At 28.3% G+C, this 61,786-nt stretch overlaps 3 protein-coding genes across 3 annotated transcripts; 1 reads left to right on the top strand and 2 right to left on the bottom strand.

Annotated features, from left to right (window-relative positions):
- Positions 1-1,351: 1,351 nt before the first annotated feature.
- LOC129608378 (lipase 1-like) lies at positions 1,352-2,752 on the bottom strand. The gene is made up of 2 exons (XM_055519862.1): positions 2,437-2,752; positions 1,352-2,274 (listed from the first exon to the last, which is right to left on the bottom strand). The coding sequence occupies exons 1-2, from the start codon at positions 2,750-2,752 to the stop codon at positions 1,352-1,354; spliced, it is 1,239 nt and encodes a 412-aa protein (XP_055375837.1).
- A 2,533-nt stretch (positions 2,753-5,285) lies between these two features.
- Positions 5,286-15,666, bottom strand: LOC129608376 (uncharacterized). Its single transcript, XM_055519860.1, has 13 exons — positions 15,585-15,666; positions 14,813-14,895; positions 14,565-14,742; positions 14,285-14,496; positions 13,807-13,947; positions 12,483-12,629; positions 11,563-11,902; positions 8,314-8,522; positions 8,038-8,224; positions 7,123-7,334; positions 6,797-6,946; positions 6,562-6,720; positions 5,286-5,751 (listed from the first exon to the last, which is right to left on the bottom strand). Exons 1-13 carry the CDS (start codon positions 15,664-15,666, stop codon positions 5,371-5,373), a joined length of 2,481 nt encoding a protein of 826 aa, XP_055375835.1. The 3' UTR covers positions 5,286-5,370.
- A 3,933-nt stretch (positions 15,667-19,599) lies between these two features.
- Positions 19,600-26,991, top strand: LOC129608257 (lipase 1-like). Its single transcript, XM_055519648.1, has 7 exons — positions 19,600-20,684; positions 22,934-23,027; positions 23,239-23,416; positions 25,404-25,615; positions 25,705-25,851; positions 25,926-26,084; positions 26,168-26,991. Exons 1-7 carry the CDS (start codon positions 20,629-20,631, stop codon positions 26,549-26,551), a joined length of 1,230 nt encoding a protein of 409 aa, XP_055375623.1. The 5' UTR covers positions 19,600-20,628; the 3' UTR covers positions 26,552-26,991.
- Positions 26,992-61,786: the final 34,795 nt, after the last annotated feature.

The following is a 61,786-nucleotide window of genomic DNA, read 5'->3' as shown; positions in this document are numbered from 1 at the left end:
TGAGGAAATCGGATGCCAACAAGTGAATTTTTGCTACGGATCGAATTTATATTTTCTGTTATATAAAGAGCAACAATCTGCCAATTTACAATATTATATTTAAAATCTGATTATTAAAGCAATGAACCAATAATTATGAAATAAAACCTTGTCTTGTTGACAATTTTACATATTTGACAATGTGTCTGGAAAAAATTGAAAAATCGGTTTAACCGAATTTGAGATATTGCACAAATAGAGCGACAAACAGACAGGCAAATAGAAGGATAAATATACATATAATTTGGTGCCATCACATAACCTTCCTTGTTGTATGCATACGATGCGGTCGGTGATAATATTTGTAATTTTTCAATTGTTGATTCCATCAACAATGTAAATTAATTTTTTCGGAACTAATTCTCAATAAAAAATTATAGTGGTGACAAATTTTTTATCATGGACACTTTCAATTATCTCACATAAAAGCCAAATCATATTTCGTGTCAGTAAGTTTCTTCCCAAAAAACGTTTTCCAAAAACATACTGGCATGCTATTTTAATGGGAATGTTAATAGACCCAAAAATACGATAAAAATTTTCTTTTTAACATTCAAATTCAAAACCTCTCACATATTAAAATTTACTAATATCTTGTCCATTTCAAATTTTCTTCGATTTGATTTTAAATTGATAAAATCAACGTGAACTTATCATTGTAGTTATTCATTCCAAATGTAAAAGGCTTTCCGAATTAATATTTTTAATTATTAATTGCTCCAATTAAAACACTTGAGAAATTTCATTCGTCATTTTATTATGTCGTCGTGTTCAATTCTAAAGGGTATGGAAGTTTGATTTTGGCAGTGCTTGTATTTTTAAATTGTTATAAAAGATTACATAAATTTTATTAGTTAATTATATTAAAATTTTCAATATTCAAATATATTCTTGGAAGTGATTTGCGATAAGGTAAAAAAATATTATAGTTATAAAATTTATTTAGAGTCTGTTGAGATTTTAGATTGAATTTACAAAAAGTTATAGAGACTATACATTGAGAAAGAATAGCCACTCAATATTACATTATATTTATATATACATATACTGTTATTCACCTTACAATTGATTAGTAAGCAATTGGAATTTTAACCAAGTCTCAATTGATTGTCAAATTCTACACGAATTTAAAAAAAGTAAAATTGTTTTTATTTTTGGAAAATTTTTTATTACAAATATCGTTGCAATTTTAATGTTAAAGCGTAATCGAAATAGGATAAAATATAAGATTTTTTAAAATTAACATTAATCAATAATTTTTCGTTATGACTAATTTAGTTGCCACGTTTTGTTTCCAAAGTTTTAAATGTTTTTAATTTAAACTTAATTTGCTTTCATATTCCTTCATGCTTTTTATAACATCATCATAAACTAAAGTACGACTATCAATAGCAAGTATAAAATCCAAATGATTAAATTTCGGTTCTGGCACTAAATATTCTTTTATAATATTTGGCAATTCATTTTGTAATTTTGCTACATCTTTTGTATCAGCTAACCAATCATTCTTTGAAAAATGTAATGCAACAGGTGCTGTAACTTTACTTAAATCATATGATGGTGGTTTAAATGATCCATACTTAACCAAATTTTTGACTATACCATAATCATACATCCGAAAACGGCCTTTTGCATTAACAATCTGTCCATAATGGATAAATTGCTTTGATGATGTTCCAGCTGGTACATGTCCCAGTATAGCTGGTAACATAGTTGTATTCAATTGTTCTGAATTATAACCCATAACTAAAAATATTATATTTGTACATACAACTTGTGTAACAGCTTCATCATGACAAAGTACTTGTCCAGCTAATCTCATAATATGGCTGTTAGGCAAAAATTCATATATTCCTAGCAATTTTGTAACGCTTTCAGCAAAATCTGTCATTGGTGCAATAACTTTTATTAATGGACTTTGAGTATGTTCCATATGAGCGACAGGTGCCAAAGCTTGCATTGTTATAACTTTATCACAATAACCGGGTCGTAATATACACATAACAAAAAATGCTGTTGTACCTTGTGAATGACCAACATAATGAATTTTCTTGAAACCAGTGTTTTCGATAACATAATCAATCATTGTTGGTAAATCATTTGTTCCCATTTCATGGAATGTAAAATCCCAATATTCTTTACTTCTTAAACTTAAATGTGTATGATTTCTTGAATATCTTGTACCACGACAATTTCCCATCCAAACATCATATCCATGATCATACAGGTAATATGCTAAAAATATAGATACAGGTAAATGTAATTCTACATTTTAGTGGCTGAATAAAATTTTATAAAATTTAGTTTTAAAAATGTTGCATAAATTTAGGAATAAAAAATTGAGTACTTTTTTTTCAACTCAATATTTATTTTTTTTTTTAGATAACTATTACTAACCAAAAGCTGAATGAGGACCCATAATAACCCAACCGCCAGATGAATCCATAAGTCCATGCTGTAAATAAACTGGAATTGCTCCAGGTCGCGGTATACGATGCATTTCTAAAATATAACCATCAGCAGTTACCATACTATGAACCTCGGCAGGATATCCATATTTCTTCAATAATTCTGGGGTAGTTAGGTAAGCATCTTCCTTAATACTTGGGTCTATTTCATCAACTGTACCTTCTGATATTGGAATGGATAGCAGCTCAACTGGATGAAGCAGGCCGATTATTAATAAACTTGATATTAAAAATAAATTTCTCATTTTGAGTTTATGTTAATTTTCTTATAACTTATTAATACTGTAAACAAATTTGAACTTAATTAAGGTATTTACTTTCTTTTGATATTTATACCCCATCGAAATTTTTCATTTTCTTCTACAAATTTTTATCAATCATCCATAGATCATAAATTTAAAATTAATTATTATAAATACTTCTGCATTTGAATTCAAAGTTCATTTCAAATAATCTAATTAAAAATAATTAGAGTCGTACGAGTTCCTGTTTTAATAAACAAAAAGTTCATACGAATTTCCGAAGAAGAACGATAGCCAGGTGCTGCTTACTTTTGGAATGTTTGGTTATCAAAAGATTTTATGGTCGTAATTGTACTAATTTTTTTATCAAAATTTTATTTGTGATTGAATATTTAAAAGGAAAAAATTCATTCATTAATAATCATTTTTAATTGATGTTTAACACTTGAAAATTTTGTATATTTTCTAACAATTAAATTATTTTTTCCGGTTATCTCCAGTTTTTATTTTAATATTTTTACTATCACAATGGTAGTTAAAATACTTTTTCTTTTGAAACTTTAAACAAGCAAATATTTAGCTGGAATAATAGCCTTGAGTTTTTGGATAAAATGTAGGTAATTTGAGTATGTGGAAAAGAGTTAGTGGTAAACAGTATAAGCCAAGTGTGGACATGTTTGATATTCGGCAATACGTATTTCATATACAGTTTCGGCAAATAATCTCTTATTCGCATATTATTCTATGAATGTCGCGAAAAATTTCAGCTGCGATAAATTCACGTGGCCTACTAAAAAAAAATATTGAAGTGATGTCAAGTTTCACGTTATAGAGAACAATTGATTGTTTGAAATCAATTTTCTATAAAATTTGTGATTTCGATGACTGTGCTCCCCGTATTTCAGGGTTTGGATGAATTGATTTGAAATAAAAAAATTACAGGTGATCAGCACATAAACATTCGCTTTGTGCCATTCAAATTCTCTTAAAAGTTCGCCTGTTAGTTTCGGTAACAAGAAGAACTCAAATATTCCATCAATTAGTTCCATAGATATAGTAAAAAATGTTATAGTTAAAAAACATCCGGTTTCCCAGCCCTGATCTATCTGCAAAATTTATAAGTTCATTGTTTTAATTTCCAAATATAAATATTATATTATTACAATATAATATTATTTGAATATTTTTCTTTATATGCACAAAAATTTTAAAGTTACCGGCAAAAAGGTTCAGTACATGAGACCTGACACACCCTAAAAGCTTATCGATTTGTTACATAGTCGATATAAACTCACTTATAAAATTTCATTACAATTGGATTAGCTCAACTTGAGGCTCAAATCTGCACACATAGACAGACAGACGACAAGGTGATAAACAGATATACCAACATCTCTGTAAAACAGTTTATTTGCGCTTCAATATTATGGGGAAATGCATTCCTACCGAAAACTCGATGTCCAAAATTATATTGCCAACATGTAACCTCTTTGTCTCTTAATTATCTCTTTGCTGAAAATATTGCTGAATATCCATGCTAAAAATAAACTAGATCGCAGTTTTTGATGTATATCTCATATATTGAAGGAAGAGAGCACCAGCAATTACAAGGAAGTAGATAAATATAGAAAGGTAAATAATAACTAGTTGGCTTTTTGGCATAAACAGCATATAGACTTGAAATGAATTTTGTAATAATTTGGCATATTGCTCAAATAACTGTCGTGTGCTGAACTACGCAGTTCAAATTTAGCCTGAGAAAATTAAAAATTCAATTATAATTTTTCTTAAGTTCAAAAGTTTCCTTATAACAATTAATATTTTTTAGTAATTCATTCAAGTTTTTACCAGTTTGAATTGTACTAATAATTTTGGAGGCAATAAATTTTAATGGCATACTAAATAAAAATCTACGTGAGTTTTTCTTATCTTGTATAATTATTGAAAATAGTATTATCCATGCTTGAAGTGGTATTTGAATTGGTATATACACTAATAAATTATAATTAAAATATTTTGGAAATTTCTTTAATTATTTTTATTTATTTTTAGGTATTGCATTTTATTATAGCGTGCTTTTTAATTCAAAGGTTATTCGGAATTTAATTTTGGCTTTTGAGGAATGTGTAAAATTTATCACAAAATATTGTAAATATCTTTAATACTTTCAATGTCCGTTTAGATTCTAGGAACTTAGCTCATTTGTGAATATGTTTGTGAGGAAATCAATTGTGATCTTTGACTAATGTTAATACATTTTCTCTAATTTTTTCTGGAACAATATATAGAAAAAAATATAGATGAAATTGCTACTCCAGTCATAAGTATGAGCAAAATTTTAAAGTAAGAATTAGTAAAACAATCTTTTATGGGTAAAATAATACACGTACGTACCAAATATTTATTATTATTTTATTTATGTCAATTTATTTCTATAATACTATTATAGTTTAATATATATAAAATATTATATTTCTATAAATTAAATGCAACCCAAATTTTTCGAAATAAATTTTTTTTATGTGAATTGCAAAATGCTGCCAAAAATTTGGTTTTCTTCTTACTACTTTTTTTTATTTTTTATAAATTCAATAAAATATAGAATAAATAACCAATTTATTTTATTGAAATTTATTTAAATTTAAAATAATTCGATTATATAATAGTTTTTTACCATCAACAGCCCATACAAAATCTAAATGATTAAATTCTGGCATCGGTACAAGATATTTATCAATAACTTTTGGTAAACTATTTGCCAATTTTTCTACACCACATAAGGAAACTAACCAATCATTTGATGAATAATAAAGTGCAACAGGTACTTGAACCATATCTAAATTATAATCTGGTGGCATAAATTGTCCATAACGTTGTGAATTTGCCATAAAATCAAAATCATATTTACGAAAACTTCCTGTACGTATTAATTGACCAAAATGCATTAGTTGTTTTGTTGATGCACCAGATGGTGTATGACTTAACATGACGGGAAGCATTGTCTATTATACATAAGTATTATAAAAGTACAAATATTATAAATATTTTGTAAATAAAATTAAAAATAAAAAATTTAATAAAATTAATTTTAAATAGAAAATCACTGATGTGTAAGTAACACAAAAAAATCAAATCAATATATTTAGAATGCTTGTTAAATCATAATGTTTCTGATAACCCGATCCCAATTCTTCCCAACCTATATATGGCAGCGAAGGAAATCGGAATGATCGAGCGGCGAATCAAGATCGTTTTATCGGGGAAGGTTTCGCTTCTATCGATGCCTAGGGACGGCATGGTAAGGAGTGTAACTTCGAGAAAAATTTTGCTGAGCAACAGGAGGGACTGGTCAGGATGTTCAGTAGTATCACACGTCATCAGATGGTACACTGATGGGTCGAAAACCAATGCGGGTACGGATGCGAAGATGTTTGTGCCAAAAACCAAATTCTCCGAACCTATGAGTACTTTTCCGAGCGTATTTCAGGCCGAGGTGCACGCCATTGAATTGTGCGTGCACTTCAACCTGGAAAGGTAGTATCGGGGACAAGGGATAATGATTATGTCGGATAGCCGGGCTGCCATCGGAGCGTTGAACTCGTTTTCAGTATCCTACGCGAAAGTATGGAGCTGTCTTGAGAAGCTCAATGAATTTCGTAGGTGCAATCGGGTCACTTAATTTATATTCGCTTAGCTCTCACGGTGGCGGAGTTGCCGTCTTCCGAGTGGGTCTCACAAGTTGTTTAAGTTCATTAGAGGGGTGTGCTTGGAGCGTAAAAATCTTACCTTGTTTTATCTTACAAAAATCTTACCTTGTTTAATTGTTCTGAATTAAATCCAGCTATTAAGAATAAAATATTTGAACAAACTGAATTTGTTATAGCTTTTTCATGACAAATTGTTTGACTACTTTTAACTAAAAATTTTGTATTTGGTAAAAATTCATCAATACTAAGGAATTGTGTTGCACTCTAAAATAAAAAGAATTGAATAGAGAATTAGTTAAATAGAAATAAATATGATCAGGTTCTATTTAATTAAACATACCTTAAAGAAATCAAAGAACATCACTAATGTCCTTATAAATGGACTTCGAATTTCTGATATAAATGCTACTGGTGCTAAAGCATGCATTGATTTAATTTTTTTTGAATATTCTGGTTTTTCTGAACATAAAACCCAAAAAATTGTGGTGCCCTTTAAAAAGAAAAAAAGGAGAAGATAAAAATATAAAATTAAAATTTTTTTTTATCATTAATCAAAATGACATTTACGATTTTAATATTGATTGGTTATAGATATATTCTTTTTGCACAAACATGCAGGTAGACTTAATTTTTTTTTTTAGTTCTATTTTTAATGTGATTATGCACCTGTGAATGCCCCACATAATGAATTTTTTTTTCTCCGGTATTTTTTAAAATATAATCAATCATAGCTGGTAAATCATAAATTGCAATTTCATGAAATGAAAAATCCCAATATTCTTTATCATTGACATTTTTTGTTGTATGATTTTTAGAGTAACGATTACCACGTACATTACCCATCCAAACATCATAACCAAGATCTGATAGCATATACGCTGTAAAAGACCAAAAACAAAAAATATTTATTTCGTTTTTTCCTTTTTTATATTTGTAAGGATCAATTCTGTGATCCAAATTTAAATATAATATTGATTTTAGATAAATGCAATAACTGAACTGAATTAAATTTCTCTTATATCTCATAATTAATTTGCTTGATAAGCTTTGAAATTTTTTTTTAAAACTGGACATAAAATTTCATTCACATTTAGCAGCATTTTATGTATTTTGTGAAACGGAATATTGAAAATGAAATATTGTTATTCAAAAATCTTAAATTACTGAATTGACAATTCGAATGTCAAACATTAATAGTTTTGCCATAGAAGACAATTTTTGTAATTACAAAAGAGAACTATTTTTTTTTTTGAGGTGCGCTGTTTTACATTTAAAAAATAAATATCTAATAACGCCCCACAAAAAAAATTCAGCTAGTTGTATAATTACAAAAATTATAACACACTAAACTATATGCAGTGTAAGTATAATAAACTGTATAACACTATAAACTATATACACAATGATTCCACTTAATTTCAATTGGATGTTTACGAGCAATAATCTTAAAATTTAAAAATAAATATTATACAAAATAAGTGAATTGTGACCACCGAATATTAATGGGTGAATTATTTTTTTTTTTCTGTTATAATTTATATGCAATATAAATATGAATTAGATTTTTTTTTTTTTATATACCAAAACCATATTTTGGTCCCATTATAATCCATGTTGCTGATGTATCTAATATCCCATGCATTAATAAAATTGTTTTACCAGGTATTTTATTTTTAGATGGAATACGATGCATTTCTAATATATAACCATCTTCAGTTATAATTTTATGAATTTCATTTGTATAATTATATTTTGTTAAAAGTTCATTCTAAAAAAAAATAAGAAGAAAAAATAATTAAAATTTTATTTAAAAAAAAAAATTTTTAATAATTTTTTTTTTTGTTAATTTTACTAAACTGTAACAAGTTTTGCATCTTCTAATATATCTTTATCATTAGACATTGATTCAATATCATCTTCATCTTCATCTGAATCTGAATTATTATCATTTATTAATTTATCTAATTCAAAACTTTTCCAAAAATCTGGTACTGAACTTCTCCAAAAATCTGGAATTTTATTAACAGAATTTAAATTCCATGTTAATGGTGGTGGAAATGTTAATACTGTAGTAATTTTTATAAAAATTAATAATATTAAAATTAATAATTTTTTATTATAAAAATTCATCATTGAATATCAAATACAATATAATAATTGTTAACTGTTCTATGACTTATTTGTGACTAAAATAAAATCTAAAAATTTTATTCAGTTTATAAAGAGAAAAATCTTAGTTACGAGTATTTAATTATAAACAGAACCACATATATATGTATATATATACATAGAGTTAAATACCCTGATAGAATGTTCACCTAAAAACCAATATCTATCAAAATATAACAGTTTTTTTTTCGTATATCATTTCGGTTATCATTATTTTATATTGAGTCTTCTTTCAATTTAAATCCATTTTAAAAATTTTTTGTCTCACATTTTTCATTTGTAAAAAAAAAATTTATATATACGATAGATACGGCCCTCATTCCTCAAAAAAAACAATTTGAACACATATAAGAAATGTTATATGAAAAACAAAAAAAAAAAAACATGTTAGTTAAGTTAAAAAAGATTCTGCCTATACTTAAGCCAATATGCGCGATCACAATTTTTATAATCAGTTACTTACTGATTAGCAAGCCACCGGAATCTGTTTTAGGAAAACGCTAAAAACAAAAACAAATTTTCAAAAAAAAAAAAACAAAAAAACAACAGTAAATTGAATTTAGATTTGTTTTTATTTTTATTTTTCTTTCTTAAATTGATTCAGAGAATACGTTCTTATCAAAAATGAAATTGTTTACTATAAAAGACGATGACGATTATTTGACATTTCTTTTAACCCTTATTATACATATTATATGAAAAATGATAATTTGGAATGTGTTGATCACAGTTACCAGAATTTACATATATGTAGTTGCGTTGTAGTATATTGTTATGGCGCGGTAAATTTTCATAATAAAACAAAATTAATAGAAATGATTTTTGTAATTAATTATTTAATAATATTTAATTATTTAATATTATTATGTTAATTGAGTCGAATGCCGAATAGAATGTTACCATATTTAAATATATACAAAATAGTCTTAAACATAAATTTAGTTTAAGGATGTTTGATATCAGTATACTGGTGGAAGTGGTGACGGGGCATTATCTTATATGGAAAATGGCCAAGGGACTTGAAGTATCTACAACGAATATCTATCTGTTAGGGTATTCCGGAAGTAGAGGATGTGGAACATGTTCTTTGTGTCTATCTGTTTATAACGTGGAAAAGGAGGCGCATCCCTGGGGGAGGGAGGCTTTCTTTTGCAATGGCCTGAGGGACCTATTAGGGAAGTCTTTGAGATTTGCCAAGGAGGTTGATGGCTTTTTGGATTGTTATTATATAAGGGTAGTTGGGTGTTAATTTAATGGTTGGCCTACTGCAGTCTTCATTTGGCTAGATATGCAGGGTCTCTCTTTTTATCAGCATTACTAATACTAAAAGTTTAAGGATGACATCACAAATAATGATCACTAGATTTGAAATGAACTCATTTACACTTGAAATTCCAATTGTTATTATTTTAAATTCAATTAGAATAACTTTTGACTTTCAATTAATGTTTATTAAATAAAATTTTTTAAAACTTTTTTTAAATTAAATTGTAAAAATTTTGCAAATTCTTAAATTTTCTTTAAACTATACCTTACAATTGTTATTTGTTACGGATTAATTCCTTAAAAAATTTTTACTTATTTCATATTTTTCTTATAATCAAATGATAATTTGAAGAAACTTGAATGCGTATATATTTATATTGTCTGCATTATATTATTTTTGCTGTCACAATTACATAGAATAAGGGCGGTAGGTATTGTAATCGAATCAAGTTTCGCACATTTAGTTTTAAACAGAAGCATGAATTTAACTAATTTCACTGATATATTAAAACTTAAATTTTCTTATAATATCAATAAATTAAGAAATTTTCGAGAATATTTGCGAATTCTTCAACTGAATTTTTATTAAAGGACGATTTTGAAATTAATTTGCTAAAACCCATTTGTTAATCGACGATTATGAATGTCGCATAAAAAATTTAGGTAGTTCTGAATAAAATTTAGAAAAGGTTGTGCCAAAGAACTTTGGCATTATGACATTGGTACTATGATATTTTTTCCGTATCCCGAATGCCAACACTTTTTAGTCATATAGTGAAAGGCCGTCATGTCGAATACTGATGAAAAATTCACAAAACAGCCTACAAGGAATTTTTGAAAAACTACCATACAGTAACCCAACCAAAAGGTATTTAATAGCTCTACAATTTCTATGTGTGGAAATTTTAGGTAATCGGCTCCTCTCGGTTTCAGGCTCAAGAATTCTATGAAATATATGGTAGGAGTAATCGAATATGGTAATGTAAGCTGTTAATTTTCTTTTTTAAATTTTTAAATGTATTTTGTTCCTTTTTTTAGTTAACAAAGGCGGACTGCAAATTATTTATAAAAAAATTCCGCTCGATTATTATTGGCAGAACTATTAGAATTTGTTAATATATTCAAATGTACATTGCTGTCGGATTTAGTTATTTACTGCTCACATCACTTCAGTTTTTTTATGGTAATTTTCAAAAATAAAAAAAAAACGAAAGAGAGGAAATCGTCAAACTTTTTGCAAACTATTTATGGTTTTTAAGTATCGTTTCTTAATCTGTTGAAGAAAAAGTTGACAAAGTAAAAATGAAATAAGCAAAAAAAAACTAGAAAGAAGAAGAGAAAAATAAGTTTAAGATGAAAATTTTTTAAAAGAATATAAGAGTGTTTCAAAGTTTCAAATTTTCTTTGCTCAGTATATTGCAAAAAAATAAGGATATCATTTGAAGGAAATACTTTGAAAACTATAAGGATACAAAAACAATCACCCAGTAAAGGAACATTTCAAATTTTAAAACTTCTTAAGGCAAAATAAGTAAGTACAAAATTGATTTTGTTAGAAGTGTGAATTTTTCTTATTTTCTTTGTGTTTTTTTTTTTATTCTATAACATATTTTAATGAACCATTTTGAAAATTTTCAATTATTTTCAAAAATTTCATATAAAATGAATTACGAACATCAATAGCCCATATAAAATCCATATGATTAAAATTATTTGTATTTGAATTAGCTAAATATAAACCAAGTAAATTTTCACCTAAATTCTTATATAATAAACGAACATCTTCTTCGGCTGCAATATAATCATTAATACCATAATATAATATTACTGGTGCTTTAATATTACTTAAATTGTATATTAATGGTTGCGATTGCCCATAATATATTTGATTTAATTTCGTACCATAATCATAACATTGAAATTTTTTTTGTTCATAATTTTGAAAATAATGTTGTAATTGTTTAATTGAGCCACCAGCTGGTATATGATTGAAAATTACTGGTAACATTGTCTATAAAAGAGAAAAATTTTTACATTTTATTATTGAAATTTCAACGAAAATGCAAATAATAAATTATGAAATTAATCTGTTAAGTGTTAAAAAAATATTGCATATATTTAGGATGAACAGATTTAAAATATATGCAATGTAATAATATTAATGTTGAATAAATTCGTTGATCAAAATTATTTTTTCTTTATAATATTTCCAATATTTTTAAACATTATTGAATTAAAAAAATTTATAAATATCATAAGTACGTTGCTAAATTCTAAATAAAGTGAGATGCATAGGTTTTTTTTTTGAAATCTTCAAATGTTTGTAGAGAAAAATCACATAATGCAATTATATTTTGCGTTATCATAAAATATGCTTGTATAAAAAAGTGTTTTTGACTTGACAATATAAAACTCAATATAAAATTTTGAATTCTCTGAATTTAGAATTTAAAAGCAGTATGTATACCGTATTTTAAATGTGTAATATTAAAATATTTGCCAACATAGAATTTGAAGTAGTGTAAAGCAAATATTAATATACAAATTTCTTTGTGTTGCATGAATTTTATTTATTTTATTATTGATCAAACCTCATTAAATTGCTCTACATCTTTGCCTATTAATGTAAATATAAATTCCATACAAATCTTTTTATAAATAAAACGCTGAAAACATTTTGATTTTTCCATTAACCATCCTCGAGGCATAATTTCATTTACTGAATTTGATTTACTGGACTGCAAAGTATATAAAGAGAAAATATTTAAAAAAATATTTGTATATATATTAATCTTTTTACATATTTCACATTTATAACAAATATTATATACATAACATACCAACATACTTTAAATATACATACTTTTATATTAAATAAAAACGAATTGAATTCAAATAGAATTGAATAAAAAATAAATTATTTTTTTTTTTTATTGAAAATTATATACATTTATGTTTTTACACGTGAATACATACATATATACATATATGTACAATATTTAAATTTATAAAAAATACTATTTGATATCCTTTAAAATACCTACATATGTATGTATATGTAAGGATCCCTTTGAATTACTATACCAGGTTTAAAATGCTTAATTTGTCTGATATTTTGTAAAAGCAAATTGGTTTGTATATATATAATAGAAGTGATTTAATGAACTCTCCGTTTTATTTTGGATTATATAGGGGTTTGATTGTAAAATATATGTTTTTCGTAAATTATTGTACAGTACTAAAATGAAAATATTTGATTATTAAAAATAGTTTTTTTTTTTGAAAAGAAGGAAATATACAAAAAAATTTGTTATATTTATTCCGAAAAAAAATATCCCTTTGGGGGATATAACGGGATGATTTTAAAATTTTGCTCTCATTTTGCAATTTCAGACCGGTATCACTCTTAATATTAAATTGTCATAATATCGGATGAATTTTAATAACTCGAAATTCTAAATATTTTGGTCTGTTTATTTACTAGAGTAAAGAGAGTTAAGAGAGTTGAATAAAATAAAAACGAATCCCTTTTTTTGAACTTTTTGCAAATATTTGCTTTAATTTACAAAAATTTTGTTATTTTGACTATCATTGCTTTCATTTTTCATTTCCAAATTATGAAAAACGAATAACTTACATAATTTTGCTAAAATTTTGTTAAAACAAGCGCTTATACACGCTGTTATTGTTTAAAAATGAGAGAATTAATCGAAAATTATTATTTTTTTTTGCTCTTATTCTCTCAAATTTTAAAAGAAACGTAAACAAATGGAATTTTTTTAAAATATTATTTATAGACAAATATTTTTAAAAAATATTGTAGATATTTTTTTAAATATATATAAGTTACACATATAAGTATATTATGTATATAAATATAATGATTTATATAAGAGCCAATTAAAATTTGTTTACCTTTAAATAGTTTTTAATATTTTGTATAAATGGAGTTCTGATATGATGTATAAAAGTAATTGGAGCAAAAGCATTCATAAGTAGAATTTTTTCATTCATTTCTGGTCGCATTGCACACATAACAAAAAATGCTGTAGCACCCTTTTAATTTTAAATATACAAAAAAAAAAAAAAATGCATGAAATTAAAGAGAATGTAGTTAATAATATAATGTAATGGATTGAAAAGAAAATTTTGATTGGAGTAATAAATTACACAAAAAAAAAAAAAAAATAATAATAATGAAAAACAAATTGTAAAAAAAATTGAACTTTTGAATTACGATTATTAGCCGGCTAGGTAAAAGACTAATAATATTTACTTTTGTTACATAAAAATGAAGCATTTAATAATAGTGAAAGATAAGTCAATTTTAATTTTGAAAAATAAGTGAGTTTTTCTTCAACTATATCAAATTGTGTTAAAATTTTCTATTTACCTGAGAATGTCCAACAATATATAATTTTTGAATTTGTGTTATATTTTCAATATATTCAATAATTGCTGGTAAATCATAAATACCAATTTCATGCCAACTAAAATTCCAAAATTTTGAATCATTTGATTTCAATTTCTTATGTTTTCTTGAATATTTATTACCACGGGAATTACCCAACCAAACATCAAAATTTTTATCATATAATAAATATGCTATAAAAAATGAATTAAAACAATTATTATTAAATTTCTATTTAAAATTTATAATATTTAAATTTTACCTAAACTAATATTTGGTCCCATTAAAACAAATGCTGCCGACGAATCAAGTAATCCATGTAATAATAAAATTGTTTGTTTGCCAGGATTTGGAATTCTATGAATTGTTAAAATATAATCATCTTGAGTAGTTACAATATGGGTTTCAATCGGATAATTATATTTATGAATTAATTCTGGCTTAGAATATAATAATATTTATTATAATTTATAATAATATATTATATATATTAAAATAATTTTAACTTACAGTATCTAAATTAGCATCTTCTGAAATTCCATTTGATACACCTAATTCAATACCAAGTGGACGTTTTTTAAACCAATCCCATATAAAATTTTCATTTTTAATAATTTTTAATGAATAACAATAATTTGTTAAAATATTTAAAATAATTAAATTAAGTAATTTTATTAAAATTAACATTTTAAAATTTGTTTTATTTTTTTTTTCCACAAATTTATTTATTAGATGGTTATAGAGCAAAGGTTAAAATTATAACTGCGAGTGAAATTATAATTAGTAAAAGGTTGAGTGCAGAAATAATTATTAATTATTTTGTTGTTAAAGCAATTATAATTGTGTATACATAATATTATAGAGTTAGTAATTAAATAAACTATTAGACCATAAAAATTTTATATATTTTATTGTATATATAGTTTTTTTTCTTGTATATTGTATAGTTGAAAGGTGAATGCCGTAACATTGAAATTTTAATGTAATGGGATTTTAAAAATTTATTTATTTTTTTTTCTTAATATTCCAAAGGTGAAAAATAACTCGTTATGGTTCTCTTTTTTTTTTTTTGAGTATATTATGATTAAGATATGGTGTGATAATTAGCCAGTCTTATTGAAATATCTTTTAAGTAATTTTTAATTCAAGTAAAAAATATGAATAGTTCGTATCAAGCTTTATTCCAAAGTAATATATAATAATATGTTGTGGTGTAGCACAGAATACGTTCTTCTTTTTCTTTCTATGCATTACAGCCCCCTGTAAACCAAAGCTTTCGCACCGATTCTCTTCAATTCTTTTCGATTTTTCGTCAAAACGGTGTTATTAGTAACACCCATACTTCTTAAATCAGCCTCTACCATATCTAACTATTTACTTATTTGGTCGGCCCCTAGTTCTCCCCCACACTTACGATGTAAGAAAATCTTTTTTACAATATTATTGTTCGTCATGCGATTTAATTTTCGGCCCAGTCATTTAATTTTTTGCGATTACGATATTTTTATATTTTATAATGCTGTCCAAATCATCATTGAATCTAATTCTGTAACTGCCATCTTCAAATTAGAATGGTCCATATATTTTCTCAATATTTTTCTTTTTAATATAGATAGAAGTTTCAATTCTAACATTTTCATGTTCCGAACTTCACAGCCATATGTAAGAACAGGTCTTTTCAGGGTCTTATAAATCTTCAGTTTCACAGATGTTGATAATAGTTTCGATCGCATAAATTTAATGTGAGCAAAATAACATTTGCCGCATTTACTTTTTCTTTTATTGCAAGAGACTTCTACACATATATTTGAAAAATAAACGTCCAGATATTTAAATTGCGGTACTTTTTTGAAGGCGTATCCTGTAACCACCAGATTTTCCATATTTGTAGGTGTCCTAGTTTTAACAAAATACTTAGTTTTATCTTCATTTATAGTTAGACCAATATACCGCATAACTCAAAATTTACCGCACAGAATGCTGCATAACTCAAAAATTTTTAAAAGTATCAGAAGACACTGAAAAATGTTTATTTGTGTCATTGTGTAGACGCATAGGAAGAAATTTCATCACCGTTTTTTAACGATTGCATAGTAGTTGTTACATCAGCTTTTCTATGTAGAAATGTTGCTTATTCTGTTTCCATGTAAAAATGTTCTTATACTGTACTATACTGTATATAGCATAACTATGCATACATCATGATGTCTTATGTTCCTTATTGACTGAATATAGCGTATTGATGAATAGGAATCATGAAAATTATACATTTTTTTTACTAGAAATGCGTAATTTTACTAGAAATAAAATAAGGCGATCACATTTACCGCATCTGAATTAAATCTGAGAATATTGTAAAAAAAAACTTAAATTGACAATTTATATATTATATAAAAATCAATATTGTATTTGCGAATTATATAACTGAAAAAAAAAATATGCTTAATTAATTTTAGAATATAAGACATAAAATCTGACCTATAGGAACACTATACTAAACGTCTTAGTTATATCGCACTAAAATAACACCGTGAACTTAGATAATTCAATTGTTTTTATTCCATTGTCACCCAGAATTAGAAGTCCTTGAAAACGAACACATATACATACATAGATATTAAATATTTAAAAATATTTCCTATATATTAATTTTTCAAAAACACTAGCTGACGTTAATTTTCTTTTGATTGACGCAATATTGCGTAATTTTACTAGAAATAAAATAAGGCGATCACATTTACCGCATCTGAATTAAATCTGAGAATATTGTAAAAAAAAAAATTCCACTACAATATTATATTGCTGTCCTATACAATAAAAATTTTCGTAAAATCATCCGTTTATAAAATTAATAAAATTTTAAAATAAAATGAACGGTAATTAAAATATTATATTGCAATTTTTCTTTTTAATTTAAAATATCGTGTGTGTGTGTGTGGTATTTACATAACACATACCTATATACATATACATATGTTATTATTTTGTAAACAAAATCATGATTAGCCTCCCCCCAGTAGTTATTTGTGTATTTTTATTATACGTACGACAGTATTACCAACTTGATATAAATCACGTTGATAATTTTTTCGTTTGTATTATTATTAAAAAATTTTAAGTTACCCCCATTAGCTGTATACGTGTTATGTACATTACAAAGAAAACCGATAACATTATAAAATTTTAATACGCATTTTAATACAAATTTAATTATAATTGAATTGAATGGGGATTAGTACGATTGATACATCATGCCTAAACTATATACACATGTACATATATTTTTCTGATTTTAATAAATTGTTTATGAATTTCTTTTCTTTTCGCTTTATACTCTTGTTATTCTTATATTATACCCTTAATATAAATTTTGATAACATATTCATATAAGTGAAGAAAAACAGAATAATGAACTGAAATTATCGTTGTGATAACAATTATAAGATTAAGATTAGGAAATTTTTGCAACCTTTTGTTTTTATTTTTATTAAAACTTTAAATCCTTTATCCATAAACATTCTTAGTTCCATTATATTTTAAGATGTTACGTAAGTACAACAAAAATTGCAAAATTTTTATATATTTTTGGTATTTTTGAATGATTTCCATATAGTCTATGATCTAATGAAGTTAAATTTTTGGATTATTGTTAACTAAATCAAAAAAAAATTACCGCATTGCCCGTATGTAAGCAAGTGGTAGACAAATTATTCGAACATTGGCAAATCACCATCAGTAAGAGACGTCTTTACTTATTTGAGATCCAGTTAAAAATCTTGTACGGGCTACATAGGGATCCAGTCGAAAATCTTGTACGGGATATTATAGAGTATATTTAGAATCGATACAAGGCAGGACAACCCTATGCGGTGTTCTTCTACTACACGATTTCGGAAACGCCTGTTTTGAAAAACTCGTACGAACGTGTATTGCTATTTTAGCGCTAGAAAGAAAAGACATTGTTCATATATAACGTAATTATGTTTGTTTTCTACGTAAACAAAAAAAAAATCAATAAATTCAATTTTAGTGTACTTGAAAAATGTTAAGAAATTTTCAGATTTAAAATAATAAACCATATCAAAAATTTTACGCTCTAAATAATTAAACAGATTTTTAAAAAAAAACTTTTAGCACTACTTATTTTGCAAATCTTTTCAAAATTTTAATAAAAATTTTTAATAGCCGTATAATTTTTAAATTTTTATTTTGTTGTTGATTATTTTCACAACGCTTCTAAACGTTTTAGTAAAATAAGAATGTGTGGGTAAAGGTACACATACACACGTATATATATTAATGTATTTATATGTGGGTATAATTAAGTGAGTTAAGAAATTCGCAAGAATTCAAAAGAAAAAAAATTAAAATAAATAATTGGAGTAAAAAGAACAATGAAAAACAAATCGTAACTCTTATCAAAAGTAAAAAAATTAATAGAATTTTTTAAAAGGGACGGACAAAATATTAAAATTTTTAAATATTTTTAAATGTTCAATAAAAGCTCAATACCGGCGAAAAATTCTTCAAGAGTTTTACAGGTTTTCTTCCGGAACATTTTTAAGAAATTGATAATGCAAAAAACTTGCGTTGCCTCGAAATTTTATAAAGATTTTTCAAATTTGAAAAAAAACTTGGAGAAAACCATCATCTAATAAAATAATGCGGCTCATCACTTAAAAGTCTAAATAGAATTCTGCATTCTTTTCAGTCATGTTTGTGTTTGTCAGCCCATTTCTCTTTCGTCTGAACAATCTTCAAGAGTCGAAGTGTATAATTAGTTCGGATTTTTGATTTTTATTATCGCACGACGATAAGTAATTAATTAATGAATACAAAAGTGGTACGGAATCCAGCTCTGTCTTTTCGGGCACCATTAATTCGCATTCATATAGAGAGTATAGGCTATAGAAGAATGCAAAATAAATTCAATATTTTATTTACTATAATAAGTGATTCTTTTGTTTTTATTTCTCATTTATTTTTTATTACTAATATCAGTTTTTTCTTTATTACTTTTTGAAAAAATGATGAATTTCGTAAAAAAAGAAAAATTATACCAAAACACAAAATAAAATAATAAAAAAAAAAGCGAAAAACACTGAAGAATATACAAAAAAAAAACAATCAATTGAATTAATAACAAAAAACAAAACAATAAAAGTGCAAAAGAAAAGAAACACAAAATTTAAAAGAGAATAACACAGAACAGAAAAAAAAAAAACAAAATAACAAAAAAATTGAAAAAAATTATGCTTAATCAATTTTAGTCAACCCTTTACGCTTCAATGAAGTAGAATATGAAGAAATTCTGAATATATTAAGCGAAAATAAAAAAAAGAAAAATCGCGAAAATAAATTTCTAATCACTAACAAATCACCATTATCAAACAAAACAAGGGAAATAAAAAAAAAACTAACTAGAAAATTTAAAAAATTCATATTTTTAGTACCATAATACAATTTACCGTTGAATTAGAAAGACGTTACGCGTCGCGCTCAATATCACACAAAGCAAAATAATAATAAAAAAATCGTTTTACAAAAAAACATAACAAAAAAAACCAACAACTAAGCAAAATAATAAAATAAAATACTTAAAAAATAAAAAATAAATTGAAAAGAGAGAAGAAAAAAACATAAAACATCACATACCTTTTAAAAATTGAATACAAAATTTAAATCGTATTGCAATTTTTGTACTAAGCGTTGAAAAAAAAATTAAAAATTTTAAATTTATTCATAACGCATTCTTTGTATAGTTTACACTTTTATTCTTGAACATATCTACAAACATACATACCAATATATTGTATATAATCAAAAAACATAAGTAGAATTTTCAAATGTTTAATTTATACATTGTATATGGCAACATTAAAATATACAAATAGTATTTGAAGGTCGTTTTTACTAAATAAACGTGTATGATTCAATTATATATTTATATGTGCATACACAAATACATACATACATAACAAAAAAAATAGAGTACAGAATAAATTCATAATCATAATAAATATTTTTTTTTTATAATATTAATAATAATAATAATAATAAAGTGAATTTAATATAAGTAAAAAAAAAAAAACAAATATAAAAAAATAAAAAAATAATAAATTGAAAAATTGTTCAACCCGGATTTTAATCACATTGTCGCTTTACAATAACAAAACATCACAGAATACTTACAGCAACAACAACAATAACAACAATAAAAACATTTACAACAATAAAATTAAATTTTTTACCAGTGTATTTTTTTTTTTATTATAAAAAATAAAATTTGGGGGAGCAGAACTCTGCTGTCAAAAACAGAAAACATAATGTTTGTTCTGAGGGGTTCATTAAGGAATTTTAGCTTTTCATTTTCTTATCATATGTAAGTGTATTTAATGTAATGATACGATAATCTACAATTACAAAAACAAAAAATAAAAACAATAATAAAATGAAAAATTGAAATGAAAATGACGTAAAATTTGTATTTTTTTATTTCTGTTTTTATTTTTCTTGTTTTTATATTAGTAACAGTAAATATTGCACTTGTTTTTTTTTGTTTTTGTTATTTTTTGATTCACGTTTTTCTTGTTTTGATTTTATATTTGCTATGCAACTCATTTGGGTATTTTATTAATTATTAGAGAGAGCGCATACGTAAACAAAACGTATGACAAAAAAAAAAACGGTACGAGTGTAGAATGAGTGTAGACTTGTAGAGTTTATATTTTTGGCTGTGTAATAAAAATATCAAGATCATATTTTTCATATCAAATGTCGTTCACGTTTTTCTTTTTTATTTTTGTAATATTTTTAGAATCGCTCTTAAATGAACTCGCATTTATTTCAATGATTTCACTTTTTTTTTTATATTTGTTTTTGTTTTTCTAATATTTTAGTTATTTTATTATGAAGTTTTTTAAAAATTATGAATGCACTTGCGACAGGTAATTAATAGATAACATGTATAGGTAATAGTATAAATAAATTAGTTTAAATAGGTTTATAATTGGAATTTTAAAATTTTTACTTTCACGAAATTTGCAAAATTTTTACTTTCACGAAATTTGCAAAATTTTTTTTCGGTATAGTGATTATTTACACTATAATATTAAAGAACTGTTATTGTTAAAAATTTTGCATTTTAATGTGACTGGCGCAAATTGTGTGTATATTCTTTAATATAATAATTTTTATTGAAATTAAAATGAATTTAAAACTGTTTGAGTTCAATTGAGTTAAGCAAGCCACTGTGAATGTAGGTTTGTAGCGAAATACAAAAGACAATTTTGAACTACTTTCTTCGAATGACGCTGTTTTCTAATTAAGTTTCTGACGCCTTTAAAAAAATACTAGCTTGTTGTATAACTATAAAAAGTGCCTTTTGTATAGCACTATAAATTATATATACGCAATATGGTTAAACAGAATTGATTTTGGACAAATTTAAAAAACAGGAATTTATGACGTATACAGGGTGATTAAAAAAGATATACAACAACTGAGGACTTAAATTAAAATTTAAACAGCTGGTATTCAGAAAGCACATAAAATAAACAATCAAATAACATATTGAGTTTGAAGCCCGTACCTTTCTCGAAACGGAAATTTTAACACTACATTAATATCGTACATAATTAAATTTTCAAATTATTCGAAAAGATACGATCTAACAACGATAATAATAATTCTTATAATTAAAGTATGATAAATTTAATTAATTGCTATATTAATGTATATAATGAATATTTGCATTTTATATTCAACACAAAGTTCAAAGAATTATTTTATAAAAAAAAAAACTGAATGAAAAGTAAATATACTATATAAGAGAAAGAAAACACCATTCTTATTATAAATGAATAAAAATAAAAACAAGATCAAATATAAAAATAAATCGCATTTATAATAAGTATGTACAATATAACAACATGTAAATATATATACCTATACATATATATTTATTTATTCCTTTAAAATTAATAATCGATTATATACATAGATTAAATAAGATTCATACATTTAAATGAAAAATAATATAAAAAGCAAAAAGATATTTTGATCATATGTCAAAAATATAAAATGATTAATGATTAAGTCATCTGATCTTTTCTTTGGTAGTGTGCGTATGTCGATATATTTATACTTGATTTGTATAATATTACAAAGTATCAATATTAAAAAGAAAAATTTAAAGTATATGCATACATAATAATATTATTATGGTAATTTATTAAAATGGAATCTTTTCCAAGCTTCACTTAGATATTTAATACAAAAAACTTTTGAGAATCGAATTAATTTTATTCATGTTAATTAAATTTTAAATTTACCGCCAAAATCATATATAATTATGGAAATTTGTTCAAATAACTTTTAAATATTTTGTGCTTATTATTAGATTTAAAAAAAAAAATCAATTGAATTCAAGCAAATCTTAATTATTGATTGTAAGGACATTGATATGAAATGGTGTGTAACAGATTGTGTTCAATGTATTTGCAAAACTACATGTACAATAAATAAAATTTCTTGAAATTTTTTTCATATGTTAAGAAATTTCTTCTTAAATTTTTACAACTAATTAATTTTAATTTTTTGTTATTATAAAAATTTTTTTCAATTCTATAGGAATTTTTCACCATTCGGTTTAAAACAATTAACACAAAATGATCCACCAAAACCAGTTGATCCTAGTATCCATGAAGATGCTCAGTCCTCAGTTGTAAGTATATAATAATATTTTTTCTTTTTATAAATATTTCATTTATATGTCAAAATTTTAAATGTGTCGCCTTAAATAATTGCATGTTTGTGTGTATATATAAAAAATATAATTTCCAATTAATTAATAAATTACATTATATACATATATTTATATTATCGAAATATTATAAATAAAATTAATTCAAATTTTTAATTTTATTAAATTTTAGCCAAATTTAGTTAAAAAATATGGATATCCAGCTGAAATTCATAATGTTGTTACTGAAGATGGTTATATATTAGAATTACATCGTATACCAAGACCAAATGGTCAACCAGTTTTATTACAACATGGAATTTTAGATACATCAGCAGCATGGGTTCTAATGGGTCCAACAGCATCATTAGGTATATAAATATTATGAATTATATAATATTAATTTTAAGTATAACAATTTTAATAATCATATATATAATTATAAATACTGTTATAAATGCGTTCATGGCATACAATCAATTTGTTTTTAAAAAACTCACTTAATTTTCCCAATATTTATAATTTTTAAATATTCGTGCAAAATCATAATCATTGTATAAATTAATATAATTTATATCGGTCAATTATTTAAAAATCATATATTTTAATAAGAACGCAGTTCTAATTTTTATAATTTAATTGTTTTATAAGTATAGTTTTTAAAATTGCAAGTAATAAAATTTAATTTTTTTTTTTACGTTTCAAATAAATTCTTATCAAAATTTATAGTTTTTTGTTGTTGTTTATTATATTACGCATATTTATATATACATGTATATATAAAAATAATTTTTATTATTTAAATTTCGAGATTAAATTTTATAATTGATAACTAAAATCTTCTATACTCAACTAATATAACCTTCAATATTTTCAATACCCCCCATTATAAAAATAATTATAATTAAAGTATTATACGTTGTTCATTATTAGATAATTATTTAAAAACAATTTATTTTTATTTGAAACAAACATATTTTACGAGTACATACAATATAACTATCCTCCAAGGGCATTAGTTTCTAATCTTTTCAAACATTTAAAAATTTTTTTTTCCAAAATTTTACTATAAGTTGATTATTTTAATAAAAGTTAACTATTATCAAATCCCAAATTTTTTTTTTTCATATTTTTCAATTAATTTAAATTGCAAATTAATTTAAAAATATTTCGAAATTATATTGACCTAGTTCTGATTATTTTCATATCAGTTAAAAAACGCCATAAATCGTAATAAAAAAAAAAAAAACTTTGTTAATGATTGACAGCTCCTTAATACGTCAAAAATTTACTAATACAAAGCAAACAATCACTTTTTGTTTTAATACTCGCATTAGATTAGAGTTTATTATGGTGGTCAAATCATTCTATTATAAATAGGCGGTAATACTTAAATAAAATTTCATTTAACAATAGTATTCAATTATACAAAAAAATCTTTATCGATTCTAAATAAATTGAAAATAACTCAAATCTGTGCTCAATTACTACTGCACATAGATAGGGGTTATCAACTAGAATTATACTCTTATCAAAATTAATAACAAAAATATAAAAAACGTAATAGAAAACAAAAAAAAATTAATTACTCATTAGTTTAATTGATTTAAATAAAATATTTAAATGTAAGTAAAAAGTTAAAAAAAAATAATGAATTGCAAAAAACAAAACGAAAGAATGTAGAGAAAAAAATTTCAAAGGACAGCGTTGTCGTAATTCGTAATTGAACCAATTCTGAAAATGTCACAAAGGTCTTATAAATGATAACGGTCCCATTTGTGAATAAAATTAATATTTTATTTTTTTTTTTTTTTTTTTTTTTTGGGGAAGAAAATTTGTTTAGGTAATTAATTGAAGGTTATCATAAAATTTATGTTTAGTAAACTTGGCTAATACGGAAGTTTTGTTTTTTTTTGCAAAAACCAAGGGACGTGCAATGATTTTAAAGTTTTTGATTTGAAACCAATTTTTGTTGAGGAACACTTAATTTTTATGATTTGAATGTATAAACGGAACAACTAATTGCCGATATAAACGACATGTATGCTAAAACTATTAATTTATATATACATTTTATTCCGGCAGATGGCTCAATATATTTTATGCATACAAAATAAATTTCAAATTCTTCATTATTATGTTTAAATTTGTAGGTTAGTTTTTATTCTTGTATAATAAAAATTTCATACAAAACACAGTTCCATTCACAAATTGTCTTAAAGCACACTGCTGTTCAATGTTCTTAAGAAGAATGCTTGATGCTCTGTATTGAGTTTTTCATTAAATTTCTTATGAAAATTTATAAAATAATTCTAAAATAATTATAAATTTAACAAAATTTTCCATTTTATATTACAGGTTACATTCTTTATGACTTAGGATATGATGTATGGATGGGAAATTCACGTGGTAATCGCTATTCCAAGAATCACAAACATTTAAATGTATCAAGTAAAGAATTTTGGGATTTTTCATGGCATGAAATTGGAATTTATGATTTACCAGCAACAATCGATTACATATTAAATGTAACAAATTATGAAAAAATTCATTACATTGGACATTCTCAAGTAAGTTATCCAGTTGGGGCGCACATACATAGTTTAATTATATATAAATTATTAAAATTTTATCAATTAAATTTTATTTTCATTTTTAGGGAACAACAATTTTTTGGGTAATGGGATCAGAAAGACCTGAATATAATAATAAAATTTTATCTATGCAAGCTTTAGCTCCAATAGCTTATTTAAATAAAGTCAGAAGTCCTCTTATAGCTTTAGTTAATATATTAGGTACATTAGATGTAAGTATTACAAAAACGAAAAATTAATATAAAAATAATATTAAATTAAAAAAAAAAAAACAAAATCCTTTTAGACCGCTGCCAAAATTCTTGGAATTAAACAATTATTACCACATCACGAGTATGTGGTTCAGACTGGATTATATTTATGTCAAGATGTTGCTATTACCCATTCACTTTGCTCAAATTTAATATTTTTAATAGCTGGATTTAATCATGAAGAATGGAATACTGTAAGTAAATTTTAAATAAAATTTCAATTTTTTTTTTTGCAATTATATACATGCTTTTATCAGAGATTTTATTTAAATTTTAGAAAATGCTTCCAGCAATTATTGGTCATGTACCAGCTGGCTGTTCTGTTAAACAAGCAATTCATTTTGGGCAAATAAAACGTTCAAGTACATTTCGTCAATATGATTATGGAATGTATACAAATTGGAAAAAATATGGTTCAATAAAACCACCAAATTATAATTTAGATAAAATAACAGCTCCAGTATATTTTCATTATTCAGAAAATGATTGGTTAGCACATGTACATGATGTTGAAATACTTTATGAAAAATTAAATAATACAAAAGGGAAACATTTAGTATCACATTCAAAATTTAATCATTTAGATTTTCTTTGGGCAACAAATGTTAAATCTTTAGTTTATGAAAAAGTTATAGAATTCTTAAAGCATTCAGAATGTTAAAAGAAAAAAAAAAGCAAAAAATTTAACATATGTTGAAACTGAGGATAAAAGTATTTACATGGATACACAATAAATATCATAAACCTAATTATTAAAATTAGGTAATGAAACTTTCAATTCAGATTTTAGACAAGAAAATCTAGAAAATATTATTATATTTGAACCTAAAATGGAGAATTTTATCTTAGGGTACAAGAAAATTTTAATTTAATATTAAAATATTATATATATAGTTAATTATTAGGTATTACAATAATAAATTTACTTTTATGTCACTGTAGCAATATTGTGTCATTTAACCTTAAAATTTAAGATGAAAACTTTAATTAAACTATGATGTAAAATCAAGGGTTTCAATATTGTAATACTAAAATTTTATTGTTAAAATATAACAATCAAAAACACAACAAATTTAAACATTTTTATAAAATATTTCAAATATAAAAATGTATGTATAACTGTGTTAAATATAATTATGATATTTAAATGTTGATAATGATTTGAAACATAGAATTTACAAATACAGACCCATAATACAATGCATTTGTGTTATAAACAAAAATTAATTATCCTCATTGAGGTTTAATAAATAGTTTGAAATTATAAAAAGAATTTAATTCTAAATTTCGGAAATAAATGTGATTATATATATAAAATATATTTTTTTTTTATAGATTATTATAATTATTGTTATACATATATAGTAGATTATATAGATTTTAGTTATATAACACAAATTGTAATGAATTTTGTATGAGATTATTAGATTTAATTAAAATATAAAATTCTGTGAATATTAGAATTTAGAAATATTTGAAAAATGAAAAAATATTAATAATTGTTATTTATTATATTAAATTAATTTTTTTCTCATTTTTTGTTTTTATATATATATAATGTATATTATGTATTTTACGAATCTTTCGAAAATTGCAAAAATTTTATAGCTTTAATGTTTTTAAAAGCATATCCTATATATATACATACCAACACATAGGCAGTTTCACAGTATATAATAATACTAGTAATTTGTACAATTAACGTAAGTCATGAATTTGTACGCGACATGACGTACACGTCATAATATTCAATATACGTTGCCAACGCAACACAACAATTATTATTTATTAAATGATTTTTATATATTGTGGCAAAATGAATAATGAAGAAACAATTTTAATTTTGAAATTTTAAATTTTACATTTTATTGACATAATATTTTTAAATTTCAATTGAAAAAATTGCTTAATCGTTTTACAAAATCAAGTGAATGACGTATTTAATATGATCATAAAATCTTTGGCATACTGGGAAACGGCCATAAAACTTTAAAATAAAAATACTAACTCAAATGGTTGACATTATAATTAGAATTTTTAAGTGTTTTAAATAAATAAGTTTTATGCTTTTTTATTTATATTTATGTAAAAATGTACATGAAATTATATATGTATATGTATATAGATTTATAAGTTGATATATGTAGGTACATACATGTATGAAAAAGAAAAATATTGTGATTTGTTTTTAAAAAATAAAATTTTTTCAATATTTAAGTTTAATGAAATTATTTAAATTGTTTATTCTGTTATGTGGAAGCGCCTTAATAAACAACTCCCTTATTAATTAATTTTTTATATAATACATATTTAAAAATATGGGTACTGGTTTAACATTATATTTATTGCCAATTTCTGAGAAAAAATATTTATAATTTAATAAATCAGTATCTGGTGGTAAATTTTGATATTATATTGTCTACAAGCTAAATATTGTTTACAATGTAACACGTACCTTTAAAGTTTATGTTTTGCAAAACTATCAATTATGTTTTTTCGTTAAAAGGACGCACGCGACATTACATAAATTATGTATAGGTATGTAGCAATACATGATATAAATTATATATGTATATAGAAAGTAAATGTTCTTGGCTACAAAATGCTCAAAACAAGGATATCCAAAAAATTTACAATTAGATGTCTAAACATAAATTAACAATCAATATTCCATTAAAATCAAACGTACGCAATTTCAAACCAAAACTTCTGGCAATTTGGCAATTGAGTACAATGATCAACATTATTATCAAAGGAGTATCGCTCCGTAATAAAACGAACTACAAAATATATTCAAGGCTTCGGTAACGTATTCAATAAAAATTTGGAAAAATACCTATGCAATACATATATGTATATAACGAATTTTCAAAGATTACTAAACAGGGCAAAGCATTTTGAGTACTATTGAAGAACATCAACATATACTCGTATGATACATCAGAATCCAAAAATGCTGCTTCTAAATAGGTTAGTCAAGTTTAAGCTAATAATTAGCTAAATTCACAATTATTCGACTAGTGCTGATATAACCTATTTGAAAGGCTGCCAAAATATTTTGTATAATAAACTAAAATAATTTTCCACTGTAAATTTTAAAACTTTTCAAAACTTATTCGCATATTCCAATAAAATCAACAAACTAATAATTTATTTTTAGAGTAATTTTAAAGTAGAATATAATCAATCAACTTACTAGTTACAAAGTTATTATATTATTATTACGAGGGTCACTATTTATATTTCGGGTCTAGCAATAAAAAACAAACATTTATCATTGGAAATGGTTTTATTGTTTTTCAAAATATTCCCCATGAAGATCAATACACTTTTGCATGCGCTGAAACCAATTTTCGTAGCACTTTTTCCACTTCGATTGAGACACCTCCAAAACATGGTTTTTGAACGCATCGACTGCTTCTTCAGGTGTTGAAAATCGTTGTCCACGCATTTTTTTTTTGATGTGAGGGAATAAGAAGAAGTCATTGGGTGCTAAATCAGGACTGTACGGCGGATGACCCATCAATTCGACATTTTGAGTGCTCAAATAGTCCATTGTTTCAGCTGATTTGTGAGAGCTTGCATTGTCATGATGAAGAATGATTCGCCGGCGCTTGTTTGTTTTCCTTATTTCTTCGAAAACTTTCGGCAAACAGATGGTGGTGTACCATTCAGAATTGACAGTCCTACGTTCCACTACAGGTACTGTGGCCACATGACCGGTTATACCAAAAAAAAACGCGATCATTTGCTTCGATGTGCTTCTTCCACGAACAACTTTTGTTGGATTTGGCTCGTCTTGGAACACCCATACGGTCGATTGCTGTTTCGTTTCGGGCTCATATGCATAGATCCATGATTCATCACCTGTGACTATCTTATAAACGTCTTTTGACGCACCGCGATTGAATTTTTTCAACATTTCTTTGCTCCAATCGACACGAGCCTTCTTTTGAGCAATCGTCAAATTTTTTGGGATCCATCGACAACACACCTTTTTCACGGCAAGATGTTCATGCAATATCTTATGTACGCTGGTGGAACTAATGCCCAAGGATGCCTCAATCTCACAGTATGTCACATGCCGGTCCATCATTATCATTTCGCGCACAGCATCTATGGTTTCCGGCAAAACGACCGAAATTGGCCGACCTTCACGAAATTCATCCTGGAGCGAACGGCGTCCGAAACCAAACTCTTGGTACCAGCGATTTACAGTGGTTTTTGATGGTGCTTCATCACCAAAAGTCGAAACAAGTTGATCGAGACACTCTTGTCTCGATAATCCGCGCCGAAAATCGTAAAAAATCATCGCACGAAAATTTTCAAGGGACAATTCCATTTTTTGACCGAGATGAATTTTTCAAGTCACTGTAAACAAAACAATTCGCGCTCGAATGACAAAACGTTCTGAGTGAAGTTGTCCTAAAAAATGTCAAACTTTCCAATGGAAGTATCAGATTGCACCTGGCAGCACTAGTATTGCCAGGACCTTAAATATAAATAGTGACCCTCGTATTACATAGTCTTGAACTTTTATTAATATTCATTATTAAATTTAGTGAAAATATTATTATTGTAAGAAAACTTTTCCCCTTTTTCCTATATAATTAAAACTTTAATCTTTAAAAAATTCAATGGAAATGTAGGTACTCAACACCATTAGTATTAACAAAATACTGTAGAAAATGTTGAATAAGTAAACAGGTAATAATATTCAGGAAAACAAATTAAAAAAAAAAAAACAATTTTTTTTTGTAATAAAATTAATAAAAAACTTTCCTTCAAAGTTCCTGAATTCTTTTGTTTTGCTTTATTGGAAAGGAACTTGCATATACAATATATATATAAGCAGTATATTTCTAGTGTATAAGCCTCCAAAACTTTCTCCTGAAAAAAAAACTTCATTTAATTTTTATCATGTTCTTCTGATATTTTGTAAATGAAATTAACAATAGAATGAGATAACTACATATATCTAAAATTTTAAAAAAGTAATAATAACAAAATGTAGTATAGTGAGCACAGAGCAAGGAGCATATGAACTGAAAGAATGAGTAAAAAGAAATTAAACTTTATAAGTAAAAGTAATCATTTTGTTTACATATTTTTTTTCTCTCATGCTTATCTTTATCTTTATTATTGTTGTATCCTGCAAAAAACAGAACAACAATTTGGTTATGCGTTTTCCACGTCCTACCCGCCCCGCTCTCTTTTGTTGTTTTTAACTCGGAAGGAAAATTTCACTATTCATTTATTTTTTTTTTACTTCTTCTGCACAGTTTCATCAATTCATTTTATTAAATTTCTTTGCCTTAATATTCTCATTCAAATATGCAAGTTTATATTTTTCTAAGAAGATGTAGCTACACAGATAATCTTTCTTATTCCTTTTAATATTAATAACCATAATCATAATGATGGGGTCATATTACCCCACTTTTTCATTCATTCATTCTCTAATTTAAAGTATGTATACAAGTTTTTTTTCGAAAACTTTTGCTGTTTTTCGAATATTGTTGGTGTAACTGTTTAAAGTCTTACTTCAAATTATTATATTTTTTTTTATTTCCCTTTGTTTTTTTTTCTTTTTGTAAAAGAATTTGAATTAAGTAAACAAGTTGAAAAAAATGCTGTTTACCTGTGCAAACTTTTATTCACCTGAATTCCTTATATTAAGTTAAGCTGACGTTTTATGGTATTTTTTTTTATTTCAAATTAAATTTTCAATATTTAAAATAAGTGTATTATGAAATTGAAATTTAGTGTTAATTCTATAAACAAAATATTATAAACTCATAGTGAAAGATAAAAAGAATTTTATTTCTTATAAAATTAGAGAGAATTCTCTAAACTTAACGAGAGAAAATTGTTAAAAGAGAAAAGGTTTGAAACTTGAATTGAAATGAATAGTTACAAACGTTGGCAATAGTATGAAAATACGAGAACAACGATATATTTTACGTATTTAATTAAGTTCAAGTTGGGGGCGGCCTCCTTAATATTATAAAATAGTAATCCTTATAATATCCTTAATAGGTAAATATTAGTGCACATGCAATTGTAATATGGAGAAGAACTTCGAGACTTAAGAAACAGAACTAATCACTTCACACATAAAGAGCTCATTAACTATTATAAAAAAAATACCAGCTTCACACTGTGCCCTAAAAACACATACACTTACATTTGTGATTAGCTTAATACTTTTTGCATATACATATTATACCCGATTATTCTTAGAACTTTTAAAGTTTTATTAGACTAATTTTAGTTTTTCATAAAAGTAACAAAAAACTTTTGCACTTAATATAAAATGATTTTTTTTTTTTGTAAGCTCCAAGTTGACTGCAATTTGTAGCATTAGATGGAACATATAAAATCGATAAGAGAGTAACTATGACGGCAGTCTTAAGTCCTTTTTCTTATTTTCTGTTTCGTTTCTTTTAATATAAACAAAATTACACAAATAACTGAAGAGAAAATTTATAAAACTCTGTTGCTCCCTTTTTTTTTTGCGAAATAAGAACAGTTTTTGAATAAAGGAGAATAAAAAATATTTATTTTTCTTGGGGGCTATGAAAAGCAACAGAGAGAAATGCTCTGATGTGTAACTAATAACTAGTACAAATAAATTTATACATTTTCTTCTACATGTATGAAAAAAGAACATTACCTTGCTAGATAAGGTTAAGAGATGATTTAAGAATTTTTTTTTCTCTTATAATATTACGGGTTTTGTTGGTTTTTTAAATATAAATGAAAGAAGAATTTAGTGCAATGTATGTAGAAAAATCATACATATATACTTTAAAAATAACGTTAACCGAAGCTCATGTGTTCTTTTTCTTTTACTTTCCGTATTTAATACAACCATAAAATATTATTAATATATGTATCAAGAACAAATGTTGATAATATAGGGATATGTCAGAAAAATCAATTAAATTCATTTTACTACTTAAATATATTGTCCGATCAGTCTAATATCATTTCTACTAAAAATCTTGGAAAAGCTGTTGGACGCATATATACAGAAAAACTTAAATTTAAATTTCCCCGGCACAACGTGCATACGACCTTGTATTCTCTAATATTTGCGATCTACATAAAGCGATCTCTTGGATAGAAGAGATGTTGAGGAGACAGTCTTTAAGAAGCGCCTTCAAACTCTTAATGGACAAATCCAGAGAAACTTTGATATTGTCTCTGACTGGGCCGTTGGTTGCAGGTTCAAAATAAATCCACGTAAGATGGAACTGGTGATCTTCGCCAGGAAATACAAAATACCGAGTACAGTTCTCTTTTTCTTCAGAGACTAGGCTCGAGGGACTTCTAGATTGTGGATTGTAGATTTTAAGGGAACCGAGTGGAACAGGAGTAACCCCCACAAGCCACCGCAGCCATTCTTGACTCCTCCCCACGTTCCCGCCTATAATATCCCCGTCCCAACTACAAAGCCGGAGATATCCCTAAGGAAGTTGGACAACAGTTCCCGAACACTTAGGGACCCATGTCCAAGACAATTGCGACCCATGAATAGGGACCCATGTCCAAGACAATTGCGACCCGAACAATTAGGGACCCATGTCCAAGACACTGGGCAGTGTCCCGTGAAGAAATTCGCAATAGTGCGAATCCGGCTCCTGCTCATTCCCAGCAACTCTGCGGTGAATCCGCTGGAGCATGCCGAAAGAAACACCTTCGCATGACGGCACCCTTTCGTGTCCCGCCAGTTACTGCCGCATTCCGCCGCGAGCAGGCAGGCAAGCCTGGCCCTCACGGCGGAAGAAAGCAGACCGCAGAAAGGCAGCGGCTGCACAAAGTCAGCCCCAGATCTCCTCCGCGCCAGCTCATCGGCAATTTCGTTGTCGCATGGCCACTATGAGCGTGACTCTGTTCTCCGTTACCAATTCCATAAATGCAGCAAGCCAGCCCCAGACCAGCTTGGATGTAACCTGAGCTGAAAGAAGCGCCAGCAGTGCAGCCCTGCTGTCTGAGAACACATAGATGGTGCGGTTTCTATACCCCCTTTCTAAATTGATTCTCAGACAGATCTCTATTGCATGTATTTCGGCTTGGAACACCGTACATGTATACGCATGTCCGGGCGGACACCGTATACACCCGAACCCACACCCGACTCCATCTTGGACCCGTCCGCATACCACACGCTCGAACCCGACTCAAGTACCTTACCGCCCCGATCCCACGTCCATCGATCGGGAAACAGAACCCTGTACTTGTGGTCGAAGTTGTACCGCGGCAGACAGGTATCCGACATGGTTATTCTTAGAATCGGATCGTTCTCAATGAAGTCTCTGTGAGTCCTGTGGGCCAACTTTAGCCCTGCCCTGTCCTCGCCAGAGAGAAGTCGGTAAGTCACTAGTCGAGCTTCCTTCAATATATGGAGGTGCAGTGGCGGAAACCCGATCATCACCTCCAATGCAGCAGTAGAAGCCATCCGCATTGGCCCGGTCACTCCCAGGCAGGCCAGCCTCTGTAGCTTTTCCAGCTTAGCCCGCACACCCGCCTGCTGAGCCTTACGGCACCATACAATCGACGCGTAGTTGACGATGGGCCTAGCAAGGGCCGTATATAGCCACAGTGCTATCCTGGGACTGATTCCCCAGATCCCCCCGATGAAGCTCCTACACGTCCACAAAGCCGCCGTAGCCCTCCCGATAACTCTATCTATATGGGTATTCCGGAGAGACGATCATCCAGGGTTACCCCCATGTACTTCACCTCCCTAGAGTAACTAATACGTTCACCAAACAGAATTGGGCTCGTTAATCTGTCCCTGCTTCTGCGTCTGCTGAAGGCGACCAAAGTGCTCTTGCTTGGATTTATATTTAACCCAACGCCTTCGCACCATCTCTCCAGAACACGTAAATTTTGCTGTAGAAGATCAGAAATAGTGCTCTCAAATTTTCCCCGTACGACGAAGGCCATATCCTCGGCGTATCCTCAGACACGTGCACCGGAGCCCCTGAGAGCAGCGATTAGATCATCTACTACAATGGACCACAGGAGGGATGAAAGAACCCCGCCCTGCGGACACCCTTTTGCAGCGGAGATGAAGAGTATATTGTTAGCTATGGTGGACTTAATAATCCTATCCTGTAGCATACGATTAGCCCATCTGTTAGTCGTCGCATCAATACCTCGTTTGCGCAACAACTCACAGATGACATGATATGGGGTGTTGTCAAAAGTTCCCTCTATATCAAGGAAGCAGTATAGGAAACAATAAAGAAATTAGGAAAGCGAAGAGAATTTCGTGGAGGGTGTTCTGCAAGGGCATTGGTGCACTCTCCAGCAGTGCGCGCCTTCACAGGGTGCTTTCCAAAAACTTTGCTAGCGGGTTGGGCCTAATGGAACGGCCTGATGGCTCCATGACTGAGAACGGAAAGCAGACGTTGGAGCTTATGGTGTCAACGCACTTTACTGACTCGGAGATTTTTCGGAATCCCTCCAGCCATCCTGGCCCAGGAGGGATGGCTGGAAACGATCCCGTCTGGTCTTCACGATGGGCAGGATTAGATGGGCGGTTTTCCCTTTCAGGCCCTTCAAATGCCCAGGTGATGACGGGATATATCCTGCATTTTTGCAGAGGGGTTTCCAACATATCGCCAGAGCACTGTTGGAAATTTTTGTACCAGCTATGCGTGGGGCGGGGGGGGGGGGGGGGCGTGCTCAGGCATGGAGGGTGGCTATAGTGACGTATTTATATTGCGAAGGCGGTTAAGCGACCAAGCAACCACCCAAGGTCTTTTTGTCCAATCAGCCTTACTTCTTTTCTATTGAAAGCAAAAAGTGATTGAAAGATTTATACGGGAAGCAATCATTCATTCCACCACGGGCACTTCCTATTGCTCCGCCTCGGCTTAGCGCGGCAGCTCCTATGGTAGGCACTAGTAATAGCCGCCCTCAGAGCCTCGCTGGCAAGTTCGATATCGATCACCGTTTTGACAGAAGCAGGAATGGATCCAATCCCATCCATGAGGAGTGTTTCGAATTGACTCCAATCTGTGGATTGCGGTACCCGATACATTTCTTCTGCCAAGCCCCCGGAGACCGTGATATGAAACCTAATCTCCCTATGATCGGGCATGGATGTCTCCTTTGAGACATGCCATCCACTAACCCTACTGCCGATAAACTAAGAGCAAAGGGTGAAGTCAAGGACCTCTTCCCTAATTGCATTTGTGAATGTCAGCCTATTGCCCTCATTCATAACCATTAATTTATTGCTATATATAAATTCAAGTAGGCACTCACGTCTTTTGTTTATATTACTGCTTCCTCAGACGGTGTGGTGGGCATTGGCATCACTTCCTATTATAAGTTGGAAGTTCCTCCTTCCACAAAAGTCCACTAGATCCTTTAGTTGCTCGTCCGGGTGGACACAGTCCCCCAGGAGGTAGGATGAGCACACAATGAACTCTGTCCAGCCCCGGACTTCACCTTCACCAACGCAGCTACTTGATCCTTAGAACAGTAATCTGGAATGGGAAAATGCGTTAACCTTTTACTAAACAAAATGCAAGCCCTAGGCCTTAGTAGATGCCCTAGCATGCTGTAGATTTATTTGGATGCACCTCACAGCCATGCCATGTCCTCCGGCTCTTGTCTATGTGCTTTGGCCCTTTAGACAAAAGCTTTATATGAGCTTTGCTCTAGGGACTTACCTTGGATTCAACACTAAACGGAAAGTCCGACATTAAAGAGCGAATAAGGGAAGCTATTAATTTTCTTTATTGTTACAAATAAGCCATCAAAAACAGGATGGACCTCGAGACACGCATGGTTCATTGGCTCTACACCGCGGTGGTGAGACCCGTACAAAGACTCTTGAGATGCTTTTCCACTTTCTTCTAATTGTTGTTTTTGGAAAGAATATTGCAGTAATATCGACTATGCGTCTGAGGATCGTATTAGAAGGGTTCAAACGCCCTGTCAGGCACGCGCCCATGCTGGAAATTAACGAACACATTATGCACAGTTGAACTTTGGCACTTGGCTTCAGACAACGCAAACCTGTTGGGAAGAAGGCAAGAACTGGGACTGTTCTATTTATAACGGATGGATCCAAGCTGAATGATAGGGTTGTGTGATTAGTCTGCTTCAAACAACTTGGTGTGAAGATATCTTTTCATCTTACAAACCACTGCAGCTTTTTCAGGTGAAGTTGGTCGCAAAGATTTATTTGAAATAACTGACGGGAAATGTGATATCATGTAGGTGCATCTGTATTTTCACCGTCAAAAATGTGTTATCATGGCTCTGTTCTCAATATTTCAACATGCAATTCCTTTTGTATCTACATTTGCCGTTCATCTTACTATCCTCCTTATAATCTTTTTATACTTCTTTAAAATTCATTTTATTTTCAAGATTTCAAAAAAAAAAATAATTTTGCAAGGCTACAAGTTCTGATAGATTGTAAAACTTTTTCAAATCATATTAAAAGTGTCTCATCCTAAATATATGCAATTTTATTTTTAATATTAAATTGATTGCCTTTTATTGGGAAAAATTATTTGTTTTTCATTTTGTTTTTTTTTTTTTTTTATTATTTATTTTATTTAATTACACTGAAATGTAAATATAAAAAGAAGTTAATAAAAAAGTTTAACTAATTCATTAGTTCTATAAAGCAAAAAAAAAAAAAACAATTTTTCAAAAGATAAAAAAGAAAATTATTTAAATAAATTAAAAAATGAAATTAAAAAAATTTTGAACATTTGTAAGCAAATATATATATATATATATATATTAATTATAAAATACATATTTATTTAAAAAATTAAAAACATATAAAATAAATAAAGAAAAAAATTTAAAAACCACAATTTCCTAATTTTTAAAGTGAAATTTGATTAAAATAATGTTGCCATGTGTAATATTTGCTGTATAAATAAATCTGTGGCAATTAGCTAAAACTGTTCAATATAAAACTGCAATACTATAGGCATTTAATGTAATTTTTTGGAATAATTAGAAAAATTCCCAATAAAACCAAATTCGTAGAGCTCTTTTTAAGTATTTTCTTTTTTTAATTCAATTCTATTTCATAAGTCCAAAAAAAAATATTATTTCATAAAGTTTGTCAATTTTCTTACTTTAATTTTACCATCTTAGAGTTCTCCAAATTGACTATTCAAATTTTAAATTTGCACACAAACAATGTGTAAGTCGACATATAATGTTTTTTCTTCTAACCACAGAAATATTTTTATATACATTGTATATTATTTTTTAATCTGTTTAATAAAATGTTTTCACATTTAAAATATCAAAATTAAATATTATTTATATATGTATGTACATTATATGTATATTTATGTGAATTTAATATATGTAAATTATAAATAAATATATTGATTATTTATGTTGTTCATTAAATTTGATGAAAAATTTATATTTATCTTCCATTTTTTTTTTAAATATACGCAAAAATGTTTTGGTATATGTAGGTATGCGTTATTGAAATTGATTTGTGTGTCTATTCTCAATCTTATGTATGTAAATTTATATAGGATAATAATATGAATTTTAGGTTAATTTGTTTATTTTAAAAACAAAAATTTATGTCAGAAATTTTTAGTAAAAATTTTCATTCTACATTGAACTTTATTAGTAGATAAAATAGAATAGTGCAATTTGCTTTCATTCCCTGTCAATGCATTCACCTCCTTTAAAGTTGTATGAAATATATACGGTTAATACGCATAAGAATAAAATTTCTAAAATTTATATTTAATATGCGTAAGCTTTGTATTTAAAGGGGGGACCTCTATAATAAAAGGAGAAACGTTATTGTATTACAATGAAATTCGTATATGTGTGTGTATTTATTGTACATTTGTTATATTTTGTTAAATAGTACAGTTATTATTCATTTATATATGTATGTATAATTAATAATCTTTATCATACATTGAAAATTTTGGTTATTGTAATAAATATGCAATTTTACGCAAATAAAATTCTAAAGCAAAACGATTTCGAATTTCTCCTTTATTATTTTTAAACATAAATTGATGGACCGGACCGTATTCAATGTTTATACGCACGTTACCCACATAAATACATCTATATACAAAAATATTTACATGTTAAGCATTTTTGATTTTAATTTTAATAAAATCCTATATACTCGTATATTGTACAAATTTTCAAGATATAAAACAATTTTTTGCCTAATATATATGAATATAAATGGAAATTATTAAAAATAATACTACTCGTATTGTTATACAATGAAGTTAATGGATTCAAAAATTTTACTCTTCATTTTCACACATTGTTTTATAACTTTTATTGTAAAAAATGAATATTTATTCAAAATTAATTTGTTTACCGAATCAGAAATAACAAAAAAAAATTGTATGGTATATAAATTAATAACAAATATTCTTCGGTTTAATAAATATCAAATAGTTACCTATGTTCAAACCACAGAAGACAAAAGTAAAACAAAAGCCCGAATAAAATTTAGAAAATAAATATTTTGGTATGTAAAAAAAAAGTTTTAAAATTGATTTTTAAACGGCTATCATTTTATGAATATGAATTTTTTACAATTATACAGAGTGCGCGACATGGTAAAATACGAGTATAACTAGATGGTATTTCTGAAATTCAGGCTGATATATATGATCCATACATTAGCAAAAGGACATATGAGCATAAGTCAGATATTGTATGATTTTTTTCCATTTCCGCTTTTCTTCTTGAATAGATTGTTTTTAATCTTCTAATATTCTCTGCAAGTTATTTGGTAGTATTTCCAGACCTCTTGAGGAAATCCGAATAGCATGAAGGTAATGTCAATGCGGGGCCAATAGAGTAGGTCTAACTGGCTGTGGTGATCTACAATCTACTATTCATCAATCTATTTTGGGAATGTTATTGAATTTCGGATTACCTGTATTTTATATCAGTTAAATGATTATAGTATGTCGCTGTATTATTGACAATAACGATAAATCATAAGACTAACCATAGTTAAAAAGGTATTAAAATCATTATTATGTTATTTTAATTTTAATTACTGTTTAGAAGTTTTATTTGATTATTGCCATCTATGCACATATACTGAAATTATATTTGAAAGATTCATAATTTACAAATAAAAATAAAATAATTTTATATGAAATAAATTAAAAATACGAGTAAATTGTTTTAAATTTTAAATTTTTATGTTAACAGCTCATTAAATATGAATATTCAATTGTTACTTTAAAGTTAAGGTTTTGTCTTAATTTTTACAGATCGCGTTATATACAATACGGGAAATTAAGTGATGGCAACAAATTTTGCATATCGAGTTTTCGATGGAAGTGCACTTCTCCAGGGAAGCGTTAAATAATTATTTTTAGAGAGAGATGATGGTCTGTTAGTCTGTCGGTCTATGTTTATGTCAACTGAACCGATTTTGATGAAATTTTATATTGGGCCATATTTTGACTTTGTCACAGGTTGACCAACTTTTGGAGTCAAGCATCGAGAACTGGACATTTTTTTGTGCGCATAATTAACCAATTCTCTTGAAATTCCATTTTTAAAATTGCGGTTTTAAAACGATGAATTTTTTAGAAAAGTTCGGAAATCAAATAAGGGGCCAATTTTACATTTTTTACCACATCTACGGAAATATTTGAGTTCTGGTTATTGTCGAACCCAGCTGGTGAACTTTTCAGCGAATTCGGATTGCACAAAATTAAACTCTACAAAGAGCCGCATTTACATATTTCTAGGTATGTTAACTAAAAGCTTACTAATTTTCTTAAAATTAGAGAGAAGTGTACATTACAGTTAATGCACATTACAGTCGGTTATCTGCAGCTACATCAAATTTTTAAATATAACTACATAGGTACATTCATAATACAATATAATTTTCTGTAGTTTCAATATAAATTCGCCTTAACATATGCAATATTTTTTTATAGTGTCTACATAGCTCAGAGCGTTTAAAATTAAATTTCTCAATTTGCTTTTTAAAATTTATTTTGCACATTGTTTTTTTTTCTTATATATTTATAGAAAAGTTATTGTATTTTATATTAAAATATTATTGAATTATTTTTGTTATATTTGATGAAAAATTGTTTAAACCAAAAAAAAAAAATAATTCAAAATAATCAAACAAAATTAATCATTAATAAAATAAACCAAAAAAAAAAATATTGTGGTTACAAGCAATACAAAATATAGATAATTATTATTGCAATTATGCGGTAAAGGTTATAAGTGTGAAAATTAACAAGTAGCCGTGGGGTTATTATTATTGGTTTTCTATATTTAAAAAAACATTATGTTATGAGTATTAAAATGTAAACACAAATATATTTTCATATTAATAGAAAATTAAAAATAAATTCAAGTGCCATTTTACTTATTTAATATGTAGGTTGCATGTTATACATATACATATGTAAATCTACTCAATTTTATTTTATTACATATAATTTTGAGAAGAGATTTATGCAATTATGGAATCTGTGCGGAATTCAATTGCGAAATTATATAAAATTTTTTATATTGATATCTGTCCAGTATTTGAAATTTGCTAAAGATTTCCGCGTCAAAATTTCAGTTCGGTCCGAAAAAAAAATCAAACATATTTTACAAAATTATAAAAGCACAAAAACAAATTTTCTTGTTTATCGATTTGATCGATCATATCGATATATGGAAAATTCTCGGAAAGCATAAAGAAATTCTTCTTCTATCAAGCTTGGTGCGGTTACAATTTTATTGCTGTTCAATTGTTTTGCTGTTGTTAATTTAAGATAGCAAAGTTTTTTATTTAAAGTTTTTTTCGAATTAATTAATTTTTATTAAAATTTTATTGTTATACAAAATTTATTAGGATCACATAAATTCATATTAATAAATATGATCTATGTAATATGCTTTTAATGTTAAAAAGCGTGCGACAGAGCAGAATATTTTTAGATTTATTTATTAAATAAAATGCATTTTTTAATTATTAATAATGATGATTTTTTCGGTTTCATAATTACTGCCCTCTGATTAATTACTATATAGAAATATATAATAATGTTGGTAATATTATTATTATCATAAAATTTTTCAAGTGAAATTATTTTCATTTACAATTGTTTTATACAATTACTTATATATTATTAACCCTTAGATTTCCCTGAATTTAAAAATAAAATAAAACTCTTATACAATATACTATACAATTTTTCATTTAATATGATTATAACACAATAAATTGTTATAAATTGTATACACAGTATATGTACATACTGTATATATAAAAGTATAACAATAAAATATAAAATCGTAAAAATAAGAAAAATAAATAAAAATATTAAAAACAAAAAAAAAACATGGTTTTACATTATTTTTTCCTAAATTTTTATTTTATTTTTTACAATGATTATATAACTTTCGCCCTTGTTTTCATTTATTTTTTTGTTTTTATTATACTATTATTATTTTATTACCATTGTTGTACAATTTGTTATATTATTGTTCTAGAATATTGTGTTATATGAATGTTATACGAATGTGTTATAATAATAATAATATTGTGGTTGTTTTATATAAAATGATTAATTACGTTGCTCATTACATATTATTATGAATGTTTATTATGTTATGTTCTCTTTTATATCTATATAACAGTTATATTTTTATTTCTGCTCTTAAAACTATTTTATTTTAATTTGTATATATATGTTTATGTATATATATATATATATAAAATATATTAATAATGCTGATATATACGGTTATCCTGTAGTATAACAGGAGTTAGACAAATTGTTTTTGTTGTTTTATTTATATAAATTATAAATTTATTAAGGATTTCATTAAAAAAGAAAAACCATAATTCAAGGATAAAACAATTTATTTTAGATGTTAAGTAATTTTTTTTTTATTTTAAATATAATTAAATATATGTATGTATGTATATTGTAGGTACATTAGAACTGAAGGTTACTGTTAAAAAATGTTTGTATGTGTTTATAAGTTTTAGAAATATTTTATATAACAAGGTATAATTTTCTTATAAAAAATATATTTTAATTAATAGAGTACAGATAAAAATTGAAAGATTTTAGAATTAATTTATAAAATTATTTTTATTTTGTTTTAATTATTAAATACAGGTGTAATTTATATGGTAAATCTTGTTTATTAAATGAAAGGGTCTGTAAGGCTCTTTATTTTTAGGTAATTTTTAAGGTATAAGTATTGAATATACAAAAATTAAGATATTTAAAATTTAGTAATTTAGTCTTGTGTCTTATTTAGTATAAGTGTGTGTAAAATATTCAAAAATAATTTAGATGTCTTGTATAATAATTATCAAATATAATATGAACTTAATTTATTGGAGTATAATAACGGTAATTTGTAATGGTTTTTGACATAAAAAATATTTTTGTTGGTCACCAAAGCTTCAACTAGAAAAACTAGTTTCGATTTCTTGCCTTACAAAATTTAGTCTGGATTAGTAATGTCTTCTCATTTTAGGTATATTGTATAGTGGCAGGCCCCTCTACTTATGGATATGACGTCCAATCGCTATTTATACCGCTCTGTTCTAAAAATGTTAATGCAAATATGTGCTACAATCGTAACTTGACTGCCAACCTCAATGATGCCATAGGAACGACACCGATGGCTGCAATAAATATACTGTTAAACTTGCCTGCAATGTATTTTGAGGTTAAAGCCCAGGTTGTTAAGGCTGTGCACAGGATTGCTTATCTTGGTTAATAGATTTTTGGTGGACTGGTATACCATTCTTCTATGAGGGAGGCCTTTGCAGATTCGAACTACCCTGGTATGCCATTGGACAAGTGTGAGCTAAGATTTAATTTCGACAAAACTTTTAAGTTAATATTTCGCAGCAAGGAAGGCTGGGAGAAGAAAGAAAAAAGGAGACGAAACTGAAAACGAAATTGAACTAGGGTTTCCAACGGTTTCCTAGCAGAATTTTTGCTTTGAACTTTTGTATATGTATGTGAAAACATCCGCTGTGGATATGTGAACAAAACCAATAACATAATTTCGGATAGTCAGACGATGATTCGGGCGCTTGACTTTTTGTACATGCGCTAGTTGAACTTGGTAGTGGGTTTTGGTGCTAACAAAGAGGCGTGTGCTCTTGTGAGATCGGTAGTAATTATGGCTTTTTCTGGGCCCAGTCTTTCTGTGGGTTGTCGAGTTTCCACGAGAAGACGTGTGGCAGGACTTTTGTGGTCGAACGTCGAGAATGAGGCAGATGAGGCTCTTCATCCTTGGTCCGTCTTCCAAAACCGCCCACGAATTATTGGCGTCCAATAGGTATGTACAAATTGGGAACTTTTTGTACAGATTTTGCTATGATAAAGACGAAAGCATATTGTCTGCTTAAGGGATATATGGTTGCATTTCGAACTTGTTGGAGGTGGCGCTTGGACCAGTTGCATAAAATCAATTTAATCAACCATAATTAAAGGAATTCGAGTCGTATCTAAAAAATTTTTTACAAATTCCTGTAACAGCTATATGACAAACATTTTCGACAAGGAATAATTTTGATCTAATTATAGGAGGATGATGTGAATTCTAATGTCTACAAAAAACTTTGGCGTTGGTTCATTTCACTAAAAGTAATTTTTTTTGCATCTGTTTTATTTGAAAAAATAGAGTTTCGTTAAAAAATCACTGTGTGATCGGTGATAAGAATTAATACTTTGGAATTAGTACTAATTCTTTTTCATCACTTCATCAATGATAATCTCTTATAATTATCATGAAAACAATAATCGCAGTTTTCATTAACTATCGTAGTAAATCAGCAATCGTAGTTAACTTGGAATAAGTACAAATGAAGTTAAAAACTTTATGCTTTATTGACTTTTAAATATCTTCGAAATTAAATGTACAAAAATTAAGAGAAATTGTTTTAATTTTTCTGGCTAGTTCTAATTATAATGCAAATGAAAATTCCAGTTTATTTTAAATCTTCAAAAAATATTGCAGCATTTTACACTTGAATATTACTTTTAATTTTCATTACTTTGATTTTATAATCCTAAAATTTTATTTAATTAATTTTAAACTAATCAACAAAAAATTTCATTAAATTCTTCTTCAAATTACATTTTTTCTTCACTGTGATGCACTCCAATTCAATTATTTTTCATCTATACCAGAAAATTTAAAATTATTTCTTTCAAATCTTAAATAATAACTTAATTTCGAAAGAAGAACAATAAGGAAAAAGGAAAGGAAATTAAAAAAAAAAGAGAAATATTTATAAAATAAACTATGTAAAAGAAAATTTTAAATAAAGACAGTAAGGAAAAAAATAAGAAAATGAAAAAATTGAATAAAATCAAAATAAGTCAAGCTGAAAGGACAATAACCCAGTATTCACCTGGAAACATTAAAAAAAAAACAAATATATAAAAGAAATAAATAAAAATGAGGTCTTCTTCAGGATTCAAGTGGCAAAATGGAATGAAATGTTTAAGGTTCCAATTGTTGTTGTTGCAGAAAATATCAAAAGGATAAGTTAGAAATATGAGGAGAATACCCCCTCGGTATTGTTATTATTTTAAAAGTATAAAAATTTTATTTAGAAAATTTTTATTTCTCAACTTCTCTATATCAAAATATACAATATCATTGTATAAGGGTATGTGTTCCTAAATGCAGATAAATGGTAAATAAAAACGAGGAAATAAATTTAAACTTAAATATTGTTTGAAAATTTTTATTTTATTAAAAAGTTTTGAGTGGTTTTTTCCTTTGTATTTTTTTGTCTCTAAATTTTTACTTGACTCTCGTGATCACATACATGTATACAATGAATTTTTATTATTTTAGAATTTTTATTCTTTTTTCTATGCTCCCCGTTCAATTTCATATTTACTTCTTATGCATATACGTCTAAATTTTAGTACATAACAAAGTAATTTCAAAAAATATTCAAAACATATATTTGTACTTGTATAAACTTATGTTCGAAGGATATTATAAGTTTGTCTTGCCATTTGTAACGCTAAGTATATGTTTTTGATCAGCGAGTCGATTCAATCATGTCCCTCCGCCTGTCCGTCCTTCCCAACGAAAATCAAAAACTAATTGAGCTAAATTCACCAAATTTTCAGTTGTCATAGCTCCCGTACAACTTCAAAAACAGATTGGCTTTATATCAGAAATTATTAAAGGTATGGAAGTTTCGTCCAAGAAAATATATTTTTGGGGCTGTTATCTGTGAAAAAATCATTTAAATTACTTGAGTACTTGTGATACAACTTCAGCTATACAACTTCGAATGTTGCCATACAACTTTGAATGTTATTCAGTCGTACATTATCGAAATTATTGAAATTACAGAGCAGTAGTATGTAAGAAACAGGAGTATGCGAGAAACAGTACATCAATTATTAAAATATCTAAATCATTCATTCGTACGGGTATTACAAAGTTGACACGGTCAACTCTACCTATTCTCGTTTTACTTTCAATATATTACATTTGTCCATATAGAAAATCTAATTTAATAAAGTAAAATAAAATTTTAAATCACTTACCATAAAATAATGTTAATTTGTATATCAGTACAAGCAATATATGTGCGGTTCAAGTAAGTCTATGAATATAATGAAGTATAGCATAGAATTTCAAGAAGGTCAATAGCATAAAAGAAAATTTTTATATTACTAAGTGCTTTTAATCTTAAGGAATAAGAAATTGTAAATATTTGCAAAATTGTACTATTAATCTATTAAAGACAAGTCCGTATTTATAAAAATATATGTTTACCATTAATAAATGTATTTCTTTAACTACTTTGAAATAGAGGCACTTATAAATCAATATCGTTCTGGAAAACTACTATTAGTGTAAACGATAAGTGATAAGTTAATTGAAAAGTTTCTAGCTTGCATTCGGTTTCTAAGAATCTCTTGTTGATTCCAATCTGTCGACTATACAAAATTCGCACAAGTAATTTGGATGAGTATTTTTTTAATTATGAAGATAAAATGCCAACACAATTTTTAACTTCATTGCCAAGTAGGTAAAATATAAAAAATTAAATGAAAATTTTGCTATATTGGAATCTTTCCTCAGGAATTAAAAATTTTCTTGTTAATCTTAGAATTTGAAAGTTGTATTGCTTTAGATGCTCTTCAAGTAAGTGAAAAATGATTTTGAACTTGAGAACGTTATTCTTTTTGACTGTTTTAAATTTAATTTTTCCCAAAATACATACACAAAATTTTTCTAATATATTTTAATGAATTTTTTGCCAAAAACCATTCATTTTTATCGACTCCCTTTGTGTCAGTATCTATGTTTGTATGTATAATTGTGTCTTCATAATAAAAAATGGAAATTATACCGTTATATTTTTAAATTGCTTGTATTCATTTTTAATATCGGAAAATTCTTTTTTTTTTTTCTTTTATTTCAATCCTTTGAATACACGGAGAAAAAGAAATTTTTCAGTTAATTGGACTAAAATTAAAACAGGAAATTGTTTTCTGCTTCTTTTTTCTTTTTATTTTCATTATTATTTTTCCTATTTTTACTATATCTATGAATTTTACGTTTACACAAAAGAAAAAAAAAATAAGGACCAAAAATTAAAAATTGACTTGAAAAAATAATAGACAACGGAAAAGAACTTGAAATTCGTCCTTTAATTTAGATAGCAAAAAAAAAATCTCTTCTCTATTTTTTGTCAATTTAATGAAATAGACAAAGGAACATGCTACACTACATAAAATAATAAAAGGATATAAATTATGGTGAATTGTTTTTTGAGAATGGTATGTAAGCAAATACGATGAAATGTGCTTGAGATGCCAGACGTCATATATTTAGAAACAAATTTCGATACGACAATCTACCTCATTGTCGTACGTAATATTTTGGAAAAATTTCGAAATTATTATTACAAATCTGGAAGATTAACTTATAATTGAAATTGTGGATATTCTAATCTTATAGAGAAAAAAGTAGGAGAGGTGGCTCAAAGCATTGGAAAATTAAATATTAATTATTTCGATGATTATAAAATACTAGTCTCATTAAGTCCAATATAAACTTATCACTCTTATTGGTCATCCATGACTTGATAAACTGTTCGTTAACAAAATTACAATTTTACTAGTTATTTCGGGTATTAAAACTAGTTTTTTTTAATATATTAAAATAATAGCTCAATTATTAGGGGTACAATAACAACACCACCATTATGGGGTAGACGCGTCAAATGATTTTAAAATTACTAGCTATATGGTTACTTTTAAATTCTAAAAATTATTTAGAAATACAAATAGAAGAAAAACAATTTTTTCGTTTTAGTCTTTATATTTGAAATAAAAATTCCGATGGCATATACAAAATGCAAAAATATTTTAAGAAATTCTAGTTGAATTTTGCTATTATTATTAAATAAACAAAAAAAAAGGTTCTGAATAAAAAAAAAATAAATTACATAAAACAATGAACTGAGGAAGACCAAAAAAGAAAACAAAAAAAAAACAAAATGACATTAGGCGCATGTTCCCATATTGAATGCTGCAAATAGAGGAAATGAATTCTTAAGAACCGGTCAAATTTTCATTCCAAAACTGACAATTCAAATAAGGGCTAAAAATTAAGAGAAGCAGAAAATTTTTATAGGAAAAAGAAAAATTAAGATGAAAAAAACCTTGTTTTCCAAAACAAAATGATTTGAAAGAAATTTTTTCTTGGGGTTTTTCACATATTTTAGACTCTGTTGTGAATAATAAAGAAGTTGAATCCAGACGCGATTGTACATTTAAGCCAGACCAGAAAAAATTTAATATTAAATTTGAGAAAATTGTATTTCTAACATTTGACGTTTATTCAGACTCCAAAAATTCGGACGAGGAAAAAACTTCTTTTATTTTTCATTTATTTTTCTAAAATTATTTTCTATTTCTATCAAAGTTTTTAGAACAATTTTCTTTCCTCACTTAGTCTTGAATTTAATTTATAAATTTAAAATTTTTTACAATAACAATATTGGAAATTTAATAAAAATCTTAATATTTTAGAAAATTATTAATACAAATTATTAATACTACCCTGGTAAGTACTTACCAGGGTAGTGATACACCCTTAAAATGAAATCATGTACACGCATATAGAAAAAATATAGAAAATATAGTAAATTAGAAAAAGAATATGAAAATTTTAATAACACTTTGCACTCACTTCTTTTAGCCGAATGTTTAATATTAGGCGCTCTCTCAACATTGCATATACGTCGAAACTCGCATGAATATAATTTGGTTAGTAAAATTACTAAGAGCTAATGAAACTTTATAGTGTACGAGTTCTTGGTCATACATAGGAACGATTACACATTATACAGGAACCAAATTCAAATAATGAAACTTTAGTATACGCACATACAAATTGACCGAAATGTCAATTCAAATCCAAATGTCACTTTTAATAGTTCATGTATGCGTATTTCACTATAACAATATTGCCATTCATGTTGAAGAAATTAAATAGATAAAGGACCAAACCTTTAATAATATGTCACCGTTATTTTTTTGTTTATTCATTTTTGGATTTTTCCTTTTTGTTTGTTGTGAAAACATTGTGTTCTAATGTCACTGTGTTCATTTTTCAAAGTCATTCGCTTTTTTTTTCCTTATCTTTAGAATTGTTATTATTTCACCTTTAATAGTTATAACATTATGTCATTACAACAAAAAAAAATAAAGAGAAAACCGTAACTCTTCACTTTTGACATGTACATTTTACATACGAAGAGCATAATATATACATTCAATATACAAATACTATTTTACGTCATTATAGAGAGAAAAAGAGAGAGTAATAGAGATAAAATGTCGTGTATTTGTTTGCGTTTTATCCAAACAGAAATCTTGAATTATTTTATATGACAGGAGTTTTCATTTTTTTACTTATTTTTTTTTTTTTTTTTGTTGAATTGAGGTCTTCAAGTCATTCGACCTTATACTATTATATTGTTATACAATAATATGGTATTCATTGGATGAAGTGATGTCGTTATTCTAGGTTTTTTTTTGTGTGTTTATGCATACAAGTATGAAGTTGACATTAGGTAATATTAATGTAACAGATAAATATGTATATGTGTATATTTTAACGGCACCTACATTGTATAACAATCTTCTTCTATAATATGAATTGTGAATTTTCCTCTATGAAGGCTAGAATGATATTTGGAAAAGGATAGTGTCATAAAAGTGTTTTTCCATGTTAAAATATTTTCTTATCAAACACTACAAAAATATTAAAATAAAGGGAAAACGAATATTTGATGAAGCGCACACAAAGTTAAAAAAATGTTTTCGTTTTCTTCTTCTGCACCCATCAACAGTAACTACATTGTATTTGAAACCTTAACATTGTGTGTGAATTTTAAAAAGGATCTTAGTGTGTTTATGATAGGAGAATAGGAGTATAATGTTTAAAGAACACTAGATTATTTTGCAATCTTTTTTTTAATGAAGGTTTTTTATTCTTTTATTTAACAATGTTTTTTGCACAAAAAATTTTAAGGGAAATAAGATTTTTTTTTTTAAATCTTAGTTTAAAGACTGATAAGAAATAATTTTTTTTTTAAATCGTAATTTTTGATATTGAATAACAAAACATTAAGTAAAAATTTTTTTAAAGTAATGGTGGGCGATGCCAACCATTTTTATCTTTAGGCAACGCAAAAGAGCGAAACTTTTAAGATAAGACAATTTCAGTCAATTTCTCGCCCAGGTTACTGTTATCGAATTCCTTCTACAACTACAACCACTAGTTCAAAGATTACCACAATTGCCGCAGTTGGGTACATTCGCCTAACCAATTTCAAATGAACACAAGTCTTATCTACCTTTCCATGTCTATTCCTGCCCTTTTCAAATATAGTAATTTTGTTCCATGGTACCGCACGCTTTTGTCAGAAGCGATACCAACTCCGTTATACACATCCATTTCAAGATAGAAGTGTCCCCTATCTTCCCTAGATTGTAGATTCTAAGGAAACCGAGTGGGACAGGAGTAACCCCCCAAGCCAAAGCAGCCATCTTTGACTTATTGTGGCCTCCCCACGCTCCAACCACAAAGCCGGAGATATCCCTAAGGGAGTTGGACAACAGTTCCCGAACACTTAGGGACCCATGTCCAAGACAATTGCGAGCAGGCAGGCAAGCCTGACCCCCACGGCGGAAGAAAGCAGACCGCAGAAAGGCAGCGGCTGTACAAAGTCAGCCCCAGATCGTTTCCGCGCCAGCTCATCGGCAATTTCGTTGCCCGCCTGGCCACTATGAGCGTGACTCTGTTCTCGTACCCGAACCCACACCCGCCTCCGTTTTGGACCTGTCCACATACCACACGCTCGAACCCGACCTAAGTACCGGACCACCCCGATTCCACGTCCATCGATCGGGAAACAGAACCCTGTACCTGTGGTCGAAGTTGTACCGCGGCAGACAAGTATCCGACATGGTTATTCTTAGAATCATCGCTCTCAATGAAGTCTCTGTGAGTTTTGCGGGCCAACTTTAGCCCTGCCCCGTCCTCGCCAGAGAGAAGTCGGTAAGTCACTAGCCGAGCTTCCTTCAATATATGGAGGTGCAGTGGCGGCAATCCGATCATCACCTCCAACGCAGCCGTCCGCATTGCCCCGGTCACTCCCAGGCAGGCCAGCCTCTGTAGCTTTTCCAGCTTGGCCCGCACACCCGCCTGCTGAGCCTTACGGCACCATACAATCGACGCATAGGTGACGATGGGCCTAGCAAGGGCCGTATATAGTCACAGTGCTATTCTGGGACTAATTCCCCAGGTCCCCCCGATGAAGCTTCTACACGTCCACAAGGCCGCCGCAGCCCTCCCGATAACTCTATCTATATGGGTATTCCAAGAGAGACGATCATCAGGGTTACCCCCAGATACTTCACCTCCCTAGAGTAACTAATACGTTCACCAAACAGAATTGGGCTCGTTAATCTATCCCTGCTTCTGCGTCTGGTGAAGGCGACAAAAGTGCTCCTGCTTGGATTTATATTTAACTCAACGCCTTTGCACCACCTTTCCACAACACGTAAATTTTGCTGTAGAAGATCAGAACAAGTGCTCTCAAATTTTCCCCGCACGACGAAGGCCACATCGTCGGCGTATCCCCAGACACGTGCCCCGGAGCCCCTGAGAGCAGCGATTAGATCATCCACTACAATGGACCACAGGAGGAGCGAAAGAACCCCGCCCTGCGGACATCCTTTTGCAGCCGAGATGAAGAGTATATCGTCAGCTATGGTGGACTTAATAATCCTATCCTGTAGCATCCGATTAACCCATCTGCTAGTCGTCGCATCAATCCCTCGTTTGTGCAACGACTCACAGATGACATGATATGGGGTGTTGTCAAAAGCTCCCTCTATATCAAGGAAGCAGCCAACTGCCACCTCCCGCACTTCCAGTGAGTTTTCGAGGACCCCTACCAGACCCTGCAGAGCGAGTACAGTAGACCTTCCCGACTGATAGGCGTACTGAGATTCATGCAAGGGATTGCTTCCCAGTGCATCGTCCCGTATAAATCTATCAATCACTTTTCAATCACTTTGGGCGGTTGCTTGGTCGCTTACCCACCTTCGGAATATACGTCACTTTAGCCACCCTCCATGCCTGAGGGATGTAAGCCCACGCATAGCTGGCACGAAAAATTTCCAACAGTGCTCTAGCGATATACTGGAAACCCCTCTGCAAAAATGCAGGATATATCCCGTCATCACCTGGAGATTTGAAGGGCCTGAAAGAGAAAACAGCCCATCTAATCCTGCTCATCGTGAAGACTAGACGGGATCGTTGCCAGTCATCCCTCCTGGGCCAGGATGCCCTCGGTTCAATGACCGCATTTGAGTGATTCCGAAGAATCTCCGACTAAGGAAAGTGCGTTGACGCCATAAGCTCCAACGTCTGCTTTCCGTTCTTAGTCATGGAGTCATCAGGACGTTCCATTAGGCCCAACCCGCTAGCATACTTATTGGAAAGCACCCTGTGAAGACGCGTACTGATGGAGAGTTCATCAATGTCCTTGCAGAACGCCGTCCACGAAATTCTCTTCGCTTTCCTAATTTCTTTATTGTATTTCGTGAGTGAGTTTTTATACTCTTCCCACGAACCCGACGCCTTGGCCATATCGAATAGCTTTCTGGTCTTTAGTCTAAGCCTTGAAAGCTCTTTATTCCACCACGGACACTTCCTATTGCTCCGCCTCGGCTTAGCGCGGCAGCTCCCGTGGTAGGCACTAGTAATAGCCGCCTTCAGAGCCTCATTGGCCAGTTCGATATCCATCACCGTTTTGACAGAAGCACGAATGGATCCAATCCCATCCATGAGGAGTGTTTCGATTCCAATCTCCAATTGACTCCAATCTGTGGATTGGGGCACCCGATACATTTCTTCTGCCAGGCCCCCGGAGACCATGATATCAAACCTAATCTGCCCACGATCGAATATGGATGTCTTATTTGGGACATGCCATCCACCAACCCTACTGCCGATAAATTCAGTGCAAAGGGTGATGTCAAGGACCTCTTCCCTAATTGCATTTATGAATGTCGGCCTATTGCCCTCATTCATAACCATTAATTTATTGCTATATATAAATTCAAGTAGGCACTCACCTCTTTTGTTTATATCGCTGCTTCCTCAGACGGTGTGGTGGGCATTGGCATCACTTCCTATTATAAGTTGGAAGTTCCTCCTTCCACAAAAGTCCACTAGATCCTTTGCTCGTCCGGGTGGGCACAGTCCCCCGGGAGGTAGGATGAGCACACAATGAACTCTGTCCAGCCCCCGGAAGACTTCACCTTCACCAACGCAGCTACTTGATCCTTAGAACAGTAATCTGGAATGGGAAAATACGTTAGCCTTTTACTAAACAAAATGCAAGCCCTAGGTCTGCCCCCAATTGTATTATCATACAATAGCTCACCTGTTAGGCCCTTGACCTGATCCTTCACTATGTAAGGCTCTTGGATAAGGGCAATATCGAGGTGATCCTTCATAAATCTATGACCTAGAACATCAGTAGATGCCCTAGCATGCTGTAGATTTATTTGGATGCACCTCACAGCCATATCATTTCCTCCGGCTCTTGTTTATGGGCTTTGGCCATTTAGACAAAGGCTTTACATGAGCTTTAGCTCCCATTGCCGCCTTTTTACACATCTTGGTGGGCGCCTGCCCTGCCACAGCCTCTTTTGCCGTCCCAGGTGCCACGCTAGCCCCTCCAACAGCCAACACCGAAGCAGTTCCGGGCTTCCCAATGGGCTTGAGCGTTTTTGGTTCACCCGGGACGCTTGTATTTGGCGTGCTGGTCGATGGTCCTTCCGTTTCCCTTGCCGCCATTTTCGGAGCGACTTCAGACTTTCCAATGAGTTTTGGCTCTTTTGATTGGCCTGAAGTGCTCGTCGTTGTCGCAGTGGGCATTGGTTTTTCATTTTGTCCTACCCTGCCGCCACCTATCTTCCCTAAGATCGACTTTGATAGCACGAGTGCGCGAGTTGTATATTCTCTTATATTTTCCTTATGCGTCTATCAAGAACGCTTTCTATCTATATCACACTAAAGTAAATTTAAATTCGTTTAATTCCCTATTGTTTCTACGCACGAACTGCAGATGTTCTGGTTTTTTTGTCTTTGTGAGGGGCACCAAAGTTCTTTTCAGTGAAGGCTTGAACGCTAATGAGAAAGTTGATAAGCAGCCGATCCACCAATATACTCTATGCGTTAATGAAGAAAAAATTCTACCCCTGTGGCTTTTCCTTGTTATGCAGATGCCGATCGTCTTCCGTTCGACTATCATTTCTGTATCCTTGTATAATCAACATATCAGTAAACTACTGGGATGCCGTAGCGAAGAAAACATTCTTAATGCTCAGACATGCACAATGCACTACCTTCTTTTTTGTTCAAGTGTCTGATTTAGAGCGGTCATCAGCTAGTATAAAGGCATTTGCGTGGACTTCCTCATTTCATATATATTCTAAATGCCGCAAAGTGTTTTACAAAATATATAAATTTAGCAGTCCTAATATTTTTAATAATAAAATTATCTGTGAGATTGCATATTTTACGGATGAAGTCGAATACTAATTTTCCCCTTATTACACAATATTTGTTTTTCCTTAAAGTTATCACTAAATTTGAATTTTATCTTTTAAAAGCCAATCTTAATAACAAAAAAAAGGATTCAAATTTTTCTTTTCATATTTTCTATTATCTTTTTTATATTTTCGCAAAATAAAATTATTTCAAAACAAAAGGGACGCACCATTATGGAATTAAAAATTTCTTATTTGGTCCCATAATATGAAAAATAACGAGTTCGTTTTTTTTCGCTGAAAATTTTTTTTTATTATTTATGAAAAAAAAATGTTTATTAAAAAACAAAGGATACAAAAGAATTTTTATTTTTTTTTTATTATTTTTATTCGAAAAGTATATTGACTCAAAAAATTATGAAGAAACAGTTAACTTCCTTATTTTGTAGGTGTGAAAAAAAAAACAATTTGCTAAAATTCTTAAACCATAATAACAATAAAAAAACCAAAAAGTAAATAAAATTTAACATATTTCAGTAAATTAAATCCCCAAGTCCCACTGTTTTATTCACAAGACAACAAAAATAAAAGGGAAAAATTCGAAAAACCAGTATCGAAACCCAAAAAAAACCCAATTTACAAAATAAAATAACAAAACAAAAAAGGAGAAAAAAAAATTGAGAAAGAGCAAAAAAAAATGAGAAAAAATTTCGTACCCATTTCGGAAAAAATCAACCAGACACTCAATTTTTTTTTTGAGCACGCTATTTTTATAACAGTATTTTATTATCCAGATCAGAAATTTATACGTTCTCAACAAGGCAAGCAGCAAAACAATGAAAAAATAACAAAATCTAAAGAGAAAAATGGATGACATGGGACCAGTTATTATTCTTGTTGTTGTTATACTGTTGTTATATCCCTATATAAACCCTGTGAATTCCCCCGCGTAATGAAAACCCGGGAACCAACTTAGAAAACATTAGATGAATGAAGTAACAAAATAGCAATTTAAACACCAACAATTTATAAAAATGATGAAAAAGTCTTTTTTACCTATATCGTATAAATTTTTATTTTATTTTTTTTTTGTTTTCTCTCTCCCTCTGTCTCTCTCTATCTCTAAAAAAAAACTTTCTATCTCGATTTATATTTTTATAAATTTCTTACCACTTCTCGACTCCCGCCTCCACTCCTATTTTTACTTCCCCTTCTAATGTTATCCCTAATATTATGAATGCGATTGTTGTTTGGGTGTATTTTGTGGCTTGTAATCTTATAGGTGAAAATATAAAAAAGCTATATAAGCTCTGTCTGTTCTAGCTTAAATGTAATAAATTTCTCACAATTTTTTTTTGGTTCTTTTGGAATGGTATTTTACAGATAAATTCACATTTCATGGAAAAGCATAAATTAAAAAATACGAAAACAAAAAAAAATTCAAGTAAAAATTCATGTTATCACTTTTAGTGTGGCATACACGCGACATCTGTTAACCAAACAATCATAAATTTTTTTTTCTTTTTTTTCCTCATGTATGGTAAAAATTAAGTGAAAAATAAAATAAAAAAAAAAAATAAATAAAATTCTCGCGGAAATATAAAAAGCGGAAGACAAGGCGGCAACCAAAAGTTCAATAATCGTATCCGAAAAAAGAACGATAAAGTGCAAAAAAAAACTCAAAAAAAACACAAAAACAAATGTGTAAAAATAAAATAAAAACTCAGTCAAAATAAAACAATGGCAGCAAAAAAAAATAAAAACAAAAAAAAAGGATTGAATTACTATTAGGCACGATATTTGTTACGACATCATAAAATAAAAGGTGTAAGTATTGTTATTTTTCAAAAAATTTTACGAGAAAAAATATTAAGAGACGCAGTCAAAAAGTTAAGGAACACAGCAGAAAAAATAAAAAAAATAAACAAAATACCAATAAGAATAATTCTCGCTCTGTTAATAAAATGTCAATAATGTACAATGGAAAACCCGTTATATAACGGTTTTGATAAAAATAAAAAAAAAACTGAATTGAATTATGTCGGTTTTGATAAAAGAGGAAGTATAAAGAAAAAAAAAACAAACAATGATTTCGGATAATCCTGATTTATGATATTTCAATTTGTATAACAGTCTTGATCAGTATAACAGAAATCTTCTTTAATGCAAAACTTATTTGAAAAATTTTGATTTGTCTAGTCTTTTTGATTCTCTTGTCACTTGTTGTTTTTTATTTGTAAAACCGATTTCTTGTATCGCTCTGTAAAAACGCGCTGCACTCTTTTTTTTCTCTCCTTCTGAGATTTTTTTCCTCTCTTTCGTTTTTGTATCACCTAATTTTTTCAAATTGCAAGTATCTCACATTCAACTTTGTAACTAGGTTTAATTTAAAGAATTGGATTTCTACAACCCTAAATGAGTCTGTTAAAGTTGTGATTTTCCTCTCTTATTTTTGGTTCTTTGTAAGCCGGTTCCGTAAAAAATTTGAGGTTCTATTAGAGAAGTGAACCCGTCTGCAATTACGCCAATTGTTCATTGCCTTCTACCCCAATATGCCCAATACAAAGTTACCTGGTACTCTCTGCTTAGTTCATTTAGTCTCTCAACATAGCTGCACACTTCTTGATAATAAATGTCCAAAAGAAATAAAATACATTTTATTTCTTTAATCTACATTTTTTTCGGCATTTTAAATTGCCCAAAATAAAAAAACCTAAAATATTTGTGACTGGAAATTAGTCAGCTGATTTTGAAATTGTCGCACATTTAATATTTTATTAAACGTTTTTTATTTAATATTTAAAATGTACCAAAATATTGTCATTTTGCGGTACTTAAAAAGCAATTTCCCGAAAAAATGGGTAATAAATTAGAACAAAAAAAAAAAAACAAATAAAACGAAAATTAGTTTTTAAAAGCTTTTATTGTATGCTTCACACAGGCATTATATAATGAAAGCACCTATAAATAACACCCTCTAACAAAATTTTATTAGGTTCTAAGAATCGCAATTCAAAATGATTCGTGATTTTATGCCATCTGCTTCCCCTTTTTCAATTTTTTATTACATTATAGCCTTTGACTTTCACTTTAATTACAAAATAGGGAAAAAAATTTACACAGAACGTAAATTACAGGGAAAATTTAATTAAGAATTTTTTTTTTTTGCGTTCATTAAGTTTTTATTATTTGTGACAAAGGCAGTTATACTCGTATAAAAGGTTTTTAGGCGATTTTTTCATTTTATCCAAAATTTTTTCTTTATTGCATTGATAATTTCACTTTTTATTAATACTTTGCTTTCTTTTCAGATAACATAACCTAAAAATAATAGAAGAGAAAAGAGAAATAAAAATCAATAAAAGCGAATTAGATTTGGAAATCATTTTGATCTCTGTATAATATATGTTGATGTTTGTTAGTGAGAGTATGAATTAAGTGACATTTAAAAAAATTTACGAGAAATCAAAAACAAATGTATATATATGTATATATGTATATGCTTGTTTTAAAATGAAAAGAGTTTAAAATTTTATTTATAATTAAATTTAGCATTTGGCAGAGAGTTTTGTTAATGGATTTAACAAAATTAAATTCAGTAAATCTGATTTTGTAACATTTTGAAGATGTTTCGAATGGCTTTATAACTTTCATTTAGAGACATGTTTACAACATGGTTCTAATCAATGACGTTTAGCTAGATTGGTAGATTGTAGATTTGTATAACCGGAGCACTTCGACCACATATAGGTATTTATTCTTTGCCGCCGTAAGAGTAAAGCCCTATATCCCCTCTCCTATTATCACACTCCTCCAGAAAGTGTACTGAGGCTTTCCCGTCATTTAGCTACATATGTAAAATCTATTTCAATTTCGGTAAGACTAAAATTAAATTTTATATATACCGTTGTTAAAAGTTTTATATATTGTAGGGTTCATGGAAATATGTATGAAATTATCCTGAATGCAAGCAGCTCTTAGAACAAACAAATTGTTTAAATAATACAAAAAATATTTATTTTAATTGGACGTTTAGTAAATTTATACACACATTTATTTTAGAAAGCAAATCATTTCACAAATTATATGTTAAATTGAGACTGAAATCTATGGAGTTTGAAATGTTTTGAAATTTAAATAAGATTTTTGATTTAAATTTTTATAAAATTTCATTAAATGTTTTTAATACAAATTGAAATGAATAAAATTTTCATCAATCCCTGCATAACTTATAAGTCATGTAGGTAATAGGTTCTATCACAATATTATTTTTTGCAAAAATATACTATAAGTATACTACAGCAGCACAATAACAATGTATTAATTTAGAAATTAAAATTCCCTTAAGAAATCAAAAAAATTATTTAAGGGAATGATTTTGTAATACTTTGCAAATATTATAACGTGTTAATAATAATTTTATATTCATGTAAATTTGTATGTATATATACATATGTAATCTATAGGTATATATATGTAACGTATATGTATTTTGTTAAGTTCACAGAATATTCTTCATGATGTTATGTTTGCTTATTTTTAAGGGATATCCGTTTGGGAATTATGATGAACACTTGTAATATAACATCTAATTTTAAGTGTTGAACAATACCCAATAGGACAAAAATTATTTTACAATATTTTGTTAGAAATTGAAATTGGAATGCAATTAAGTTGTCAATTGAGATATTGTTTAGATACTAATGAAGTAATTTTAATATATATAAATATGTATGAATGTATAAAAATAATAGATACATAGATGCTCATAGATGTTATTCTACATAAGTGTTGTAACGTAATTGTAGAAATTTTGTTCATTTTCTTAAGAAATTGTATGGTTTTTTATCTCATATGATTGTGATGTTGAATAATATTTTTTTAAACTGATATGAATGAGTAGGGTCCCGCATTTTTATTTTGTAAAAAAAATTATTTTAGAGCAGTTTTTTACGTACATATATGTATTGCCAATAAGACTCAAGATTAAATTAGAAATTAAAACTTACCATATACGTGATATATTTTTAATTACTTTAGAAAACAACTCTTATTTAGAAAACGCCTTGATTTCCTCCTAATATTTGTAATGTACTAAAATTAAAACAATAAAAATTAATTAACAGAAGTTCATAATCAGTTAGTAATGATCTATAAGCTATTAAATCAACTTACAATAATAAATTTCATGAAAAGACACAGTTATGCATCATGTTTCTCACTTAAAAATTTCGTTTTTCCATATATGTACAAAAAAAAAAAAATTAATAGAGACCCTAAATCTCGTAAAATGTTTAATGAACTGTACAGTATAATTTTCTCAAATACAATATGTACATAATATATTAAAATATGATAATAATTTCAATGTGTCTTGTAAATTCGAGGTGTGGTAAATGAGAAATAATTCATCGTCTGCAGTTTTTAAGCGGACGTTAACGAGCTTCTATGTAAGTAATTTAAGAATATAACTTTCTAAGTAATCATAATTTTTTTTTTTTTACAAAATTATAAATTTTACACTACACATATAAAATTTGGCGATACTCAAGAAAATTCCCTTCAGACCTGCTGGACCTAATAATGAAATATCGTTTGCATAAACTGGGCAAATCAGACTCACTTTTTGTAGATTCTGCCGTGCCGATCAGGAGACTGCCATACGTATTCTATGTAACTCCCCATCTCTGATTGTCAGAAGACATAAATAGGTTTGGCCGGGATGCTTCTCAGTGTTGGAGAGCTCACGTTCAATTCCCTAGGGGATATCTGTGCGTATTTACTTGGGACCAGGATAGTATAAGTTGGATGTGAGAGGACTACAATAAGTCATGGTGACTGCAGTGGGAGTTCCTTTGAACATATCTCTCTTCATATCTCTCGATCTAATCGATATTGTAAATGACAGTTTGTAAAAATTATTACACATCTATAGGCAATGAGCAGTTTACAAAAATTACTACACATCTATAGGCAGTTTGTATAGAAAAAATTCAAATACGAGAGCTCATTTGTTTGGAATGTAAAGTATATGGCAACTATAGATAAAATTCGAAAGTCCATCTATCTTGACGACAAATTATTTCAAATATTTTATCGGTACCACTATAATAGCGTTTATATACTAAAAACTCCAACAGACCATAAATATTTTTTAAAAATGCCGTAAATGTGCACTATATACAACATCTCACCTCATACATATCCGATCTCACCTTTCTTTTCGTCAAAAAAAAATTTCTTTCAATAAAATTATACTGTACATTGTTACATACATATATAAATATATTATGTAGATACAAATCCAATTAAGATTAATACAGAAATTATATTCAATATGTCCGGGGTTGTGTAGAATATTGTTTTTAAATTTAAATAATTTCACTTTTAAAAATTATAAAAGATTTTTACGAGTATAAATAATAAATTATTTCAAAGAAGCATAAGTCAAGGAGAATGAAAATCATTTTGTAAATTAATTTATTTTGACCATGAATGAATCCAGTCAGGAAATGAAGTTTATTTTTCTTTTTCTTCAAATCAAAGATTGAATGAAGTTATAACAACTAAAATGAAATTGAAGAATATTAATAACTATAAAAATTTTTCCTTTTTAAGAGAAATGTAATTTTCTACTTGACTGACTTTATGTCTACACAACACAATTTCATGCTGTTGCATACATATGTATGTATATTGGGAAAACAAGAGACGACTAAGCTATAGTATACAAGTTTTTTAATACCTAATGTTATTATTAATTGTAA

The sequence above is a fragment of the Condylostylus longicornis genome, unplaced genomic scaffold, assembly GCF_029603195.1.
Source record: "Condylostylus longicornis isolate FDR11 unplaced genomic scaffold, ASM2960319v2 ptg000031l, whole genome shotgun sequence".
Taxonomy (NCBI): Eukaryota; Metazoa; Arthropoda; class Insecta; order Diptera; family Dolichopodidae; genus Condylostylus; species Condylostylus longicornis.
The sequence above is the reverse complement of the archived record's forward strand: the minus strand, read 5'-3'. Positions and strand labels throughout refer to the sequence as shown.

Bases quoted from the DNA above. Each gene is read 5' to 3' on its own strand.
- LOC129608376 (XM_055519860.1), bottom strand. From the start codon at position 15,666: ATGGTAGAGGCTGATTTAAGAAGTATGGGTGTTACTAATAACACCGTT. The intron at 8,523-11,562 runs GTAATTCATTTT...AAATTACTACAG, and splicing joins TATATGGGCTATTGATGTTC to TATTAACATTTCCACCACCA. The intron at 6,721-6,796 runs GTATGTTTAATT...TTTTTATTTTAG, and splicing joins TGTTCTTTGATTTCTTTAAG to AGTGCAACACAATTCCTTAG.
- LOC129608257 (XM_055519648.1), top strand. From the start codon at position 20,629: ATGTTTGTTCTGAGGGGTTCATTAAGGAATTTTAGCTTTTCATTTTCT. The intron at 23,417-25,403 runs GTATATAAATAT...TTTATATTACAG, and splicing joins GGGTCCAACAGCATCATTAG to GTTACATTCTTTATGACTTA. The intron at 25,852-25,925 runs GTAAGTATTACA...AAATCCTTTTAG, and splicing joins ATATATTAGGTACATTAGAT to ACCGCTGCCAAAATTCTTGG.
- LOC129608378 (XM_055519862.1), bottom strand. From the start codon at position 2,752: ATGAGAAATTTATTTTTAATATCAAGTTTATTAATAATCGGCCTGCTT. The intron at 2,275-2,436 runs GTTAGTAATAGT...CTATATTTTTAG, and splicing joins GGGTCCTCATTCAGCTTTTG to CATATTACCTGTATGATCAT.